General features: G+C 34.2%; 4 protein-coding genes, 1 long non-coding RNA gene and 1 pseudogene across 12 annotated transcripts; 4 read left to right on the top strand and 2 right to left on the bottom strand.

The window, feature by feature from the left end:
- Positions 1–1,063: 1,063 nt before the first annotated feature.
- Positions 1,064–10,749, top strand: LOC120261107 (probable E3 ubiquitin-protein ligase ARI8). 4 transcript variants are annotated; one of them, XM_039268809.1, is made up of 15 exons: positions 1,064–1,404; positions 3,044–3,165; positions 3,734–3,836; positions 3,984–4,074; positions 4,475–4,647; positions 5,185–5,289; positions 5,377–5,465; positions 6,783–6,890; positions 6,964–7,054; positions 7,167–7,256; positions 7,854–7,901; positions 8,865–8,936; positions 9,032–9,131; positions 9,212–9,338; positions 10,363–10,749. In XM_039268809.1, the coding sequence occupies exons 1-15, from the start codon at positions 1,240–1,242 to the stop codon at positions 10,643–10,645; spliced, it is 1,767 nt and encodes a 588-aa protein (XP_039124743.1). In that variant the 5' UTR covers positions 1,064–1,239; the 3' UTR covers positions 10,646–10,749. The 4 variants fall into 4 exon arrangements, with proteins under 4 accessions (XP_039124743.1, XP_039124741.1, XP_039124742.1 ...); XM_039268807.1 differs by having other exon boundaries at positions 8,853–8,936; XM_039268808.1 differs by having other exon boundaries at positions 3,041–3,165.
- Positions 10,750–11,752: 1,003 nt separating this feature from the next.
- Positions 11,753–13,988, bottom strand: LOC120260631 (nicotinamidase 1). The gene is made up of 5 exons (XM_039268160.1): positions 13,747–13,988; positions 12,818–13,001; positions 12,559–12,692; positions 12,300–12,485; positions 11,753–12,046 (listed from the first exon to the last, which is right to left on the bottom strand). The coding sequence occupies exons 1-5, from the start codon at positions 13,906–13,908 to the stop codon at positions 11,954–11,956; spliced, it is 759 nt and encodes a 252-aa protein (XP_039124094.1). The 5' UTR covers positions 13,909–13,988; the 3' UTR covers positions 11,753–11,953.
- Positions 13,989–16,155: 2,167 nt separating this feature from the next.
- On the top strand, positions 16,156–19,309 carry LOC120262249. The gene is made up of 3 exons (XR_005536732.1): positions 16,156–16,182; positions 17,989–18,101; positions 18,711–19,309. It is a non-coding gene; the product is annotated as an uncharacterized LOC120262249 (long non-coding RNA).
- Positions 19,310–33,867: 14,558 nt separating this feature from the next.
- LOC120261702 (calcium-dependent protein kinase 29-like) lies at positions 33,868–37,610 on the bottom strand. Of its 2 annotated transcripts, XM_039269684.1 has the most exons (8): positions 36,676–37,182; positions 36,483–36,606; positions 36,263–36,406; positions 35,996–36,148; positions 35,691–35,806; positions 35,440–35,607; positions 34,339–34,569; positions 33,868–34,243 (listed from the first exon to the last, which is right to left on the bottom strand). In XM_039269684.1, the coding sequence occupies exons 1-8, from the start codon at positions 37,180–37,182 to the stop codon at positions 34,082–34,084; spliced, it is 1,605 nt and encodes a 534-aa protein (XP_039125618.1). In that variant the 3' UTR covers positions 33,868–34,081. The 2 variants fall into 2 exon arrangements, with proteins under 2 accessions (XP_039125618.1, XP_039125617.1); XM_039269683.1 differs by having other exon boundaries at positions 36,483–37,610.
- A 4,229-nt stretch (positions 37,611–41,839) lies between these two features.
- On the top strand, positions 41,840–46,203 carry LOC120261352 (annotated as a pseudogene).
- Positions 46,204–49,972: 3,769 nt separating this feature from the next.
- LOC120261889 (transcription factor IIIB 60 kDa subunit) lies at positions 49,973–62,831 on the top strand. Of its 4 annotated transcripts, XM_039269898.1 has the most exons (20): positions 49,973–50,141; positions 50,233–50,314; positions 50,414–50,489; positions 50,576–50,661; positions 50,775–50,851; positions 51,225–51,281; positions 51,413–51,525; positions 52,991–53,070; positions 53,164–53,250; positions 54,003–54,083; positions 55,020–55,166; positions 55,246–55,389; positions 57,402–57,486; positions 57,599–57,699; positions 57,905–57,988; positions 58,120–58,257; positions 60,513–60,602; positions 60,752–60,799; positions 61,926–62,062; positions 62,229–62,831. In XM_039269898.1, exons 1-20 carry the CDS (start codon positions 50,074–50,076, stop codon positions 62,344–62,346), a joined length of 1,899 nt encoding a protein of 632 aa, XP_039125832.1. In that variant the 5' UTR covers positions 49,973–50,073; the 3' UTR covers positions 62,347–62,831. The 4 variants fall into 4 exon arrangements, with proteins under 4 accessions (XP_039125832.1, XP_039125831.1, XP_039125833.1 ...); XM_039269897.1 differs by having other exon boundaries at positions 61,926–62,830; XM_039269899.1 differs by having other exon boundaries at positions 57,405–57,486; positions 61,926–62,829.
- Positions 62,832–71,716: the final 8,885 nt, after the last annotated feature.

The following is a 71,716-nucleotide window of genomic DNA, read 5'->3' as shown; positions in this document are numbered from 1 at the left end:
CTCGTAAAATAAAATGTTTTTTTAATAATCATAATTATTTTAAAATATCTTATAGAACATTTTAACCGCAAACAAATAAATAGAATTAAGCATTTTATGTAATTAATATCATATTTAATACAAACAAAAAAGTTTAAAAAATATTACTTCAAATCTTTTCGAATAAGATTAAACAACTACTATTGGGAATAACTTAGGTGAAGTTAGATATATGTAGTTAGTGTAGTTCACCATTGAATGTTTAACACGTGGCAGGAGATGAGTCAGGAGATGAGTAATTTTTAAAAAAATGTGAGGGCATTATAAGAAAGTTATTATATTTTTATATATTTTTGGGACATGTATTACAATATTAATAGTAAACTACACTAACAACATCTATCTAACTTCACCTAAGTCATTCCTTTTAAATATATATAGATGTATAAATTATTATTATTATTATTATTATTTTTAAATTTAACTATTAATTTTAAGAATAAGCTCTAAATAATCAAAATGGTGCCGACGGAAATATTGATGTCATTTGACACCTTCCACTAATCCATCTTCATTGCAATAAATCGCAATTTATTCTGTGGGCCAGAAGATACATAATTATTTATTACTATTTTTTAATTTTTTTAATAAAATAAATAAATCATAACTTTCTTAAATTAGGAGGTTTGATCTTTTAACATCAAGTGCATAAGCTAGTTTTTGACTTTTTGCATGCGAGTCGTTATTTGAAAAATAAACTAATTTTTATTAATTTTGATTTTTTTAAAAAAAACAGGTCGACGAATCAGAGGACCAAATCTTGATATTTTCAGACAGTTAGAATTTTTTAAAATATAAAACAAATCTCCACTAAATGCCTTCAAAAACAACCGACACAAAAAATCCAACACAAAAAGAACAATATGGACCGAGTCCACCAATAAAAAGAGCAAGTCACAAAATGAGGTCCCAATTTCTAGTCTCTTTATCACCTCTAATCAAATATTCCTTTTTTCACTTAGCCCCTTACTTTTGATACAAATTCGAAGCACAATATAAATTTCCCACTTTTGGATTCCTCACTCTTCACGAACAGCATCCCCAAAGCTCAAGCTTCAGCAAAGCCGCGGATTTCTCCGCCCAAATCCGATCTCCAGGCCATCTCTTCCCCTCATTGTCTCACCGATTTCGCCCTTGATCGCCCTCATTCTGGCAATTGGGGTCGTCCGGCGAGGTTATAGGTTTGTCTGAGCTGTAGAGATGGATTCAGAGGACGATATGCATGATGCCAATGATCTGGAATCCATGGATGATGATTTCTACAGCGGGGACACTGGAATGGGGAGTGACAATGGCGATGGGGCTTATGATTTCGGGGATAATGAGTCTGATGGGTCGGAGGATATTATCTCACACCGCCAGCAGGTGAGGGAGGGTTTGAGCTGGTTTGCTTCAGTGTTTTTTTATTTTTATTTTTCTTTTTTGAGGATTTGAGATGGATTTTATTGATTTCAGAATGATATTGTGAGGTTTTAGCTTGGTTTTAATGGAATTTTTTAAAACAATTTTGACATTAACTTTGGCTAATTGTTGTGAAATTGATCATGGAGGTAGTATAATTTAGCTCCTGTTTCCACAACTTGGTTTCATGTGGACGGTAGGGTGTGTAAGTAGTGCCATGCAGCAGTGCTTTGTGGAGAATTTGTAGCTAATCTTATGTCTATTTTTATAGTGTCTGAAGCTTGGTTTCATGTGGACGGTAGGGTGTGTAAGTAGTTTCCATGGGCAGTCTGCAAAGGCATATTGTTCTTCTTTAGATTTTGTTGCCGAGAATTTATGGCTATTTTAATAATTATTTATAGTTTCACCAGCTTGGTTTTATATCAATGGTAGCAAGGTTGTTAAACAACACCTTTAAAAGTAAGATCAGAAAGCCATGTGGAAATGTCGATTAGCCAAGTATTGGAGAGTTTTAGACTCTTTACTTTAATTTAATGAAAATTGGATATGCGGAGAGGACCATTAATACATATACATGTGTATATATGCGAAGACGTGAAATTTAAAAGAAAGTAAAATAGAATTCTTAAAAATTATGAAAATCATCTTTTAAAAATTTGAGAGAAAAATTAATTTATAAAGATAAGAAAATATAAAAGAAATTGTGGTGCTTAAAATGATAAGATAAAGGTAAAATAATCCAAAAAAAATTAAAAGAAAAATTTAAGATGGAGTGAATGAAAAGTGAATCCAAAACTGCTTTCTTCAAATAAATCATGTGAACAAACTCTCAGTATAGGTACATAAAATGGATTTGGAGCCGAGTCAAGTTGCATTTTACCAAGTTTTATCAGTTTCAAACTAAGTTAACAAGTTTAACACCTCTTGAAATACCATTTTACATGTTAAAATGTGTTTTTAACAACCATGCATGGTAGGGTGTGCAATTAGTGCGATAAGGCAGTGTTGCAGGAGTATATTGCTCTTTTTTGTGTTTTGTTACCAACAATTTGTGGCTATTCTAATGTCTATTTATAGTAGATATCCAATAAAACTACCAGCCGAATAAATAACAAAAGTGATAATCTTATTACCATTATAATGTAAAGAGAATGGACCAATGGTTTGCATGTATCTACGCTTCAGCTGTTTCAGAAGGTGTGAATGTAATTAGTACCTGAAAAAAATTACATGCACATATATCTTTGGGATTTTGTGGAATATGTGTTTGGATGAGAAATCATTTATCTGATTAGCCACCATGGCATAAAATGTTCACAATGAGACCTAGAGATGTGAAGAGTGATTGCATCAGAGAAGCTTTAATGCTGGTCAAAGAGAAAAAAAAAATGATGTAGATGGTTAAATAATTCAAGTAGGTGGTTGTCATTCATATACAATGTTTTTAGATCTGTAGATAATGATTAGTTTCAAACATACTGGAAGAAGAAAATGACTTCTAGATGAGAGTCCAAATGATATGATGCCATATTTAGAGGTGACAATTAAATGGCTCTTTTTCTTATTTGAAACCTAACAGGTTTCTGCTTTATCATTTTAGCAGAACTATATCATCTTGAGTGAAGCTGACATAAAACGACATCAAGAGGATGATATAAACAGGGTATCTACTGTACTTTCCTTGCCAAGAGTTAGTGCGTGCATCCTTCTTCGGCATTATAATTGGTAAATGATTTCTCTTTGTAATGTTGTTTACATTGTATGGTTTTATCTCTTATATTCTTGACATGGTTCTGTTGCAATGTGTGCCCCTAGGGCACATCGCTCCCCAAATTTTGCTAGGATGGGTGCTTGCCTGTATACTGGGGTGTAGGGAATGTGCTTATGTTTCCCTTTACCAAACACAAACAGCCTCTTCCTATGCACATTGCTTGACAGGCCTCAGGGCTCAGGCATTGGGATGTCTTACCACTGCCATCGAGCATCAACTAACAAAAAAAATCTGTTGGTTTATTATAAATCATTTTGCTCTATGATTGTTATGAAATTAGAAGATATTGTAATTGATGTTGTGATCGATCTTAGCTGTAACAGAGAAGTTTGTGTCACTAGTTAAAATTCTCTGTGAGATCTGAGGAAGTTTGTGTGCGAAGGCACATAAAACTGATAATTGGATATCATATAGCACCATCATATAAAAATAATGGCACACTTGATTTCTTACTTATATTTATACTTGCTCACACATTGAGTTTTATATTTGATATTCCAATTGGCTTTGTTTTTCATGCAGGAGTGTAAGTAGGGTGCATGACGAATGGTTTGCTGATGAAGAAAATGTCCGGAAAGCTGTTGGCTTGTTGGAGAAGCCAATTGAAATGGAAAATGCTCAGGAAGTAAGTTTCTAATTTACCATAAACTATGCCTTTTGGTTTACTACATATTTATGTAAGTTTCAGATTATCAAACGGAATGCAAAATGGATTTTGTTTGCCTCCCATTATAATCTCATGGCTCATAATGGCATATGCTTTTGGGGGCAGCTTTGTTGTGGAATTTGTTTTGAGAATTACCCTCGTGACATGATGAGCTCTGCTGCTTGTGGGCACCCATTTTGTGGTGCATGCTGGAGAGGTTTGTATTTTTTTTCCTTGCAAGTGTTTGGGCTCATTTATTCATCATAAATTCGATCAACTGTCTCTCTTGGATTCATAGGTCAGCTGCTGGATTGCATTGGGAAAAAAATTGCTTCTCAGAGAAAATTTGGATTATAATCGTGTATTGTTCAACAATTTCCTGCAGATATGAATGATTAGTTACTGGATTGAGCACTAATCTTGCTCCGTAAATTATGGAATTCTGTCAGAAGTATTATATAGTGCATGTGTTTTTTGTTGGTCTCCTTTGAAGTTAATGTTGTTTTGCTGAGTGGATAATGTTAGCCCTATTCTTTTTATTTGTGTCTTTGCATGGCTTTATGGTTAAAATTCATTGTACATGACATAAAAGTTTCCTCTTTGTAATGGAATGGCAGGTTACATTGGGACTTCAATAAGTGATGGCCCTGGGTCGCTTTCATTGCGCTGTCCTGATCCATCTTGTGGTGCTGCTGTTGGTCAGGACATGATTAACTTTTTGGCTTCTGATGAAGATAAAGAGAAGTATTCTCGCTACCTCCTCAGATCTTACATTGAGGATAACAGGAAGGTAGTGTTCTCCCATTTTTATTAATATTTGCTACTTTGGATCTAAATTTTGGGATCTGACTTCACCTAGTGTCTATGGTGTTATCAATTGGTTATATTTTAAGTAGTATTCAAGAAAAAATTGATATCCTTTATCTGAGTGCCTTAGCTGCTGCTAGTGAATAAAGCCTTTCAAAGTTCTTCCTTTTATTGGTTTCAGTTTATTTTTCATATATAATAACCTATGGTGTATGTCTTATGATTTTTGTGTTTGATAATTTCCATTTCTACTTTCCATGTGGAGTTCCTGATTGAAAATCCATTATTTATCTTGATGTGTTTGCATCTCACAGTGCTTGTGTAATCCTAGCGTGTGATTGTGTGGAGTGATAAAGCTAGGAGCCATCTCTTTATCTTCTTGTCTGAATGTAATTAATTTAGATCTATTTAGTTAAGCTTATTCTTTGCTTTTAATTAGTTTCCAATCAAGCACTACTTAGTCAATGTGGTTGTACTTATCCTAGTTTATAACTTCTTTATTTTTGTTGATACATTGCAGACAAAATGGTGCCCTGCTCCAGGCTGTGACTTTGCAGTGGAATTCATTATGGGCAGTGGAAGCTATGATATATCTTGCAATTGTTCATATGGCTTCTGCTGGAATGTAAGCATTTACCTTGAGTTTGCACTCAAGATGCAGCTTCCAGTTTTTGTTTCCACAAATTGTTAAATCTTCAAAAATAAAATACAGTGTACTGAGGAAGCACACAGGCCTGTGGATTGTAGCACAGTGGCAAAATGGATATTAAAGAACAGTGCAGAGTCTGAAAATATGAACTGGTAGAGCAACTAAATTCATTTCTAATGTTTTTCTTTTTGCCCTTTCAGTGCTAGTAATCTGATTCTCTGAATTCTCCGACACTATTTACTTTTCACCTGTCTGACTGTAGAATTTGGAGGCTATTACATTACTCTTTCTGTTCTGTAAAGGCTGTTGACTACTTAACTTCTATCTCACTTACACTTTCTGTTTTGGTAATCATTAAGGCTTTTTATAAATGTTACTCTTTTGTTTTCTGAACTACTTGGTTTAGTGCTATCTGATTTCTTTTTTAATGAAATCTTGACTGTGGTTTGTTCTTGAGAAGTTTTATTCAACTCTCCCCATGAACGTGTGCTCAAGTTTTAGTTGACTTATGGGTGACTTGGCTCATCAACCGTCGAGGAAATGCTTCACCATCTCAGATCTTTGTTTCTCATTTCCTGCATCTTATGGAAATGAGCCAAACTTAGTGAGCAAAATGATTCAAGTTCAATGCATGAAAGACAACAACTTTTGTGTAATGTTAATTGTTAGAATATTTAATTTTCTGAATTTGTTTTACTTATTATAAACAACAATGGGAATTTATCAAGTATACATTCCTATGATTTATGTTTTATGCAATAATTTTACTTATTAACAGGGCATAACAATTAATTTCATAATAAACTTGATTATCACGTAATGTTTGCTGATGTTTGATAAAATATTTAGTATATTCATACCTTGCCTCTGTTTTACTAAATTTTATATCTCTAAGATGTTTTCCATCATATTTACTTCAAAACTCTAGCCTTTCTGTTAGTTTCTTGGGTCATCCTTTCCTTTTAATAGATAAAGGTTGTTAGCATAACATTCTGAACTTTTGAAACTCATAAATATTAATTCTTTAGTTCCTTCTCCGTAGAGAATTACCAAGTTATCTGTTAAGGGGTTGGTTTCATAATCCAGCAATATCCTGCATATTATTCACCTTTCTTTTGATGTCTTAAGTTGTCATAAAAATTTCCTTTGGAGATTAACAAAAATGCAATTAGTTGACCAAATCAGGAACCAGGATAAAGATTTTCTGCTTTTTTTCCTTCTTTTTTTTGTTTGACCATCTTTTCTTTTTCTTCCTCCCAACAGTTTTACATTTGCTTTTTACATTGACTACATAAACAACTCTTTGCCTTAGTTCACCTTTATGTTATATATATATCACTTGCTAATTATATTCTTGAATCATGAATGTAATCTTGAAGCATTGGACTCGAGATACTGGAAGGTGTATCTGTAATATTGACTACATATCATATACCACTATGAATTACTTTTCTTCAATGCATTTTCAGGATTTTAGCTAATTCAAAGCCCTGCCCAAAATGCAAGCGACCAATAGAGAAAAACCAGGGCTGTATGCATATTACATGCACTCCTCCATGTAAATTTGAGTTTTGCTGGTAAGCTTTCTATTCACTGGCAGCTTGAATGAGCTTAAAGTAAACTTTCATTCATCATTTTATCTGATTTCAGGTTATGCCTTGGTGCATGGTCCGAGCATGGGGAGAGGACTGGTGGTTTCTATGCTTGTAATCGTTATGAGTCAGCGAAACAAGAAGGGGCGGTATGATAATTCAACATGTATTTATGTAGTTGTGATATCATTTTTATCTATTTATCATAGTGCCGGCAGGCTTATTTGGGACATTTTTTACTAACCAAAATTTTTATTTCAGTATGATGAATCTGAAAGAAGAAGAGAAATGGCTAAAAATTCTCTTGAGAGATACACCCACTATTATGAACGCTGGGCAACCAACCAATCTGTATGCCATTTCCTTTTTCTTATTCCTTCTACCACTGTTATTATTATTTTTTTAAAATTTTGTTTATGTTGTTTATGATGTATCTTTCAGCTGCATTAGAAATATCAATACACCTCTGACAGGAAATCCCTTTTTCTTTACTTCATTAGGAATGAGAGGGAAAGTTTTAAGTCATCTGAACAGGATGTAATGAAGAATAGGGATTAATACTATGAAAGGAAAAAAAAATGCAATCAGTCTTTTTTCCGCAAAATCATCACAATGGTAAATCAACAAAACCAAGGCCATCTCACATTCCCCTTTCCAAATGATATGCCCAATATAATGACCTTGTCAACAATTTATACACCTCTGAGAGAGAATTTTCTTTTCAATTCACTTATTGAGCTAATAGCTATTGTGCCTCGTACAAAGGTTAATATGATGTCCATCATTCATGGCTTTAATGCTTCCATCTTGTTAATATTACACTTACATAGACTCTTGCAGCTCCTAAAGGATTGTATTTTACATTGCGTATTGCATGTTGTTCAACTGCCTTGATTGTTCATACTTTTCAGTGGCATTCTGAATGTTTTCTTGTTTCTTTGTTGACAGTCACGCCAAAAGGCACTTGCAGATTTACATAGCATGCAAACTGAAAAGGTACACTACCTACATAAACTTTGATAAAGAATATATGTCTAATGATGGTGAGACCTAGATGTTCTATAAAATTAAACATGAATGTATTGGTTGGAGAACAGCCATAAATTTCTGTCATTATAAGTAATATTTGAGGGTTTGAAGCTTGGATTCTGACTTAAAGAGATGTACCATTATTCCTGCTTTGTTTTATTGTTCAAAGTATGGGCTTAGGGCTAAGGATAAGCTAGTTCGGGTTTTTGGGGAATCTGTTCATGGGATATTAAAGAAACAAACAAGCCCTGCCTAAACAATTTTAAGTAAAAAATCATGTGTGCAGCAAGATATTTGGAGTGGTATATTTATTAAATAATATTATATTACATAAATCAAAGAAACAAAGATAACTGAAGGCTGTAAAAGAGGAAAATTTCATACTGTCGTTAAAAGTAAGATGAAAGAACCATTCAAGGGGAGGGTTAAACCACATGCATTGTTAAGCAAGTGATGTACGATGATATGAGCTAAAAGGATATGTAAGAAAGGTTGTTGGATAAAGGTTAATGGAAGAGAACCTAGAGTGTAATGCCCTATTGTATTTTCAGAAAACATGTGGAACTTGCTACATTTATTCATGGTACTAATGCATATTCTTATTTTTCTTCTTTTTAAGAAAATTTCTTATTCTTACTATTAGAAAAGCTCTGTCATTTATTTTCTTTTATGTTCTGTAGAAATACTGCAGAAATTATGAATGCCATAGGGGGCTATGGACATGTTTTGTTTCTTTGTTTCTTTAAGTTCCTGTGCATCAGTGCATGTTCAACTTTGATGTGTTTATGGTAGCATGTAGCTTATGACTTCCACATCGCTCCTGCATTTTCTGATTCTTGCGTTTCCTGGCTCTATATTCTACCTTCTCTCACATGATAGCCTTTAGTTTTGGCAAAATCCACTTCTTACTTTTAACAGTGTTGTTTGCAGCTTGAAAAGCTGAGTGACAAGCAAAGCCAGCCTGAGTCCCAGCTGAAATTCGTTACAGAAGCATGGTCACAGGTATGCTTAGATGAGAATCTTTATCATAGTATCTCTTACTGTTGTGCATTTTTAGTAGGGTTTCAATCAATGTTACCATCACATTGTGTTAGCAGATAGTAGAATGCAGGAGAGTATTGAAGTGGACCTATGCATATGGATATTACCTCCCAGAGCATGAACGTGCCAAGAGGCAATTTTTCGAGTATTTGCAAGGTCCTTGTCCTTTCCCATAATATAATGTCCATAGACTATTATGTCCTGGTTTATAAGAATGATTTTCTGTTTTCCATCAGGGGAAGCTGAATCTGGGTTAGAAAGGCTTCACCAATGTGCAGAGAAAGAAATCCAAAGCTACTTTGAAGCAGATTCTCCTTCAAAAGACTTCAATGATTTCCGCACAAAGCTTGCCGGTTTGACCAGGTAATTTAACTGAATGTTTGGCCACCGCTAACAAATCCAATGTTTATACTCAATTTAGATTTCAAATTTGAACTATATAAGAGAGCAAAAAGCTTTCCATTTGATTTCTGGGTTAAGTATCTTATTATCTACCTCATCTTTTTAATAATTGGCAATCAATAAAATGAATGCATCCTGTACTGCTGTTTCAACCTTGTTTTGGGCAATGAAATATATCCAGTGAATATCAGTTGCTTGCGCCTCGGATATTAATGTTGACCTATCTTGGTGCTTAGTGAAAACAGTAGATTCAGAATGAAATTAATTTCTACTTGTGGGGTATGATGTACTGAACTCAAAATCCAAATGACAAAGGAAAAGATTGAACTAGTTATTACCATGGATTCAAAAACTTTATGACGGAATGAACGATGTATAGTACTTCACTCCTGTTTGTTGGGTGAGTTCTATATACAACCGTGCTCTATCCAAAAAGCTAGCTGGATTTTTTTTTTCTTTTAAAACTGTCATTTTTCCACTAAATATCATGCATCATCCTACTGTACAATACTAGCACATAATCTCAATCTGGTCATACCCAATAAGCTAACACTAAAAAAGATTTATTATTTTTTTTTTTATTTTCTATCCTCGATCACATTTAAATTCCAAAATGTATAATTCAATAAGGACCTTATCTTTTACTCATGCTTGTGTACTAAACTGTCCTATTGTTATAAGGAACTCTAGTCTTGCACCAGTTTTCTTCTTAGTTTAGGAGCATTCGCTGTACCGTACCCTGTTCTGTTGACCGTATAGTCTGTCTTTTCAAACATGTCATTTTTGGTTGATCATGTGCCATGTGAGTGAAACAACCAAATCTCCTGTAAGACAAAAATCTCAATATCATACTAGCGAATGAAGCAAATTGGAAGAAACCTTGATCTACCCAAGAGATCTTACAACTTAATATTAGGCAGCAAGTGTGACCCTTCTTAGCTTTTTGTGGATCTTGTGCATCTGAATAATTTCTCATTCAATACAGTGTTACCCGGAATTACTTTGAGAACCTTGTTCGAGCGCTGGAGACTGGGCTGAAGGATGTAGAATCTGCGGACAACCAGGCGACATGCAGCAAGAGCTCAAGCTCCAAATCCATCGGTGTAAAGATTAAAGGCGGGAAGAACAAGGTTGCTGGGATCGTCTATCGGTCTGTTGGCCCGAGCCGCAGCTCAGATGGCGGCAATGTCTGGTCATGCGAGCGGTGCACGTACGCTAACTCCAAATTTGCCAATACTTGTCAGATGTGTCATCTGCAGCGAACATAGAAATTTTTGTCTATGTAGCTAGCACTCTTCACTGTGGCTCATTTTCCTTGATGCTGTCAGCTTTGGTTGTGAGGAATAAAATGGAAAGAATTGGTAAAAAAAAAGGGAGGAGAGCAATTGGCTGCCACTTTATTTGACTGTTCTTATTTGTGACATACACAAATTGCTCCTCCGTGTATATATTTATTTAACCCCTTAAATGTAACTGGGATTGTTACATGAGAAGCATAGAGGGTAGCATGCAAGAGAATAAAAAATAATATTGATATATATATATATATATTTATATATGTTCAACAAGATACCTGTGAATTATGTATTAATATTAATTTGATTGTTTTTAGGGATTTGGGAGATGCATGTTACCAAGCACATTTGAGGCAATTTGGGTTTTAACATTCTAAACTCATCTCATGTTGATTTGTCAGGGACTTGTATTCTCAAGTTTAAATCAAAGAAGAAAGATTAGGCTTTCAAGTTTTCACTCACTTTTTTGTTTTGCCATATAATTAATTAAAAATTCTGGTTTGTTGGTCATCTTTGTATAAGTACAAAATAAGATAGACCAAAAGGAAATTATATTTCATATAATTTTAGAGTAATAATTATTACAATATTGCATCAAATCAATTAACATTTAATCCGTGATCACCATCTCTCACTTTTTGTAGAATAAACTCCAAAACTTATTTCAATATTTTAGTTATAATACCTAGAATTTTAGGATAAATATACTTAAAACAAATAAGGTTTTATCCCACCTCAAACGTCAATCCCAAATAAATACACAATAGAACTTGAATAAGACTTCATATTTTGCAGCCATATTCTAAAATTCACTCAAGAGTGAATCTACTGGATTTACATTTATATTAATTTTTCAGCCATATTCTAAAGTCCACTGGATTTACATTTAGATTAATTTTTTAAATCCCACTTAACAAACAAAAGGATTTGATTTTAATAGAATCTTGTAACTCCAAATACATGGAGTTTCAAATGCCCTCAAACAAACAGCATCTGTATATTTTGTTCTGTCCCTCCTTGCATTGGGATTTAGTAGCAGTGGGATTTAGAAACATAATAGAACAAAGTGAAACCACCAAGTAACAAGTAACAACTAGAGATATAATATGCATATATAACAGTAATATTAGTCAGCAAAATCATATGCTGTACATATCAATCAGGTTCAGAAAAAAAAATATGCAGAACAAAACACTACCTTGGTATAAATTGCATGGCTAAAATTTTATGATATATTTCCTTGTAAAGCAGCATCTGTTCCAGTTCAATCTAAGCTTGGTTTCATTTACAGCATGTTGAATCCAAAGATACATTTTTCACAATCCTTGCACCCCTTCCTTTTGCCATGTAAAGTCCTATGTGATGGAGCAAGTTCTGTGAAAAAACAGCGATCAAAGTTAAGCCCTATCGCAACCATTAAGAAATGAACACAATAGTTACCATCCTTCTCAACAAAAGCTATTAAAACTCATAGCATTGAGTGCATAAAACCACAAGGAAACAGAGCAATACAAACAAGTATACCAAATATTCATATGGAGCGCAAAATGCACTCCAAAATGTTTGTCTTCCCCAAGATTAAATCTATTAAATTTTAAAGCCATGAAGAGGTTCAGTTGATTCAAACCTGAGGATGTGCGAAAGCTCCTTTTATATTTCTAGCAACATGGACAGGAAAATCGTATGTGGCACATCCACGCGAGTAAACTACTACTTCTTGCAATGGAGGCACAAGTCCGATGTTTCGACCGGACAGTATGGAACACACAAAGTCTAGCACACAAATATCTGTGCATATCCCTAACACCAACACCTACATGAAACAATTTGCAACTTTTACTCAGTTTAACTTTAGATCCATAATTAAGTGGATATGATATACTTACAACTTTGATCTCATTTGTTTTCACCCAATTTGCAAAAGTATTGGACCCATCCTTTTCCATTGAGGCGAGGAATCCATCGATGCAATCTTTACATTTGATTGTCACATTGGGTTCCTTCTCCAACCATTTTAACTCTACAAATTTCCAGAAAAAAAAAAGTACAGCAAACTCTTCTACTGAATCATTTCAACTCAAAATTTGAGAACTAAAGAATGAAATCCGGTAAAATAATTGATGCATGGATAGGTGTGAAACTTACCAGGAACAAGGTTTTCTTCTCCTGTGCCAATAATACAATGAGGTGGATATGGAGGCTCAGGCTTATCAGGTTGATGAGTATCAAGCAAAGCAAAGATAGGCCATTTTTTATCACAGAAAACCTTGGCCAACCTTGCAGCCTCCTCAACCATCGTCGATATCTGCTTATTAGGCTCAGTTGGGGCCTGCAAAAACTCATTAAATAAACCAAAGAGTGTACAAGTATTAGAGATTAGATTTATCAATCTAAGACATTGTCAAACACTCAAGGTTTCCAGTCAATATATACAAGTCACTTGAAAATTGGAGAAAATATTATAATATCAATAAATAAGTGCACCTTTGTGAGATCATATCAATTAAACAAAACAAAGAAGACAAAACCAACTTTTCAACAAAGAGAAAGCTTGACTCTAATTCAGACTAACTAACAATCCTGCAGAATCACAAGAAGTTTTACAAAGATTTGAAGATCAAAGGCAAACTTAATTCACAAAGCATTCACTAGTAACTGCAAATAAAATCAAACCTGAGAACCATGTACATGCTGAGATATAGATATGTTAGCAATCAATGGATAGGCTAAATGGTAGACAAAAATAACAGAAACATTCAAACAAACAATTCACAGAATAAAAACATCATCAGAATCATGAAATTATAGTTCTACAATCTCTACACACAATGGAGATCAAACAAACACCAATTTTTAAAATCCTAAAAAATAAAAATTCAATCTTTTTGAGATTCCGAAACCCCAGAATCACCAAAAGACTCAAGCTTCATCTCCAAATCTCAAAAAGCTCCCCTTTTTCTTTGAAAAAAAAAGAAGAAAGAAAAAGAGAAGAACATCAAATGTGATCGGAATCAAATTATCAATGAACAGAAGACGAAAAACTAGCAAATTGAAATCGAATAAACAACGCATACGAGGTTTCCAGCACCAACGGTGCAAAAGCCATTGACGACGTCAACGAGAACGAGACCGAGAACGGTTCCAGAATCGGTGAGATGCATTAGAGAGAGGTTCTCTTCCTCCTCGAATGCCATCTGAGCCTTCAAAAGATCCACCATTTCCATCTCTGAACCCATCTCTCTCTCTCTCTCTCTCTCTCTCTCTCTCTGTGTCTCTCTGTTTTCCAAGGGGAAGGTGAGAGGAAGGCTTGCGAGTTGTGGCCTCAAATACCGCTTGAATGAGGTATTTTATTAATCAACCCCTATAAAAAACTATAAAAGAACTTCTTTTTTTGGTCCCTGTCAAACTTGTGTTGCTTTCTTGTTTCTTTTCACATGTACCTCTAGATTCTTTGACTTTCAAGTTACAATTCATGATTTTGAGTTTTATTTAATAAATTATGAAATTAGAAAAATATATATATTTTTTTGCCATGAATGTGGATAAGAGGCACAAACATAAATTACGAGTTAATATTTTAATTTACTTTTACTTTTATACTGCATGAGTTGAGATTGCATGAACACCCTGGACCCAGTGCCAATACATCAAATAAAAAAATTAATTCTCTAAAAAAACCACTATGATTTTATTTTTTAAATAAGGAACAAACTATCCAAAATATGTTTATAAATATTTAGGTATAAATATGGGGAGATGTAGTATGGAAATGAAAGAGTGGAGGGGTATTTGAATGAAAATAGATAACTAAAAATAAAAAAAAGGTACTTAAAAAAAAAGGTACATGAGTCACTACAATCCACTGGAGGTGTTTAAATGACCCAATAGAGGTAGAAAAAAATGAGGGAAAATGAGATAGAGCCTTATAGGAGATGATCACTAGTAAGGATTATTTGTTGATAGCCACTTTGGCAAACTGGGATGTCAGAAGTCTTTGATTGTCTCCCTGGTCCTAGAGGAGCTTCCTCATCTGCAACAAAAGTGGACAAAATGTTTAGACTTTGTCATTTGATGGTTTCGGTGAAATCCTCTAGTATTTCAACATCTTTGAATTCGGAGAAATTACTACATTTATAAAATACTCCCTTTGTCCCATTTTATGGAGTATATTCAAAGGGGGAGCCAGGGATGGGGTAAGATGGGCCATGGTTCACTTTTTACTAATCCCCCATTACGGTTATATATATATATATATATACACATATATAGTTTTAGAAAATTTTCCCACATTTGTTTATAATTTGTATATATAATTTTATAAATCTCCAATTTTTTTATAATTTATATTTAATTTAAAAAAATTATATTTTTAGAGGGAGTTTTTTTTACAAATCCCTTTAATTTTTTTATAAATTAGTATATATATAATGAAAAAAAATATTTTAAAAAAAACATAGTAAAGATTCTATTATTTGGCCTCTTTTATAGTAATATATAAGTTTTTTTCATATATATATATAACCCTAAAAAATTCAAAATTCCAACAACATATATATATATATATATACACCGAGCGCACACACATTTTTAACCATATCGTGCTCCTACCGTTATCGATTATTCTCAAAATTAATTATCACATTAAGTTTTTAAATATCTGTAGTTCCTAAAGCTAAAAAACAAAATTTAAAAACTCAATTTCTATGATCAAGCATAGATTAGAATCTTTGTGATCCTAAAACAGTGATCCGTGGAATTTGATGACTAATACTAAACTCGGGTAAGTTTTACTTTTTTACTACTGGATCATAACATTTGGATGGACATCTTTTTCACCAATTGTCTTCAAAGCATGTGATTGATTGTTTTATTTAAGTGTTTCCTTTTTTGTTGCCTCATAGGTTTCTGATGTTGTCTTAGTTCAAAAGCATGTGATTGATTGTTTTATTAAAGTGTTTTGTTTTTTTTACCTCATAGGTTTCAGACGTTGTTTTGGATTGTTCCTTGTCTAGTGGACACACACAAAAGTAAATAAATAAATAAATAAATAATTATTATTATTTCTCACACATATATGATATAGCTTTAAAATTCATGTTTATATAGAAGCATAGGTAGAAGAGACAAATATGGATATCCCCCTCTAAACTATGCAAATAAGAATCCTCCACATCATTTCTGAAATCACATAGGAACAATAGTTCTTTGCTGTACTTTTTCGATGATGCCTCATGTGAGCCCCGCTCCTTAATCAAATCCTAGCCATTGCTTTTATCTCTTAATCCTAGCCGTTGGTTTTACTTTCAATCTTAGCCATTGATTTTGTTTTTGTTTAGTTTCAAAACCCTAGCCATCTCTTCAAATTTTTTCGGTTTTAGATCATAGGGGGGAAAAGAGAGAGAGAGAGACTTGCGTCGTCTCTTTCTCTTCCTTTTTTGCGGGTGGTGTCGGCGACGAGGACGGGAGAAGGGTCTCATCGTCACGGATTTCATTTCACTGTTATTGTTGAGGTAAGGTTATGAGTTTTTGTTATTGCTCTTTCTTATGCTTGTTTGTGACATGTTACTAGTTAGGGTTAGGGTTTGGTGAGAATTGATTTGATTTTTAGTTTGAGGATAAAATTCGGAAAGTCTCTGTAGCACGAGTAGAGATCTATAATTTATTTCGAAGATATAGAGATGGAATTTGGAAGAGATCAGAATAGAAAAATTGTAGATCGAGATCTTTTTTAGCTTGCTACAAAAATTTCAGAATTTTTTTGGAGTAGTATCCTGCAAATTATAAATTTTTTTAGACGCAGGTGACGGGGACAGGATTTCTGTTCAGCCCTTGAACAGTTTTTTTGATTATTTTTCGTAATTGTAAGTTCTGTTTTTAGATTTATATTTATATAAGAAAGTTATATAGGACGATGTTATATTTGTCTCTGCAAAATTTTAGAATTTTTAGACATGTAAATTGTGAGATATGAGCAGATTTCTATAGGTGTGCTCAATACTATTTCTGCAGAGAACATTATGATTGCTTAAACAATTTGATGGTCTGGTAAATGGAATTTGGAGAAGAGTAACATAACAAAGTTATATATTTTGATGTTACCTAATTACCTGAAAAATTTCAGATTTTTATGCATATGTAGTTTGTGAGATATAGCCCCTATTGGTATAAGTGTCTCGGGATGAAGATGCCTAGTTTTTCTCATAAGTTTGAAAATTTTTGATTTGGGTTAGAATTTGCAAAAGCTACGCTGATTTTTAATCTTAAGGTTTGTAGGTGAGTTGGTTATTGGTCTTGACCTTGGTAATTTTGTTAGTGTTTGATTTGTTTTTGCATTCGTGTGAATTTTTAGAATTTGTTTACTTGTAATTCGATGGGTTATTCCCAAATTAGGACTTCACGAGAAATACTCGATTGGTGTAAGAATTCAAAAAAATCGGTTGTTAATCGGTAAGTATCCTACATATAAATCATATTATATGTATATACTCTAGTTTTTCCGAACATCTGAAAAATTTTTGAGAAAAAAATAATGATTTTATGTATTTATTTATATTTTTGAATTATTTATTTATTATTATTTTTTTGGAATTATTTTTAAATTATTTTTAAAGTTCCAGTTAATGATATTTTTATTTTTGGATTAGAATTAATTGAAAGGTTTAAATATTTTTATTTACATTTGGATTACTTAATTTTTTTGAATTCCGGATATTTATTTACTTTTCCGATTAATTACTATTGTGTTTTTTTCTTTATTATTATCTATTCATGTTTGGATTCTATTAACTGGATTATTTTTGATATGATAAAAAAATGGGATCATGTGATCTGCAAATTACTTGCATTTTTGCCCGAGTATGAATTTTTGATAGTTTATTGTTTTTGTGAACATTAAATATTTTTGACAAAGTACTCGTAGTCCCCAAACTAACTTTGCAATAACCCTGTCACTGGGGGTTAAACACTGACCGTGTCGACATATACTCTGATATAGAAACTATAGTTTCCCACCGCTTTCCGTCGGTGAAGAATAACGGCCTCTGATAATTCTGGCTCGAGTCACCGAGGGTAAACTTATGAGTTCTAATATTCGGCTCGGGTCACCGAGGATAAATATATGAGATCTGTTATTTTGTTTTGGCAATAGTTGTTTGGGGGACCTATATGCTTGGTTTTGACATATGTGTTTATTTGAAATAAATTTGATTTCTGATTTTGATTTTTATAATTTATGATTTTTTGTAAATGATCCCTATAATTTTTTAGTGGGTGCTTACTGGCGCTGTCAAGCTCATAATCTGTTAATTTTTTTTCAGGTTTTGAGGCCTTGTATGCCTACTTGGTTTCGGCCTTCTAGGTGTACGGCCGTTTGTCGGCGTCCCTGGTCCATAGAGCTGGGTTCGGGGCGTGACACCTCACTTTTTTCCTGGTCAGTTTTTTATTGATCCTACTTAGCTTCTAGTTTTTTGTTCTTGTTTCCAAACCTAGTGACTACTCTCTTTTTGTACCTTTTATTTTCTCTATACCATTTGTGTTGTTGTATGTTTCTGTCTTTCTCTTCTTCTATATAACTCCTATATTTTCTATTTTTTTGTATTATTACCATATATAATATATATTTTTTTAAATAAAAATCACATAGAATCTTTATTCAAAATAAAGGCATGGAAAGTTTGAAAAGACATGATAGATTTTTATTTACAATATTTTACCTGCTTGAGGCCCGTCTAACTGGTTGATGTAAACAACTTTAAGCTCGAGAAATTGTATTTTCCATGGACTTAGAATTTAGATTTTAAAAGTAAAAAATAAGACTTTAAACAAAAGTAATCCGAGTAAAATTTTTAGGGGGGTACCAAACTTTGGTCAATTATCAGTTTGGGGTCCAAAGTTTAATTTGAATCAAAAAGGGTACCCAACTTTGATTGTCTTTCACCGGTTGGTCACCCGGGCATCTCCGGTCTAAATTTTATGATGTGGCGCCCGGAGCAGCCTCGTCAGCAATCTGAATGTTTCTCATGTGTTTCCACATCAGCAGGTCTGGTCGAGTCAGCCCCCCACTCACGTGATGGCATAAACCCTTGGCCACGCGTCGGGCAAGCCTCTCTTCAACGGTTGCATCAGCTGCAGCTTCTTTCCCACCAACCCACCGAGAAACGAAGGGGAAGAGTGGTTTTTATGTGAAGAGAGGAGGGTTTCGGTGAAGAAAAGAGGATTTCTTAGGGTTTCTGCGCCGATGAGAGGATTTCATCGCGCCGAGGAGAGGGTTTTCTCGGTAGAGATGAGGGTTTTCTTAGAGGGTTGAAAGTGGCCAGAAGATTGTTTCAGTGTAGAGAAAGAGGGTCTATTGGAGGGTTATAGTGCCGAAAAGAGGGTTTCTTCAGTGTAGAGAGTGAAAAATCGGGTGCTACTGAGGGAGGTGTAGGCAAAATGGCGGTTAACTGGGAAAGACGACAAGAGGGAGAAGATGCACCAGAATATTGTGAGTGCTCTCTTCGAAAGCCCTGATTCCTCGTACTTTTCTTGAAAATCCTTTGCTATGAAAATGATGGAAATGTTATTTTTCATCTAAAGTTGATATGAAATATGTCTTTAAATCCCTTTTTTGTTTACATCGGCATGCTCTGGAAAGGAAAGGCTCTGTATAACAACATGCTTCTATAGTATGAATTTAGTTTTAAGTTATTGTGTTTCATTCGAGCATGCTTCTAAGTTAATTAAAGTTAAATTTTTTTAACTTTAATTTTAATCTTATTTGACATTGTTTACCATCTTCAAAGATTATAAAGCAAAGAAAGAAGAGAATGGATTATGATCACAGATCACACTCATAGAGCATGAAAGGACTAAGCTTGATTTGATGTGAAATTATGGAAGTTCAAAGATCAAGAAATGCTCTGCATTATTATTGATGAAATTCACTTTCCAAAAGTTTATCCTCAAAGATGCAATGGCAACAAATCATGCTTCACTTTGATGTTTTAAAACCAAAAATCAGCAGAAATTAATGAGATGCATATATATGTGGTACACAATTTAATCTGAAACTTTTGAAGTATGGGAATTGCTGGGATACATATATAACTGATTCTTTTCTGTTCTTTTTTTTAATGTACAGAGATTTTGTATGATATTGATCAAGGTGTGTCCATTTTGATGTTACTCATATTTTTTTTATTGATAAAGAATATGTGAAAAAAATTGAGTGAGTACAATCAGTTCAATTTAACATAAATATCATGATATAAAACCATATCATGATTTATAAATTTCATTTAATGGCACTAAAATTAAGTATTTTTTGGGTAAGAGTAGTACTAAGATGGCTAGCTTCTTCAGAATTAGTCTTCATCTTACATCACTTTCATTATATAATGTTGAAACAGAATGAGAAGACACAATGTCATATGAACTTTAACTTAGAGGTCATAATGTCAGATGATATAACTTAAAAGGATGATGGATTTGTTATGATGCAACTTAAGATGATCTACACTATTTGAACTTTTGAAATAATATAAAAAAAACAAAAGTAATTTTTTTTTTAATCTTTGTCCTGGTTTTTAAAATCGGATGAGGCGTGCGCCTTGAGGCGCGCCTCAAGGCGAGGCGCAAGGGAACAGCCTCAAGGCGCACGCCTTGAGGTTGAAAACTGAGGCTTAAGCCTCACTGTCAAGAGGCGCACGCACTGAGGCGCACCGCCTCAGTGCGTGTGAGGCTTAAGCCTCAAAAATCCTGATTTTTGTAATATCATTTTAATTTTTAAAGCAAATAAAAAATATTTATATGTATATACTTTCATTAATAGAAACTTTTATATGTAAAATTCAATAAAGAAAAACTCATCAACACCTATGGTTTTGCAAGTAGTACGTACCAATTTAATTTTTTAATTTAAAGATTATGTAAAAATGACAAAATTTATCAAAATAAACTACAAATAAGATAAGATTAGTTACAAATAAGATAAGTTATAATTTTATTAATTTTTTTAAAAAATATTTATTTTATAAACAAAAATAATATATTTTAATCAGATAAAATAAGTTTGAAAAAATATTTATTTTATAAATAAAAATAATATATTTTAATCAGATAAGATAAGTTTTAAAAAATATTTATTTTATAAACAAAAATAATATATTTTAATCAGATAAAATAAGTTTGAAAAAATATTTATTTTATAAATAAAAATAATATATTTTAATCAGATAAGATAAGTTTGAAAAAATAATTTATTTTATAAATAAAAATAATATATTTGTTACTTTGTATTTGGTAGAAAATATTATTGTTGATTTTTTCAAAAAAAATTGAGGCTTACGCCTCGCCTCACGGTTGAGAAGCGCCTCGAAACCCGCCTTGGGTTTTTAAAACCTTGATCTTTGTCAATGGAAGAAGGCAGGTAATTTGGAAAAGTTGTTTTGGCTCATTCAGTGCTGTCAATAGACACAGACACATGTGATGCCTTTGGAATTTGGGTATAGTACAAAGTTATGCAGCTATTCTTGACCTAGTCTTCTTCTCTAACTTTCAAAGAAAAACAGTGCTTCTTCTTCTTCTTCTTCTCTTGTTGGTCCATATGTTTAAATGTTTCAATGTACTTGGATTTAATTTTTTTTTTCTTATAACTAACTTCATATGTGCCTTTCATAAAGCATGCCTATACTTGGATTTAAATTTTTTTCTCATGTTTGTTTCTCCCATTGATTGGCATCACATATATATGGAATGCTAATATGGTTGAGGTTTTTGCCTCCCATTTAAAGTTAATATGAAACTTAAAATATGTTGTTCTGCTTTTTTTTTTCAATGGCATGCTCTGGAAAGGTTTTGCATAACAACATGCTTCTAAGTATGAATTCAGTTATAATTTATTGTGTTTCATTAGAGCATGCTCCTAAGTTAATTTTTGTGTTGTTTAAATTTTTTTTCACATGTTCATTGCAAATATGGTTGTACTTGGATTTAAATTCTGTATTGTTTAAATGTTTAAATGTACTTGGATTTAATTTTTTTTCTTATAACTAACTTCATATGTGCCTCTTATAAAGCATGCCTATATATGAAATGCTAATATGGTTGAGGTTTTTGCCTCCCATTTAAAGTTAATATGAAACTTAAAATATGTTGTTCTGCTTCTTTTTTTCAGTGCCAACTGCAGAATTGTTTTCAATACGTCTACACTATATGGTTGGTGAAATTGAGGGCATAGCAGGGTACATAGATTATTGTTGTGCTGATATGATGTCTAAAATAGAACTCCTTCAAATGGCCAAAGAATTTAACTTAAATGTTCATGGTTGTAGTGTGTGGTGGTTAGATGAAATTGGTGAGGATAAGGGGGTGAAAGAGATAAAGTCTGATTTGGATGCACTTAAAATGTCAATGTCTATCGGGCCTAGAAAGGAAGTATGTGTGTACATTAGACTATCAAGTATTGGATGTGTTGCTGGGATTAATGCTGGAGGTTGTAATGAGGATTTTGTGGAGCCAGAACAAGTAGATGAGGTTGTAGAGGATGTTGACCTAGAAGACATGTTGGTTGGGGGGAAAGGACAAGATGGACCAATAGATGAGGAAGATAAGTTTGAAGACTCTGATTAGAGTCTAGATGGGGACACAGATGTTGAAGATGGGGAGAATACATCAAGGCCTGGGGTTGAGGTTGGAATAGAAGAGGAAACTGGACAATTGAATAATGATGATGAAGTAGAATCTGAGTATGCAAACTCAGATGAGCTACAATCATGCTCTTCTACAGACGAGGACAATTTGGTGCCTACAAGAGCTAGATATGCTGAGTTCAATGAGGAAGTAGATATGAAGAACCCACAATTTAAAATAGGTATGAAATTCATGAGTTTTAAACAATTCAAAGAGGCTGTGAGAAACTATGGAATTAGAAATCGTTATGCCTTCAAGTTTAAACCTAATAATAAAAAAAAAATGCAAAGCATTCTGTCAAAGTGGCTGCCCTTTCTACCTGTGGGCATCCCCTATGGTGAAGGATAGGAGCACTATACAAATCAAAACTGGAAATTTGGTGCATGAGTGCACAAGAGACCATGTTAATCGGCACGTCAACGCAGAATGGATAGCAAGGAACTATTTAGAACAGTTTCGGGCTGATCCATCTTGGAAGATTGCTGGGATCATAAGTGCGGTGAGGACAAATCAAGAAGTTGATATTAGCCAACTTATAGCCTATAGAGCAAAACGCATAGCATTGATGTAATTTCAGCTCTCCTTAATTTTTTTTTTATGTAATGTCATAAGATTGCTACTACTGTACATTGACTACACAATTTTAATTTACTCTTACTTTGTTGTGTAATTCCCTTTGGGATTCCAATACAGGATCATTGATGGTGATGAAGCATCTCAGATGGCCAGGTTGCATGATTACAGGTTGGAGCTATTGAAGACCCATCCTGGGTCCACCATCATTGTAACCCAAAATGATGATGGTGTGTTTGAAGGCCTATATGTCTGTCTAGCTCCATTGAGGGCCGGCTTCTTGGCAGGATGCAGGAAGCTTATTTCTTTAGATGGATGCTTTTTGAAGGGTACATATGGCGGCCAATTGTTGTGTGCCATTGGGATAGATGCAAATGATAGCATCTATCCCATATGTTGGGCTATGGTAAAGAAGGAGAACAAGGAGAACTGGAAATGGTTCCTTCAGGTGCTGAAGTTAAATTACATTCATTAATTATATGGTATCAACTAATTCATTATTTTCCTTATGTACTTATTCTGGTGCAGGTATTGGCTCAAGATTTGTGTATAACTGACAGCAAACAATGGGCATTTACGTCAGATAGACAAAAGGTGAACAGAATGTTAATTAATTGAGTTTGTATACTTGTATATTTACCATTTATTCTTTCACTGATTGTTGTTATCCCATTTGTTTGACACTCTTTCTTTCTATCTGGTCATGGTTGGTGATGTGACCTATATTAAATGAAATTGGTGAGGATTAGGATTTAATGCCTGCCATTTATGAATTATTTCCATTTTCTGAACATAGATATTGTGTGTGCCATATCCATACAAACTTCAAAAAAACATTTAGGGGTAAAGCACTCAAGGACCAAGTGTGGGCTTGTGCTAGGGCATCTCATCGTTCTGCATTTGAAAGAGAAATGGAAATTCTTAAAGGAATGTCTCAGAGGGTGCCTATGATTATATGAAAAAAATTGAGCTCCAAACACCGGAGTAAGTCACACTTCCAAAGTTAGTTTAAGTGCGACATTCTCCTTAACAATCTATCTGAATGTTTTAATAGCCTCATCCTAGAAGCTAGAATAAAAGGAGTGATCACCATGAATGAGTTGATTAGGACACAACTGATGAAAAGAATTCAGAGAAGAAGGGATACCATGAAAAAAGTATCTACATTGCATTGCCCTAAAATACTTAAGAAGCTTGACAAATTCAAACACCAAAGTTGGTTTTATACAATAACCTGGTCGGGAGGAGATAAATATCAAGTTGTTGGTCCCAAAGGACAATTTGTAGCTGTAGTTGTAGAAGATGGCAATTGAGTGGTGTGCCATGTAGCCATGCCATATCTATTATATACTATAATAAAGAGAAGCCTGAAAAATACTTAGATAGATGTTACCTGGTTAGTACTTACATGGAGACATATAGGCAAATCCTATTCCCTACACATGATAGGGATACATGGCCTAAGAGTGACCAACCACCTATCATCCCACCATAACCAGTAAATAAAAGAAGGGGCAGGAAGACTTTACTAAGGAGGCAAGAGGATGGTGAAGAAACTGGCTTCAACAAAGGGAAAGTCAGCAGACAAGGAGGGAAGATGACATGCAGTGTATGTGGTCAAGTTGGGCACAACAAGAGGTACCATGGAGCTCAGCAGGCAAGGAAGGAAGATGAAATGCAGGTTAGTTCATTTTTTATGTTGATTGTATATGTTCACAAGTACTAATTTCTTTTTTTTTTTTATGCAATGTGGCAAGGTGAACAAAGATTTTTCAATTGTGCAAATGCATGGAGAAACATCTGAATTTATCAATGTACAAGTTCATGGGACAACCACTCCAAGCTCACTTACTGAATTAAGGTTGAGCACAGAGGAGAGCCACAAGAGTGTGCCACCTGCAACAACAAATACATCTTCAGGAGCTAATATAGAGATTGAGCATCCAATGGCACAGGTTGGATAACTATTTTTTTTCTAAAGTTTAGTATTTAATTTTAGTCTTGTAGTTTAGTGCCACTGACTGAATTATGTTTTCTACTTTAACAATGAAGGCCAACACAGATACTTTGCATACAGTTAATCTGGAACAACCATCAGGAGGGACTCAACTCAAAATTCCAAAACTGCCGACAAGGGGTGTGAAAAAATTTACAAATACTAGCAACAAGGAGACACAGAATAGATCAAATGTGGAACAAAAGAAGGCCAAGGATACTGCTAGAGTAGGAGGTGCTGACAAGAGAAGGAGGGTATGGCTGCCACCAGGAAGTGGGACTTCGCAGTCACCGTGAATGTCCAAGGGTGCTGCTATGAGAATGTTTCATTTTTTTGTTATTTTTGGTTTTTTTGATCACCTGTGAATGTTAGTCGTGAACTAGAGAATGTTAGCAAAGATCGGTGTGAATGTTAGTCGTGAATGTTAGCTATGAATGTCCAAGGGTTTTTTTGATCACCGTGAATGTTAGCTATGAATGTCGGGGGTTTTTTTGATCAGCTGTGAATGTTAGCAAAGATCACTATTTTTGTGAAGAACCTTGCCAAATTTAATAGAATTGCACATTTTTGTGAAGAACATTGCCAAATTTTGATAATACAGTATTCACAATACAGAATTCATAATACCAGATTTTATTCCAATACAGTATTCATAATAGAGAATCCATAATACCAGATTTTATTCCAATACAGTATTAATAATACAGACTTCATAATACCAAAATTTATTCCAATACAATATTCATAATACAGAATTCATAATATCTGTTTTTATTCCAATCAGTATTCATAATATCTTATTTTATTCCAATCAGTATTCATTCATAATACAGAATTCAAAATATAGTGTACAAAAAAAAACCCTAAGAATGTGTATATTGGAAAAACAGATGAAAATTCAGGATTTCTTGGAGGCGATGAATGATTCCTTCAATGAGACCTTCAAATCAGCAATTAAACAGTTCGATGAGATCAAAACACTTGTCAATTGCCAATCAACACACCGGACTTCGATAAATTGCTCGAAGAAAACAATTTCACCGAGAAAACCCTCATCTCTACCGAGAAAACCCTCTCCTCGGCGCGATGAAATCCTCTCGTCGGCGCAGAAACCCTAAGAAATCCTCCTTTCTTCACCGAAACCCTCCTCTCTTCACAGAAAAACCCCTCTTCTCCCTTCATTTCTCGGTGGGTTGGTGGGAAAGAAGCTGCAGCCGATGCGACCGTTGAAGAGAGGCTTGCCCGACGCGTGGCCAAGGGTTTATGCCATCACGTGAGTGGGGGGCTGACTCGACCAGACCTACTGATGTGGAAACACATGAGAAACATTCAGATTGCTGACGAGGCTGCTCCGGGCGCCACATCATAAAATTTAGACCGGAGATGCCCGGGTGACCAACCGGTGAAAGACAATCAAAGTTGGGTATCCTTTTTGATTCAAATTAAACTTTGGACCCCAAACTGATAATTGACCAAAGTTTGGTACCCCCCTAAAAATTTTACTCAAATTAATCCTAGGGAATTTGTTCGGCATCTCGGAGTTGTCAGATTAATATTTTTTTTTAATGATTGTGATAGTTTTAATAGGATATGTACAACCTTGGGATCAGATGAACTTTTTGGGAGCTACAATAATTACAAGCTTAGCAAGCACCATACCTGTAGAAGGAGATACCATAGTGACTTGGCTTTGGGGTGGTTTCTCCGTGGACAATGCCACCTTAAATTATTTTTTTAGTCTTCATCATTTACTCCCCTTATTTTAGCAGGCGCTAGACTTCTTCATTTGCCAGCATTGCATCAATATGGATCAAATAATCTATGGTGTGTACATTCAGAGATGAATAAAATTGCTTCTTACCCTTGTTTTTAATGTAAAAGATCTAGTAGGTTGGGTAGCTTTTGCTATCTTTCCTTCCAATTGGATTTTTTACGTTCCTAATGTTTTGGGGCATCTCGACAATTATATATCTGCTAATCCGATGCCCACCTCATCTTATGTTGTGCCAAAATGGTATTTCCTACCAGTCCATGCCATTCTTTGTAGTATACCTAACAAATCGGGAGGTGTAGTCGCAATAGCACTAGTTTCTATATCTTTGTTGGTTTTACCGGTTTTTTAAAAGTATGTATGTTCGTAGTTCAAGTTTTCGCCAAATTTACAAGGAATTTTTTGGTTGCTTTTGGCGGATAGCTTACTATTAGGTTTGAAAGGATGTCAACATGTGGAGGCACCATTTGTGACTATCGGACAAATTCCTTCTTTTTTTTTTTCTTGTTGGTTGCCATAATGCCCATTCCGGGAAGGGTTGGAAGCGGTATTCTAAATTCTTACACAAATGAGACTGATCACACCTGATCAGTTAAAAATTATTACACTTGATCATTTTTTTCATTTACGATACAAGTGAGTATTATACCAAGAATTGACAAGTTATTGAGTTTGAGGCCTTGTTGATATAGCGTAGATAGGGAAAAAGACTATACTATACTATACTATACTATACTATATTATACTATACTATACTATACTATACTATACTATACTATACTATACTATACTATGGGCTTAGCCTCTCACACTTATGTATTAAATAAATTGATATGTATGCTAGAGGTGGGAATGGGGCAGGGAATCCCGATCCCCGTGGAGACCTGACCCGACGGGGGCGGGGACCGGGGCCAATCCATCCCTGTTTCCTAAATGGGGACGAGGGCGGGGAATGCCCTTCCCCGCCCCGTGCAGATTCTCGACCCGATTAATATATATATATATATATAATTTTTTAACATTAAAAAATTCAAAGGCCTAGATAATGATATGAAAAAAACTCTATATTTAATTTAATTAGACTAATCACATAAACTATTTATTTTAAACTAATAATAATTAAAATTAGATATGAGAGGTTTTATATAAATTCAAAGGCCTAAGTGCATTTGTTAAGTCATTGTATTTGATTATAATGGCATACTACCTACTTGTATGAATTCCAAATTTTATGTTTTGCTTTATATTGACAACCATTTGGAGAATTTTTTTTTTTTAAGTTTTTAAATGTTGGTTTGATAAGTTTGTTAAGCTCAATGTTGAGTAGTTTTAATGTTATCATATTTTTATGTAAATATCTATGTAGAGTAGTTTTCATGTTCCAAAATGTAATAAATGTTTGCAAATAGAGAATCCCCATGGGGATCCCCGTCGGCGATGGAGATGGGAAGCAAATTCCCCCCGTCGAGGAATCGGGGATGGGGAATCTCCGTCCCCGCCAATGACGGGGAAGGGGACGGGGAGGGGCCTCCCCGCCCCGCCCCGTTACCATCCCTTGTGTGCTTCCTAACTTACTCATCGCAGATGGTCAGTCCCCTTCTATTTTGACGAGTTGATTTTCCGCACTCTAATCGGCTCTTTATTGTATTTCGGTGATAAAAAGGTAAGAACCCATGGAGGAGACTAGAGATGCCCCCTTTATCTACAAACTTTCTAGACGTTCGTTCAAAAGAGAAAAAATGGAACAAGACACCAATCAAAGATTGATTTAGACTAGTGTATGGTAGGTCAAAGGTACGGTAACATATATATTCAGGTTGATCTCTCTACTAGTTGCTTAGGTAAGCCATCATGTGGTGTGGATGGATGGGATGTGGCATAGATAGTGTGGTTTAACGGTTTCATAAGAACCAAGAAAGAAGAGCTCCCAAGAAGAGCCTAAGATCAAATATTTTGAGACCAACTTCACTTGCTTTATGAAAAAAGAACTCCTTTCCAATCCTCCTTGTTACACCCCTATGATAATGATAGTAGGGCAAACGAGTTTTCCTTTAGACATTCAGTCGTTTGTTTTTAGAGCAAAAATCAGCAAAGTCTACTTAGCTAGCTGTCAGCCTATAGAGTTCATTTCCCCGAACTCTGGTCCACTAATGATTTTATGTAAACGGTAGGAGTCTGGAGGTAGGGCCCCATACAAAAGAAATAAGAGGGAATTGAGTTGATATCCCCTTTCATAGACTATTTCACCAAACACCTGATTTTTCTATGCTGTGACTATGGTAATAAGCATAAGACCATGTTTTTTTATTTTCCTGAAAGCATTCGAAAGCTGCTCTAGGATTTGATCGGTGACTATATTCACTTGCTAGATTTATCTTAAATTAAAATAGTATTTTAGGAGTTTTTTCATATACGCGACTCACCTGCAAAATTTCTTCCAACCAATCTTTTTTTTTATCAAGGATCATGACCGATCAGTGCTACATAACCCAAGTCTATATTCATCTGTCCATTATGAGTGGAGTTCTATCTATGTTGGTCAATCTTTGTTTTGCCAAGATGAGTTGTTAGATTGCTAAAAAAAGCAAAGGTGTGTACAAATCTTGGCGGAGCCAGTGTGGGATAGGAGTCACACTCATGTGGGCATTGGGACCACTCGCACACAACCACTACTTTCACTCTCAAAAATATACCCACACCCGTAATTTGAATTCTCACCATTTATGAAAAATTCTAACGGGGACCAAATACCAATAAACAACTTAGTCGTCTTCAAAGTTAATCAATCTTGCTATTTTAATTATTCGCCAAACTTCCTTTTTAACCGGTGGTGCTCTATCGTGGGATGATTACATAATCTTATTCTTTATTTTGATATAAGTATGCATAAATCTCTTTAGTTTTAAGTAAATAACATCAAATTATTTTTCTAATCATCTTGAGACATTTAGTTAATTGTCCTCCAAAATTGAGATTGCTGGTTCACATTTAAATGTGATGGTGTATACTATAATTCTAGACAAACGCTCAACGAAGTTCAAGAGATAATAAAAAATTATAAACATAATATATATATATATATATTGGACAAAGATGATAAACACTGCCAAAAAGACATGTAAATGCAAAGATGCACTTGTTACAGTGGCTTAAAAACCCTTTAAAAATTTACGATAGATAAATCCCTTTTGCTATGCATACCGCCCCTCCCATAGGAGACTCAAGAAACATCAGATGAATAGTACTATGGGCTTGTTTGGATGAGCTTTTGGAAAACCCAGAAGTGCTTTTTTATAAGTTAAGCACTTCTGGGTTCAAAAAAAGTTGTTTGTATTGACTTTTCTGCAAAAGCAGAAGCTGTAAAAAAAGCTGAAAAACAGCTTTTTTCAGAAGCTAGTCATGAGCAGCTTCTGAAAAAAGCTGTTTTTTAGCTTATTTTTATAGCTTCTGTTTTTACAAAAAAGCTAATACAAACACAAAATATAAAAAAGTGCTTAACTTACTCTGGAAAAACACTTTTTCCAGAAGCACTTCTACTAAACTTAAAAAAAGTGCTTTTTTGAGAAGCCAACCCAAACAAGGCCTATATAGCTTTCGGATGCAAAGGGGATTCGATCCTTGGGCTACCCATTCACTATGTTAATGGGACACATTGGGCTATCAATGGTTCTATAACTTAATACTTTACAAAGAAATAAATTTTAAAAAAATAAATATAGTTGATTAAATTGCTTGGATGTTAAGCAGGATAGATGGTCTTTCATGATGATTATTTTTTTGGGTGTCATTAATTTCTCCCATTTGTCTAATTATTTTTGTATCTCTCTCATTCATCATTGATAGAGTTAAGGTACCTCTTATTGCAATATTTTATTTTGCATTAATTTATCTTGTATTAGTTAGTCTTTTGTCATCCCTATTTCTCTTTATTCTTTGCCTCATAAATGAATTGTGATTTATATATACACTTTGTTATGGCTGAAGACTTAAATTGGCATTATATGACAAAGTCATAGGAAGATGACGTGGTAATGATGACTTAGTAAAAAGGAAAAGTGACTAGGATAATAACATGGCACTTAAGGAAGAAATGGACTAGAGGATCATGATGGAGATTATAATTAGAGAATTACCTTTCATTTCAAAAAGAATTATTTTTGGAAGAAAGATCAAGGTTAAAGGATCTCATCAAAAAGGATAATTTTTATCTTAGGTATGATTTTATCTATCCTTGGTAAGATTCAGGATGATAAATCATATCTTTGGTAGACTCTTTTATAGAAGATCTATTTTAAGGGAGGAATTATTCTTTATTTAGAAAAGATCATCAGAAGGCTACTTATGGGCAGAGCTACTCAAGGAGACTAATCATATATGGGAGATTGAAGAATAATTGAGATTGATTGAAGATTAATTGAGATATGATTGAAGATCTAAAGATCCAAGCATGGATGATTGGAAATCATGCTTGAAGATATTGAAGGCTAAACTTGGATGAGAGGAGATCTAGTTTAGTAACAATATTTTCATGATTAAAATGAAGATCACATGGGAAGACCAAACTTGGACCAAGTTTGGAAAGAAGATCAGGAGATCTTCAGTGACCATCTTTGGTGAGATGGTTGCATGTGCATTGGTAGGCGCGACCCTCAAGAGAGGGGCTTGCTGCAATGACATGAGGAAGGAAGTGGTTGCAGACAAGAGGAGCTCGGTACGAGTCAACTGCTACGAAGCAAATTGTAGGAACCGGGAGGGTTGAAGGTGTCCCAAGTTCGGTTGCAACTGGCTAGAACTCAGTCATGTTCAATAAGATAGGCAGTGTTGCAACCAGGTGTTGCAGCATCTAACTTTGGAAGGTGTCCATGTTAGGAAGCCGCGGAGAAGTTTAAAAGAGGAAAGATCTATTAGGACGTAGGGTGAGCCACGAGTGGAAGACCCTTCGGTGAGGGTTGAGGAGAGTAGGCATCGGGCAATCTCAAGAGGACATTCTTTGTATTGAGTGAGTAAAGAAGTGTTGTATACTTTATTTTATCACCTCTTTTTTAGTGGATTGTTTCTCCGGGCTTGGCCCCCCAGATGTAGGCAAAATTGTGTCGAACTGAGTAATCAACTTGTGTGTTTTTTTTCTCCTGCATGATTGTGTGTATGTGTTTTAATTTCTTATGAGATTGAGCGCTTACTCTATACTCCCCTACCCTCCCGAACTAACACACTTAAAAAAAAAAACGAATACACTCAGTTTAGGGTTTAATTGCTCCAATTTATTTAACAAAAAACTTTAATTAGTATTAACTAAAAAAAAGACATATTTTAACAAACTATAGCTTTTAAGTTTTAATTGATGATGATTTTTTAATAATAATAATAATAATTAATACATAACCTCTATACTTCTCAACGGCTCTTAATTTGGAGTGACTTCATGTGCTTGCTTGTTCATCTGAATTTTTTTTTCTTCCGCAGATAGATTTGTTGTCTATATTATTTTTTTATAAAATTAATACATTAAAATTTAAAGCTTTTTTTACATGTACCAACCAACCCAAACATAAGTACATATGTTTTTATTATTGTTTTTCAACTGTACATTAGGAGGTTAATATCAAATCTATCAAGTGGCTTAGTAGTAAAATAGTTTTTCTTTAATTTTAACAACTTTAAATATTGATCAAAGGATAATTAGCTTTTTATAGTTTTACAAAAACAAAAACAAAACAAAAACAAAAACAAACCAAAGTTTTAATTATTTTTAATAAATAAATTTAATTTTAAAAATTAAAATATTTTAAAATAAAATATTAATTTAAAGATATTTAATTTTAATTAATATTAATTGAACCAGAGTTTGGTATAAAAGTTTTATTTTTCAAATAAAACTCACAAAAGGAGAGGTTTCCTTGTGTCAAAGTCAACTTTTTAATATTCAAGATTTGTTTGTGAGGTAGGAAGAGACATATTTTAAAAAATTAATAAATACATTTTGTAAAATTCAAAGGGAGTAGAACATAAAATTCCCAAAAAAGAAAAAAAAAAACAAAAATTTTGAAAGCGTAGAAGAGTTTTATTTTATGGTTGTTTTTTTTTTTAAGCCTCCAATTGGACTGTTTTTTTTTATTTTTTATTTTTATGTTTTTTAATCTCTAAAAATGTGCTTTTTTTTCTACAATGAAATTTTGTGTTTTATCCAATTTGAAAGTGAGATGATGGAACCTCATTGGATGGACCTTATCATTAAAGATGCTGAATGTGGCGTCCAATCAAAAAGACCAAGAAATATATCTTCATCAAATAATTTAATTGGGTGGCTACCAAACAAGTGTCATGTCAAATTGTTTGTATACTTTTTTATAATTTTTGTGTTTATTAGGGAATGCATAATTGCATGCCCCATAAAAATGGGTTATTATTACAGATATTAACTTATTATTTTACTTATCTATCCCTTCTATAATAAATCGACTAAATTATTTCATAAAAAGACCAAATTATTCCTCACTCTCTCATTTATATGATACAGGCTAAGAGAATGAAGGGATGAAAAAGTAATTTCCTTTTTTTTATAAATGTCTCTTTAAATAATTTTAAAATTAACTTTTAAGAGTGTGGTGGGAGAGAATTCTGGCAAATATGATTTTTAAAAAATATATTAATAATTAATTTTTTAATTTAATTTATTTTTTTATAGTGGCTTACAAGCATTTCTCTTTTTCACAATAATGAAACATTGATCCAACAAAAATTGAATATGTCTGTAATACCAAATTTAAGAGTGTGGTGGGAGAGAATTCTAGCAAATATGATTTTTACAAAGATATATTAGTAATTAACTTTTTTTAATTTAATTTAATTTTTTTTTATAGTGGCTTACAAGCATGTCTCTTTTTCACAATAATAAGACATTGATCCAACTAAAATTGAATATGTCCCAAATACCAAATTTGCACCAAGGGCATGAACTTTCTTGAGAAAATAAGTAACATACATTGTATGTCTATCAATGGATTCCTGAGATGTCCCATAACATTTTGCCCTTCACATGTATAAATGTTGGTGAAGTCATGACAAAGCAATACTGTTAATAATAGAAACATAAATACATATAGTTCATTTTTTTTTTGTTTTCTTATCATTTAACTTCCCTCCATCATTAATAAATAATTAATGAAGGCACATATCAAAGACAAAAGATATGGAAAGTGTGTGTTTTTGCAGCCTCTTCCCTGTTATGAACACATAAAACAGCAACACCCCACCACCATCATTTGGCTCTCAAAAGGGTTATTGCTACATTTCATCATAAGAAGCAGAGTTAACATGTTAAACTGCTGAAAGTAAGCAAGAGAGGGAGGGAAAATTGAAAATTGTTAAGAACTAGAATCACTGGTGCATCCTTTTATCAACTTTACAAATTGCAAGACAATCTTGTTTCTTTCAAAGAACCATCAAAGAACAATCTGTGATTAAGGCTGTCCAATGTAGCTCTTGAATACTGGCGCGACGCGTTCCTCCAGTCTGTTCCGGACGTCATCATTATCTCGAACTCTTTGTAGCTAATGCGACCATCCTAACCAATAGAACGAAGATGCTAGTTAATTGTTATTGTAAATCGACATTGTAGTAGAAAAAGTTAGGAAATTGATGATAAAAGAAAAAAAAAACCTTGTCCTTGTCAACATCTGAGATGATGTCAAGGATCACTTGTTCGTTGGGTCCGAGGTCATCTTCTCCTAAGGCTTCTCTCAACTCGTTGATCTCGATATACCCATTCCCATCCTTGTCGAAGTATTTGAATGCTTTGGATAGGAGCTCCTCATTGCCAAGCTGTTTCAAGTGAACGGAGATGGCCAAAAACTCATCACAGTCCAAATTACCATTTCCGTCAGAATCTGCCTGTTAAAACAAAAGGGGTTTTCTTGTAATGAGATTATCAAATGAAGTTGATAAAGAATGACGGCATAGCAGAAAAACCCTTCTGACATTGTTGGACTGCAAGACACATTCTACCTACAGGGCAATAAATGTGATAATATCAGGAATGCATTTGACAGGTCTGTAGTTTTGGATGGTTTAGAGAATTCAGGCAAAAAAATTTTACACCAGAAAACACATCTATCACATATTTCAGGACATTTGTCTGAGTTTCATATTGCTACAAACATCAGTCATTTGTCCTGTGGAGTTCAATGATAAAATCCAAGGTCAAAGCCACTTCATTTGGGAAATGCATATATATGAAAGCAGGGTTGCAGTATCTTATCTACAGGTTTGGCTATCATGGTTGAGTCTGGCCACTAACAGGATTATAATGCAGTCAATGTTCTTGACACTTTAGATACTCTGTATCTATCAATGACCAACTGAAGATTCCATCCAATTACTATTTGAAGCTCAAAAACACACATCAGTTCTACCACGAGAGCAAAATGTGTACCTGTTTATAGATATATGAAAGAACCTTTATTGTTTGAGTAGAACCTTTTAGCTTTCAAATTTTTACAAGATAACTCCAATGGACACTTCTATACAAATTGTATTTGATTAAGATGCCAAATAACATATTTCATCTTTTTTAAATGCAGTAATGCATGTGAGCTTGTTTAGTCTTTATTGTGTGTTTAGAGCATTACTTATTAAATTAGCATGAACTAAAGAACCAAATGTCAATTGTTTGGCTACTGTGTGCAATGATATGTTTATCTATCATGAGATTTATAACAAGAAAACAAAAGAAATCAATCAAAGCAAGTGTTCTGAACATACTGCTTCCATAATCATCTGAACATCTGGCTCTAAAACACCATGGCCAATCATATGGAGACCCTTTCTAAGTTCATCCATTGACAAGTTCCCATCCTTGTTTGTATCCATCATGTGGAACATTTGCCTAATCCCAGCAATTTCTTCCATAGGCAACTGATCCGCAACCACCTACAAATTATCACTATTAACAACGCAACTTATCTCAAACACGAAAAAGAAGATTAGCATGCCCCTCTTTGATTTAAACTTACTCTTAATGCTTTCTTCTTAAACTTGTTCATGACTGAAAACTGCTTAAGCCTGAACCTCACAGTTTCCCCAAGCGGAATATTAGGAATCACAGTATGATTCTGCAGCCAAGGATGCTCTTCACAAGAAACAAAAGAAAATACAATTAGTTTGATGCTCATGTATTCATATATGTGAAATAACTGGAGGAAATAAATAATACTCCACAAGAGAAATGTGTTGCCATATTCAACTACAAATAATGCAAGTTACAGATTCACATAAAGAAAATACACTTGACCAGAAACAAGGAAAACAAGGAACATACCTAGAACTTCTTCAGCTGTTAATCTGGTGTAAGGATTTGGATCAAGCATTCGTCGCACAAGATCCTTGGCATTATCAGAGACTTTTGGCCAAGGATCCCTCTCAAAATCAATCACCGACTTAACAATCGCCCGTGCAATCCCTTCATCAGACTCTGCATAATTAATTAATCACCAAACAGAAACACACATTCAGAATAAAAATCCTCGGTCGCTACCTGAAAACAAGCTAAACAATATTCAGGACATCAGAAAAGCTTGCACTAAACCTGCCCAAAATGGAGGAACCCCACACAACAATATGTAAAGAATAACACCAGCACTCCATATGTCAACTTCTGGTCCATAATTTCTCTTGAGAATCTCTGGAGCCATGTAGTATGAGCTTCCAACAATTTCATGGAAACGTTCACCTTAAGCAAAATATACATTGAATGATGATCAGTAATGTTTGATAAACAGAGCTTGATGAACTCTCAAATGCATTACCAGGCTCAAAGAACACAGAGAGACCAAAATCAATGGCTTTGAGAGGAGAATCCTCAGAAGCATTAGCAAACAAGAAGTTCTCTGGCTTTAGATCGCGATGCATCACTCCATGTTTGTGACAGTGCTGCAATGAAGAAGATAGATGAATTGAATACAAGGATTCGTTGATGAAAGGAGTTTGTTTTGAAAAAACCTGGATGATCTGGATGATGGTTCGGGCAACACCGGCAGCGGCACGCTCGGAGTAGTGGCCACGGGTGACGATGCGATCGAAGAGCTCGCCTCCAGCGCAAGCCTCCATGACGAGGTGGACGGCGTCGGAATCCTCATAGGCGTCGTGGATGGAGACGACGTTGGGGTGGGGAGGGAGGGTGCGCATGATGGAGACCTCGCGGCGGACGTCCTCGATGTCGATGGCGGTGCGGAGCTTGCGTTTCGAGATGGATTTGCATGCCAGGGTCTCGCCGGTGTCGGGATCGGAGCAGAGGCGGGTGACGCCGAACTCGCCACGGCCGAGTTCGCGGCCGAGGAGAAAGCGGGGTGGGAGGGGAGAGACAGGGGGGTCACGGAGGACAGGGGAGATGTCGGAGAGGTGGGGGTGATCGTCGGCGTCGAGGAGATCGTCGGAGAGGGGGAGGCAAGGGGTGTTCTGAGAGTTGGAGTTGGTGAAGGAGAGAGGGGAGGAGCAGCAGTTGCCCATGCCCCCTCGCTCGCTCACTCGCTCTTTCTCCTCGAGAGGAGGAAGAGGAGGAGGAGGAGGAGGAGGAGGTGGTGGTGGTGGTGATGGTGGTGATTGGATGGATAGGGGTTGAGATTTCTCCGGGACATTGGTGCTCGGGAGAACACGGAGCTTTTTTCTCGGGATTCATGGCGAGTTTCACTCTGGTTCTCGGAGAGCTTGAGGAGCAGCGCATTCGGCGGAGCGAAAAAGAAGGGATGATGATCAATGGCGGAGGAGCAGGGTCCTAAGGAATCGCCATGGATGGTCGCTTCCGAGTTCCAAGCAAGCGATTCCTGGCTCCAACTCAAGTTTGACTCGGTCTGTTTTTTTGGGAGTTTTGCATATGTCCCCTCTTATAATTATTATTTTTCATCCAATACCATTTTGGTGTCCAGGTTTTTACTACTAACATTTTTATGGACCAAAAAGCTAATAGTTTAATGATATTTAATTTTATTGCGAAAACAGTAGTGAGACCATAAAAAAAATCGAGTTTAAAATTCGTTTAAAAACAATAATAATAATAATGAATCACTGATTATAAATATGAGTTCGCAACCTAAACTTTTTATTTATGATTGAGAATGTATGGATTGGATGATTAATTTTTAATCTGTGTGCACGCCCCTGATATATGTAGCACTTGTCGCTTTTGTCAAAAAAAAAAAAAACTTAATGATATCAGTATAGAGTACAAAAAATTAGGATACTATGGTATTTTGTGAAAGATAAAGACATTATTTGAAAATACCTAGTGTACACATAATTAGGGATGGCAATAATACCCAAACTCAACCCGACCCGACCCGAGTTTGACGGGTAAAACCCGATTCGATCAGGTTTCTGATCGAGTTTGGATAAAACCCGACTTATATGAAACGGGTGCGGATACGGGTATGAGAATTTTAATACCTGATCCGTACTCGTACCTGTACCCGACCTAAAATTAAAATTACTAAAATATTTATATAATATATATATATATATATAATATGTTCTACAACTTAAGAATTTAGGGTTTTTTATTTTTCCTCTTTTGTTTAGTCTTGTAATTTTATACTAATTTTATTTTATTTTATAAAAAAATTATAATTACTTTTAAGTTATTTTTTATAAAAATTAATATATTGTTTATTAATTTTTTTAATATGGGGGTGGGGGCAGGTATACCCACGGGTACCCGATTACCCGTCGGGTGTGGGCAGGGACGGAACCAAGGGGGGGCTAGCAGGGGCTTCAGCCCCCCCCCACGACACCGGTGGTCTTCTTTGTTTGGCCGGAAGACCCATAACCAGCCCCCCCTGGCCGGCCAGGCCAGTCCAGCCAACAGTAGACCGGCACGACAGCCCCTCCTCAGAAGCCTCCTCGTTAACCTCATCCTCTTCAGTCTTCCTCACTCTTGATGTACAAGCTCCGATCTGACACTGAGTTCTTCATCATTCCCGGAGGGAGGAATGGAGAGAAGCGAGAATGTGTTTTATGAAGAGGTACCTGAAGTTTTGTTTATTTATATTTGGTTGATTTGTATTTTTTTTATTTGTTTTTTTTAAGAGAAATGATTGAATAAACAGAGTTATATGCTTAGCATGGCGCCAGGCAGGCACCACGTCATTGGATGTGGCTTAATTTTATTTTATTTTTGCGATTATAGCCCTGGAAGTTCTATAATTTGGAAGATTTGGGAACATGCAAATGCAATGTTTGTTTGTTTGTTTCTTTATATATATATATATATATAATAATAATAATAATAATAATACATTTCTTGGGTCATATCTAATAATAATAATAATAATAATAATAATAATAATAATTTAAGGGAATTTTTAGATATGACCCTAGAAATGTATTATTATTATTATTATTATTATTATCAGGGATTGTTGATTTTATAAATATAATTTCATGAATATTCAATCTATGTTTTCAAACTTGTATTTTTGGTTCCTCTACTTAAATTGGTAACCTTACACTATTTTCAATAGTGATATCAGTCCTTTTATTGAGGATTTAGATTTTAGATTTAGGGGTTTGATATAACTATGTTAAAAGAATAAAGATTAAAAAATTATAATTTTAAATATATAGATTAAAAATGTAAATTTAAAAAAGTAGACCACAAATTTAGATAATTATACCGTTTTTCCTATTATTATTCTTTACAAGTCTATTTTTATGTTTTCACATAATGTGTGCGCACATTGGGAGTGGTTTGTCTATATTACCAACAAATAAATAAATAAATAAAATAAACATTTTTCACCGAACTTTTTAAACTATTATGTTTTTAAGTAAATACGTCTCAGTAAACTTTATGAAAAAAATTTATTAATCTTTTTAATTCATGTAATGCGAAAACTACCACAATTGCTTTTAGTCTTCTCTTTTATCCTTATTCTTATTTTTTTATTACTTTCTTAGTTATATATATAAACTTCATGTTGTGATTCTTTTTCTTCTTATATATAAATATCCACTTCTCTCTTCTCACTTTTTGGGAGACAGGATGGGTGGAATTTTTAAGAGAAGTTATTTCTTTTTGTAAGGAGAACTCAATCAATAACACACTATTTTGTATAAGAAACAATTGTTATGTTGACTGAATTTTTTTTTTTTTATTTTATCCTTAGCCCCCCCAATCGATATGTCTTGGTTCCGTCCCTGGGTGTGGGTTAAGGTTTTTAAAACCCGTCGGGTTCGGGTTCGGGTATACTAACAGGGTAGTGGGTATAGGTACTGATATAGTAAAACCCGCACCCAACTTGTTGCCATCCCTACACATAATGGATCACTTTTTTTAAGAATTTTATGTGTAAATTTCTCTTTTGTAACTATATTAATACTAATTTAGTCAATTATGAAACTTCCAAACATATATGACAACATATTGTTCTAAAGTTTGTCATTCCTTTCAAAATTTGGCATTAGAACTTAACTAATTTATGTATGGCAATCTGATCCAGTCATTTTGCACAGTCACATCAATTGAGTTAAAACAAAAATGTTAGGTTGATCATGTGTGACATACTGACATTAGGTAGTTTTTACAAGATTATATAATTGAGTCCAGCTATGAGAATAATTTTACAAGCCTAAACTATTAAAAAGCATTGCATTTTTCCCAACTTTTATCCTTTTATGACAGAATGTTTCTGGAGCAACAAATTCTCTACTCTAAACTTTGGAAAGAATTGCATTTTTATAGCAATATTAAGAAGAGAACCTTTTTTTTTTTCTGTCAAATATGTGTGGGCTGGCTTTCTTATGCTTATCTTCTCTACTTTAAACTATGGAAACTATTGCATTTTTGTATAGCAATATTAAGATTAAGAGATTCTTTTTTCTGTCAAATATGTGTGGGCTCTCTTTCTTATGCTTTTCTTCTCCTGAAAGTCTTTGTTATCTTTGTTAATGACTCTGGATTATACTCTAATTCATTGGTTACTTTTTCATGTTATTAACTCCATTTTGTCTACCATAAAATTTTTTGCTCCAATTTAACTCAATTAGTAAACATTATATCTCTATTTTACAACAATCAAGAGTTACAAATGAAGCCACAGAGCTTTTAGTTCAGCAGTATAGACTCCACTCTGAAAGGTATTATTTATAAGACATTTATTGTTTGGATTCAAAATATATTGAACACAATAATACTAAATATCATGATGTATATTTATAACTCAATTTCCATATAAAAAAACAAATGAGCTTCATTATACATTTACCTCTGAATGTATAAGTGCTTATTTATTGCATTTTTTTTAAAAAAAATCAAATGATACCTACCTACCTGGAAATATCAGTCACGTGATGTGGTCATTAATTGATAGTGATAGTGAGAGAGAAAATGGTTTAAGTGGTTCATAACATGTGTCATTGATCCATTGGATTTTCCTTCTGTAACATCCAGATGTCCTTCTCATGGGTCATGTTCTAAGATAATATTTTTCATAACATTTTTCACACAGACACAAAAAACACAGGTTGTGAGTATAATGGAGGTTTAAAGTGATAAATGAGAAGACTAAAGACTTAGGAGTCAAGAGTCTTTGTTTGTCATAAGTTAACTTATTTAATAAGTTGGAAACTGCATGATTTTGAATGGTAATCATCCACCTAACACATTCAAAATTGTACTGTCACAGTGTGTGGATATTCATTAATATGGGAGCTGGTTTAATCACTAAGATTGTTTTTCACTTGGTAATCACAACAAGCACTTACAAGACTCCATCCAGAGAATAATGGGGACAGGACCAACAGGCATACAGAATGGCAGAATAAAAGTGGTGAAAAAAGTAAAAGAAAAGAAAAACAAGAATGTATTTAACTGTAGCTGTAACTGATCTTGAAACTTATCAATATTCTTTCTTTGCTTTTTTTTCCTTGGAAACTCTGCTTAAAATAAGGCTCTTCATCACTGGTTCTCTTTTGTATTATTAATGATATGCACCGTGCTTGCTGTCTTTCCAGCAGTTACAATAATTTGATCAATTACTCTAAAAATCTCTGAGAATATGAACACATCATGCAGGACTTTGGTTAAGGGAACAATGGAGGGCCCCTGAATTAATTGAGGAAAAAGATTTAGACACAGGAGTGAGGCTCAAGTCAGCACAATTCCTTACTTTTTTTCTCCATTTAACCACAACTTTGATTCTCCATCTTCCTTTCTTGGGCTAACAATCTTTGCTTAGTATATAAACAGAACACAATGTTTCTCAAAATTTAGCAAGCAAAAAAGAGCTTTGGTATCAGATAGACAATGCAGGATAATTTGTGTGTCAAACTGCAGGAACTTTTAGGCCTCCGGCGACCACATCCAGATTATCCGGAGATAAAGGCAACCTTCGTTGTTGCTCGTACCTCTGGCAAATCAAATCCGGGGAAACTCACCACTGTTCGATTATACAGCAGCACTCAAATTGATCATGGTGAGTTGTGTTCATATTGTGTGATCAGAAGAAGAAAATTTAAGCCTTTTTCTTGTGTTTTTGTATAATTTGTGACCAGATACAGGTAAAGGGAAAATATGTGAGGAGGCAAGCATTAAGAGTGGAAAGAACACTAAGCATGGTGCAATCAATACTGTAACGTATCGCTTATCATTTTATTTGGAGGATGGGTTTGGAACTCCTGGAGCTATTGCAGTGAAAAATGGAGATAAACAGGAGTTCTTTCTGAAATTTGTTAAAATTGAGATGCGTAATGGTGAACATGTTCATTTTGATTGCAATTCCTGGGTTTATCCTTTTAAGAAGACCAGTACTGATCGTATATTCTTCTCAAACACTGTAAGTTCTTGCTCTGTTCTATAAGTTCCTCTTTTTCCTAAAGAGACACCAAAGCAGTTGAAAATATTGATGTAATTGAACACATGAGATGTTGGTGCATGCAAGCTTGTATAAACACACTGATTGAACTTTAAATTTCAATTCTTGTGCAGAGCTACTTACCAAAACAGACACCAGAAGCTCTGCGAGAACTGCGAAAAGAGGAGCTTGTAAGCTTGAGAGGAACTGACAGAGGAGAGAGGAAGCCATGGGAGCGAGTATATGAGTATGATCACTACAATGATCTCGGTAATCCTGATAAAGGCCAACAACATACAAGACCTGTACTTGGCGGATCACACACTTACCCATATCCGCGGCGGGGACGAACTGGACGGCCTCTTAGTGATAAAGGTAAGAATGTTGAGAATTCAAGCTTCATCTTGAGCTATAGTGCACTAGACTTACAAAATATTTTACATGCCAAGATCGAGTGACTGAGACCAGAAACAAAATTATCGACCTTGATTTCTATGTACCACCTGACGAACGTTTCAGCCCGTACAAGCTGTCGGAGTTCATAAGGAATTCAATACAAGCAGTAGTGCACTTTGTGATACCTGAGGTGAAGTCTTTGTTTGAAGCGGACCATAACAAGTTTGAGTCATTTGATCAGATGGTCAAGGACCTCTATTCTGGTGGACGTCGCGGCCGAGCACTTGAAGGTTTTGTCATGGAGAAACTGAAAGGCTTACTTCCAGAAGAGCTCTTTAAAGAAGTAGTTCGAGGCGCCAAGGAGAACACATTTGAAGTTTCCATTGCCACAGATCATTGCTAGTGAGCCACATTTCACTCTAACACACTAGTCTTGTTTTTAAATTATAGATGTACATTTCTACTGATTGAAACTTCACTGCCATGTAGCTGATCAGTGTGCATGGAAAGACGATGAGGAATTCGGGAGGCAAATGCTTGCTGGGATTAACCCTGCAGTGATCAAACGTTTGGCGGTAGGATACCGATTACCAATCTCTACTTTTCCACAGAAATTGGTCTATTTTTTGCTGATATCTCTAGCCTTCACAGAATTTTCCACCTGTGGGAAGAGGAGGGAGACAAAGTTCAATTACTGCTTCCCACATCGAAAAGAGTCTTGATCGCCTCAGTGTCGATGATGTGAGTGTCTTCATATGTAGTACATTCTACTGAACATGCATTATATAATATAATGACTTCATTCACAGGCCATGAATCAGTGGAGAATTTTCATTCTGGACCACCATGACTACCTAATGCCGTATCTAAGACGCATTAATGCCGAAGGCGTGTGCATGTATGCGTCTCGCACTCTCCTGTTCTTAAAGCAGGATGCAACTATGAAGCCTATTGCCATCGAACTGAGTTTACCGGGCAACAATGAAGGTGAGGAGATCAGCAGAGTGTTCACTCCTGCTACCGAGGGCACTGATGGAGCTTTATGGCAGCTCGCTAAAGCTCACGTTGCTGCTAATGACTCTGGCCATCACCAACTCATTAGTCATTGGTCAGTGAATTTTACCAGCATTTTTATAATTTTCTTCTTCTTCAATTGACATCAAATGCATAAATCGTTGTATAGGTTGCATACACATGCTGCAGTAGAGCCTTTTATCATTGCCACTAGAAGGCAGCTAAGTGCAATGCATCCAATTCACAAGCTCTTAGAACCACATTTCAAGGACACAATGCATATAAATGCTCTTGCTCGGAGCATTCTGCTGAATGCTGGCGGCATATTAGAGAAGACAATGTTTCCTGGTAAGTACTCACTTGAGTTATCCTCATCAATATACGAAGATTGGCGATTTGACCAACAAGGCCTTCCTGCTGATCTTATTAAAAGGTATGGACTCATAATTTTCTCTATTCTGTTCTTGAATTGAATTTCTGCTACCTAGTATTTTTTGGCTTCGCATTACCGTACTGGTTACCAAAAGAACTGAAGAATTCCATCACAAATAGATTTACAAAAAAAAAAAAATGTATAGCATCTCCATTTATCAAATTATAATGCTGGATTCAAAAGATATGATTAGCACAAAAATGTTAAATGTATCCAATCGAACATAACAGGTAAAAACTCAAGCTCATTAAAAAGAGATTTATGCTCACATATGCAATTTAACATCATCTGTCTATCAATCCTAGAGCCAATCCAACTTTGCAAGTTTACTTAAGTTTTTTCTTCAATAAAAATTTACACAATTACTAAGTAATGTGGGACTATATATCTATGCAAGAAACTAGAGTAATTGCATTTCTGATACACAGAGACCTTTATCAAGAGTATTATGCACCATCTGTTTAGCCCTAATACATTATTTCAATCATATGCACTACTTAATTAACTCATGTGAGACTATCATATTTGATACTTGAAGGACTTCCATTTGTGTAAACAAAATCTTTTATCACAAGGATTGTATCATTTTCTGTGGCCTCTAAACCAGTGCCTTATCATTGTTGCTTATGAACTGCACAAAGCTGTTCATTTTACACCTTTGCGTGCATATTAGACAGAAGAACCAAAACAAATAAATTTATGCACTTCAAGCTTAAAATGAATACGGTTTACTTTATACTTAAAACGAACAATTTAATGGCCTAACTTTAAAGATTAATTGCCGGCCGACGACAGTCTGTAAGACTTATTTTATGTAGGAGGGTGCACACACATTTATCAAATTAACTGATGTGAAACTATTATAATCTCTTATACTAGAGGATTCGCATTCGAAGACCCTGATGAACCTTCCGGCGTCCATATCCTCTTTGACGACTACCCCTACGGCTTGGACGGCCTCGATGTGTGGACAGCCATTAAAACATGGGTTAGTGACTACTGCAAAATCTTCTACCCAGACGACGAAGCTGTCATCAACGACCTCGAAATCCAAGCATGGTGGACAGAGATCCGGCGAGTCGGGCATGGTGATCGGAAGGAAGGGTGGTACGAATTGGACTCGATCCCCAACCTCACCGAAGCCTTAACAACACTAATTTGGATTGCCTCAGCTCTCCATGCATCAGTTAACTTTGGACAATATGCTTATGCCGGTTTCCCGCCAAACCGTCCAACCAAATTTGACAAATTCATTCCCTCTGAAGGCACACCTGAGTTTGCCATGTTCATTCAAAATCCAGATAAGTATTTTCTTAAGATGACCCCTGATAGGTTCACCACAACATTAGGAGTGGCATTGATGGAGGTGTTGTCAAGGCACACTGGTGATGAACTTTACATAGGACAAAGAGGTTCAACAGAGTGGACAAATCATGATCAAGTGTTGAAGTTGTTTAAGAAGTTTGGAGATGATTTAAGGAGGGTGGAAAGGAGTATTAATGGAAGGAACAATGATCCAGAATTGAAGAACAGGAGAGGACCAGCAATGATTCCTTATACTTTGCTTTATCCTGATACTTCTAATTCTGGGTCTGAGAAAGGGATTACTGGGAAGGGCATTCCTAATAGTGTGTCTATATGAGTGTATGTGTGATTTTATATTTATGGTGTGGTTGTGGTTGTGGTTGTGGATTTTAAAATATGGAAGATGTTAATTAGTACAGTGTTGTTGATTCATTATAGTTTCTGTGTGTTTGTTGATTGCTTGTGTCAATGATTTATAAATTCCTATGTTTAGTTTGTATTACATTATCCATGTAATCAATTGATTGGTTTGAATTATGATGTATAAGCTCATGTTGAACAATAGAGATGGGCTTTATCTGGTGCATCTTGATGAAATAGGTAATTTTAAAAATAATTGTTTTTTCTTATATTTTTTCTAAAAAGTAAACATTTTTTATAAGTATATCTTGAAATTAAAAAAATAATTACATGCAAACCTTTGTAAAAATTCTCCTTTTATATATGAGATTTAGCTCATGTCCATGTTAGAAAAGTGTTTGATGTTTTAATGTATGAGAAATGTTTCCATTAGTATCAAATTATAATTGGCATCTAAACATATTACAATAATTGATATTTTTTTATTATTATTGGTTGAAAAAAAATTTTTTTTCGCCAACGACCATCTTGGCTTATCGCAGTACGGGCCCTCACGTAGGGATGTTCGCCTCGTCTGCCGAGCGTGGCTCCCGAGCTGATCCCCATCTCGCATGAGGTGAGGCACGATTCGGCTCGTGGCAGATTGCTCCCACGCTGTTCGTCCCCGGCTCGCATGTCGCGCTTTCTCAAAATCTCTTTCCTAATATTATTATTAAAAAAAACTATTTAGTCCACAAACAGGAGCTTGCAATTGTGTTTATTTTTTGAGAGAATTATGGACAAGTGATGAATATAATTTTAAAATAAATAAAATACCACTATCTTATTGTAAGAGGTGGTGGAGCCTACTATTATATTGAGTGAGGTAAAATATGTAATATTTTATAAAAAATTATAATAATAGAGTTAATATATTTAATATATTATATTTCTTCTTTTCTTTTTATTATTTTTTCATTCATAGCTCATGTTTGCATTTAAAATGTTAATTTATCTCTTTCTCTCTTTTTCATTTCTTGATAGGGTATCCAAGAAGGCAAGAACAAGCTTTGGATTCTCAATCTTGGTGATCCTAATGAATACAAAAATCTATTGCTTTTGAAGTTTTGTTTTCCCTTATTTTTCTCTCCTTCATTTCTTCACGGAGCAACTAAATTGTCTTCTATTAAATCAAAGAAAAAAAAAACATTTCTTTTATATAATATTTACATGACTTGAATATAAACACACAAAAAAATAAATCTACCCAAACATTTGTTGAATTAGACTGTTACTCAAACAATAATCCAACAATATATGAGATGTTTCTTTCATTAGATCTCATAGAATTAGATCATATAAAAAATTAAAAGCATGAGCTGCATATAAAATTAATCATAGAGATAGGGAACTCCCCTATCCTCCTATCTTTTGATAAAACTAGTGGAGATTTATAACTTCCCAATTTAATAGAGTAGGCCATGGGCCAATGATATATTTGGAGGCTCTATCTTACTCTTTGTGATTCAAGGTAACTAATGTACTCTTCTTGCTTTGAGTTATGTATTTTACACTTGTATTTTTCCACCCTTTCTTCTCTACTATAATTTTCCTAGTTTGTATCTGTAATAATTATATTGCCGATACATTTTGGGTGATTTATTGTTTCTTAAAATAAAAATAAAATAAAATAATAAAAAAAAGAGGGAGAGAGAGAGAGAGATGCAACTTCTTTAGCAAAATAAAACCGGATACAAATGGGCATAATTTAAGTAGTCTTGCATCAAATAAATTAAATAGAAACAACTATATATAAAACATTTTATTTGTATGTAAAATTTACATCTCAACATATAAGATCTTCAGCATAACAAACAGATAGTTAATTAGATCCTATCATTACATATTTCACATATGATATCATCTAAATTGAAAAACAAAGTGAAAATTTATGCAAAAATTTAAATCACTCAATCAACAAAACTGACACTTTTTGAGAGAAGTACATGGGAAACAGTGCTCCTACCAAAATTCTCTAAAGCTAGAACAACTAAATAAACAAGACTCAATGCCACAATGGCCAAGAGCAAGCAAACCTCTTCAGTAATATTATTCCCCATGATTGTCTTCTTGTCTTCAAAAACTTTAAAGAGAGTCAGTGCTTTTAAATAAGGACTTAATTAGAAGTGCATGCTTTTAAATAAGGACTTAGAAAGTGCACTGTCATTCTGGAGGTGCATTGAACTTATCCAGAATGTGAATAGTTTGCAAGAAATGAAACAACTAAAAGTGGGGGAGATGTGTGAGTTTGGGGGTGGATACGGTGTATGTGTGAATGGAATGGTGTATCCATTGAACCTTATAATGTGGGTCAATTTTGACAACGTCCAATGAGATCACGTTTAGATAAATAAATAAAAAGGAACTATTTATTTATTTCTTTTGTACTTAAAAAAAAAAAAGCAACAAATGTATACAAAAATTTGAAACTAAACCAATAGAACCAACCGTCTTTTGGCCTATCAGTACAGTGTTCTATATGTAAGGAGTTCTTTTCGGGAAGGATTGAAGATTGAACCCAAAATCTCACCTAAAATGAGGGTATGTGTGTTTTTTAGCATACAGTTACACTCCTATACTTTGTGCAAGTCTCTTACATGGAAGGCGCTTATAAAAAAAATAATTTTTGATTTTTTTAGGTTAACTTACGTTTTTTTTTTTTTACTCATTCATAATTTGTCACCATTGTAATAGCCAAGTGATAAGACATTTAACTCTTATGCGTGAGGTTGAGATATAAATAATGTGTGTGGTGGCTTATCCACATTGTTAAAAATAAAAAAATAAACTTATTTTTGGTTTATACTATATTAATTTAATTAATGATTTATGTTATCTAATAATTAATTTTTTTAGTGATGGCATGTTTTGCAAAATTAACTTTATTTAAAATTTGTACTTTATTATTATTATTATTATTATTATTATTATTATTTATCAAATTAAAAAAAATTCTTTAACATTAAGTAGTTATTTTAAAATCGTCACAATGAGATAAAATCATTTTATGAAAAATAATATTGCTCTTCTGCTTAAATTTTCACATCTGTTAATAATTTAATCTCTGATATTTTTACTTATTTTTCAAAACCAAAATTACTTCTCAAATCCCTCCCAAAATTTGCTTGTCCCTATTCAGTACACTTTAATTTTTATAATATGGATGCGCGACGTGTGTGTATATATATATATATATAAATATTCTCATTCTACGTGAGTTGTGGTTTAAACTTGACTTTTCACTATAATACAAAGCACTTTATATAGAGATCTAATATCAATAGATGAAAAGGTCTTTAACACTTTGAAAACTAATCCCCTCATAATTGCATCTCAATAAATATTTAGTTGGATCTGAACTCGATTCCATCATATTGGATTTACATCATTTGATTAATCATATTGGATCTCTAAACACAAACACCTTTCACAAAGTGACCCGAGTGGTAATAGATCAAGAGGTATTTGACACTTTAAAAACTAATCCCCTTATAATTGTATTTTATTAATTAGAAAAATATTTAATTTGATTTCGAACTTGTTCCATCATATCGGATTTGCATCATTTGATCAATTATATTGGATCCCAGAACACAAACATCGTACGTACATGATAACTAATACTAATAGATTAACAGATCATCAACGCTTTGAAAACTAATCCCCTCATGATTTGCATCTTAATATTAATTTAGTTTTATTAATTTAGAAAAAATATTTGGTTTGGATCCGAACCCGTTCCATCGTATCGGGTTTGCATCATTTGATCCATCCTATTGGATCCGTATCTGATCCATTATAAACCTTAGCGGGTCTCGGATGTTAAAGATCTCATCCGAATCCGATAACCGCTGGATTTCGTTTTTTCTCCCCCCACACCCACAGCTAGATTTGCCCGTTAGTGCTTCCTTGTTTAGGGTTTAACCACTCTTCCGAAATCGAGTTTGAATTCCCTCTATAAACCCTAATTCTTGATTGTTCTTCGTCAAGGCGTCGATTTTTACTGGAATGATCCTTTATTGCAGTCACTGCGGGCAAGGATCCCTCGCAGCCCGCGATCCTGATAAGGGTTACATGTGAGTTCTATTTGATTGTTTTTTTTTTTTTCCCAATCCGATTTGCTTTTTCGCTTGATCTTTGGTGAAATTGGGTGTTCTTTTGATCCAGATGCTGCGCTGATTGTGGGAAGGTGCTTGATGACAATGTATACTCCGAGGAACCCACCTTTGAGAAGACTGGCGATGGCTCGGTTTGTTTTTGATGTTTTATTTTGAAGTTTTGGTTGACTTTATTTTGTTTTAATACTTTTTTTTCCAGCAGTTTTGAGGTTTTGTTGATGAATTTGCAGAGCCGGTTGGCTGGTAATATCATTCGAAGTATTGAGGATCGGTATGCAGAGTCTTATCGAAGAAGATTGAATAGAGGTGGCTCTGTAAATCAAACTATCTTGATCTCCTTAGTTGCATTGCAAAATTTTGCTGTATTTCATTGGTGTTTCTTGCGTCTATAGGAAGGGACGAGATTAATGAAATTATAACGAATCTCCAAATAGGTGGTGGTGACAACATGATTAACAGAGCCCTGGCCTTTTATCAGGTATTTCATCTTTAGCTTATTAAATCTTGTGTTAAGTAGCCAGTCTGAGGAACTTCTTTTGCAGGTTATTGTGGCATAATAATCGGCTCTTTATATTTATTTTTGTGTTGCAGATAGCAGTTGATAATAATTTCATTAAAGGAAGAAATGCCATGCATATTGCGGCTTCTTGTCTTTATCTTGCTTGTCGGTGAGAAGCCATTTTTATTATAGACACTCAATCATGATCTTTCAGTGAGGAGACTCATTTTTGGAAATTTAATAATTTTGTACTTATGTCACACAAGTCATGTTTTGATGTCTTTTTCTTTCTGATGTTTGCTTAATGCCTTTTGGAATGATTCTCAATTGAAAGGCAAGACTTTATGAATTTAATAGTTTTGCCATCTGAATTCTTAACGTTTGCTGCCTACTATAGTTCAAAGCTGTAGGATGTGATTTAATTATTTCGTGATCCTCAGCGACAGTATGCTTATTGCATTCTTTTGTCCACATTCTTAGAGTGTATATTTATACATGTACACGAGTGTGAGTGTCATTGATAGGTTTAATTCTCTTACCAGGCAAACAAAGAAGGCATATCTTCTTATTGATTTTTCAGATTACTTGCAGATAAATGTGTAAGTAAGCTTCTTAATGTTATAATACTTTTTGAGGTTTTATATGAATATAACATGATACCCTATCTTGCATGTGTTTTAAAATAAGCAAGCATATATTACAGTAGACTCATGTTAAATTCATGTTCCAGTTATGTTCTAGGTGCTGTGTTTTTGCAGCTCTGCAAGCATTTACGCCTTTGGGATCATCCTATTGTTCAAAAACTTGTTGATCCTAGCCTTTTCATCCATCGATTCACAGAGAGTAAGACCTTTTAACTATTGCTTCCCCCTTATCTGATTCATTTGGTTATGTGTAAAAAAAGATATATGAGTAGACTATGTTGTCAATCTCATTTGAGGTTTTTGAATCGTTGAAAAGTGTTGTACATCTACGTTGTATAGATAGCTGATTGATTTTCTCTGTCTCACCTCCTATTTATGCTAACGAAAGACTCATTGTACGTTCAAGAAGCACAGAAAGAAACTTAGAAAAGATAAGTCATTAGTGCAGTGTGTGTATGGCTTATTCTCCTGTGTGGTTGGATAGTATATTGAAGGTTCCCATTTTCCACGGAACTGAAGTTACTAGAAATGCACTCCACGTATAAATTCTTGACCGGACTTGCTGTCCTTGCTCCATTTTACCAACATCCACAAAGGAGTAATGAATCTAAATACTGTTATTCCCTTGTTCTTGCAGATATGATGCATGCTTGAAATATGCAACTCTAATAAACAATCTGATTGTAACCACTGTGTAACCCTGCTATGACTCATCCTTCTCATTCTTTACCTGTGTGCATAAGCTCAATTGTGAACTAATAAACATAGCCAATATTTTATTATTTGCTACCCTTGATAATTGAGAAAGAATATGATTTAATTCTTTATAGGTTCTGGTGTCGGGGGCAACTTTATGCTTTATAAGCTTGATCAAAACATAGCGCATGTGAAAATGGGATCGTGCTATTCTGGAACAAGACCCAGTCTTGTTGGGTGTTGCCAAGTCCCAACTATTAGTTAGATTATGGACTTCCAGGCCTCAGTGGTAGCTAATAGGAGATTCTAATCAATGCACACCATTCATGTCAAGGGGGGCCATGAGTTTTTACTGATCTACCTATGAATGGCTAGAGCTGAGAAAATATGCTTGAGACCAAACCTATACCAAGTTTTCATAAAATATGCCTAATCACATTGCAGAATGATGAGCAGGAGCTGCAGGACACTATCACCAATTGTGTTTGAGATCTTTGTCAGCTTCCCTGACCAATGCTACAACAAGTTATTATTTAGATGTGCTTGATGTTGTGCTTATCTTTAGTTAATTTATACTATGATGGGTGCATGAAATAAATTGTTTCCTACAAGCACTTGACCCTAGTAGAAAAATTCAAGCCATATCATTTATTCAGTTAAATTTAACATAAAGTGCTCTTTATGATAAGTGTGATTTTATGCTATGATACAACTAAAGTTATGTATGTTATGATAAATCTGAAGTACATAGATCATTTTTTACCATATTGCCCATTTATTGTGATGATCTCTATATTGTGATCAACCACGCATTGCTAAGAAATTATCTGTTGAAGAGTTGCAAATGGGTTACCTCGTGTGTCCTTTGTTTTTTTAACATCTAATAGTCATTCTTTAATGGTAAATATGCTTTGTTCTGGTCCATCGAATTTTTTTTACTATATCATGAATCATTTTTTGATTTTCAGGCTTATTGGGTCGTAAAAATAATGCTGTTTCTGCAACTGCATTGCGAATTGTAGCTAGCATGAAGAGAGATTGGATGCAGGTAATTGCCAGTCTTAAGGTTTATTCATCTAATCACATGATGTTGATCCTGGTAGTAACATTTGTGGATATGACTTGTCTTTTTTATTGATAGACAGGGAGAAAACCGAGTGGGTTATGTGGTGCAGCTTTATACATATCTGCACTTTCTCACGGTCTAAGTTATTCCAAATCAGATATTGTAAGTTACATCAAATTATTTTTTGGCAATTTTCTCTTTACTATAAGAACACTCTGCTGTAATCTTATTTAAGCAAAGTTTAGGCTTGTGGCTGGACAGCATAGGCATGTACAGAAACAGAAACAAATTTAAAGAATTTAGCATCAAATCATCACCAATTTATCCTTTATGATTCTATTATTCTCCTATTACTTAAACTTGTCATATTTGGCTATGATGACGATGAGAATAACTTACCTTTGGGGTCATGACTGAAATGATTGTTAATGAATTTCTCGTCCTTCAAACATTTACAATGAAAACATAGTGTCTTATCCATGCACTTGGGCAAGTTCTCCAGAATGATCATTATGCTGCTTACCATGATGTAGAAAAGACGTATGATATAATATTGGAAAATAGGCGCAAACTGTTTAACTAATGGTAATTGAAATAAAGTAAGCCCCATGTCCAGACCAGGGGTTTCCTAGTTAATTAATGCAAACAAATATGTTTTGATGGACAATTTATTAGTTGAAAGAAGAAGAGTCTTGATTATCAAGTAAGAATTTCTAGAGGGACATAGTAAAACTTGAAGTGAACATTTGCACTATAGATTATGTTCGTCTGCCCTTTATCTTGAAGTCGATACAGTTGGCTATAATGGGATATAGAACTCATGAATTACCTCATCAACGGCTTCATTTTATCTGCTTTGCTATATTTGTTCACATTGGTCATTGAAGATCCATCTTTTTTTTTCCGATAATCAGGTAGCTGTTGTGCATGTTTGTGAAGCAACATTAACAAGACGACTGATGGAGTTTGAGAATACAGAATCTGGCTGTTTAACTGTAAGTTTCTAATGGAGAGCATGTTAGATATGAATGCATCATTGCTTATGTCTGAAGTTATGATCTCATGATACTATGCCTCGTGAAGAGGAGTTATGGACTGCAAGCTGTCCTTGTGATTTCATTATGGCAGCCACCTTCAGATCATGTGTCTGAATCTCTAATTTCTCATTTCTCAAGACAAACCTATTTGGTTGCATTTTGATGTCACACCTTGTTCTGTTCAATTTAGATTTCTTTTCTTGAGCTCAGTGAGAAATAATATATAATAAGTCGAGAATGTTGACATTTGATGTTTAATGTAAATAGTTAACTGATTGGGGATCTGCTCACAGTGGGGAAAAATATATTAAAGAAATGTATACAGCTGACCAGTTCAGCATAATCGTGTGGAACTTTCATTTTGTGCCCCTCATTAATTGCTGTCGTTTCCAGTATATATGATTATGTTTTGAAGAACATAATTTCATACAGCCTCCTCCATCAATTGTTGTTACTAGTGGTATAATTTAATAATGTTTAAAACAGTATAACTGCATACAGCTTTCATTATGCCTCATCAGTTGTTTGTGGTGACAGTTTTGTGATACATACATGCACTATTTGAACTTTGTATTTGCAGTAAAAAAAGGAGTTTATTAATGCTTATGTTATTAAATCTGTTTGATACAATTAGACATTCATGTGCAAGCAATTGATTCATCATTACAAACTATTATCATTTATTAGTAACTGCTGGCCACTTGGGTGTTCTGGTTGGTTAACATTGAAGTAGTTATTTCTCATGATCTTGTAAATGATTCTTTTGAAATTGCAACTTGATATTTAATGAATGCGTTAAATGAAAACAGCATTTTACATTGTAAAGTCATTTTAAATTAGTTTTGGACAGTTCTTTCAATAAATGGTTCATTTCAGATTGCCTCTTCTTATTAGATTGAGGAGTTCCTTGCTAAGGCAGATGAGCTTGATGAAGAGTCTTGCCATAATCAATTTCCTAGATCGGGTGAATTGCTATGTAAACACAAGGGTACAAAGGAATCTCATTTTGCCCATGGACTTTGCGAAAAATGCTACAATAAAGTTAGTCATTACCCATCTATCCTTCAAGATTTTATGATTTGAATATGTTTCAATTATTAAGTTTCCTTGAGTGTTGCAGTTCATTAAGATGTCAGGGGGTCTTCAGGGAGGCTCTGAACCTCCTGCTTTCCAGCGTGCCGAAAAGCAGAGACAAAGGGAATCAGAAAAAGAAGGGAAGCTGAGAGAGTCAAGCCAACTAAATCTCGGCAATGATTCTAGTCAGGTAGTTTACAAGCTGCACATATTTTCAGTAATCACAAGATTTTCTTTGCAAGTTGCTTATTATGTACAAGATACAAGGTTCTTAAGTCTTGCATCTGGTGGTTTTAAAAGCATCATATCTCAGTTTATTCAAACTCATTTAAAACCTGTAAAACTTGTTAGTTTATCCTGTCCTTGTGTCAATTGTCAGTAGCCTCTACTTCTGCCAATTGCTTATTATGGACAAGATACACAATTTTCTTGAGTCGTCTTGCAAGTTGCAAGTTTGAGCAGGGCTGTTAAAAGTGTGTGCGCGCTGTGCATATACTTGATAATATGGTCTTGTATTAGAAACTTTTAGAAATCAACGATAAATTTATACTAATTATATCAGTTCAATATAAATACAATATTGAATTATTTATGTAATATGTAATATGGTTCTTATAAATTTTGTTATTCTTGTATTGTAAATATGGTTACATCACTGCTAATAGAAGCCTGTGTGGCCATTTGAATGAAGATCTAGGGCTAGCTGGCCTCCATTTATAGTAGTAAGCGTGTGGCACATTCCTAGGGTGGAGCCGATTGCCATTAGAGGCAATTCCAAATGTTTTTAACAGTCTGACATGATGAAATGTAACTAGAAGCCTTATTTTACATAATTCCATTTTTGTTAGACGTTTAAATTTGCTTAAACTGTTTTGACACGTAAACGGTGCCGAATCGCTTTTTTTTTTTAAGAGGATCATACTTCAAGTTTAACTCATTTAAACCGGTAAAACTTGTTATTTTCTCCAGCCCTATCAACAAATCCAACTCTTTTAGCATCTGGTACACAATACATGTGCAGCAGACTCCTTGGAAAATATATACCACTAAGCTTCTCCTAATTTTTATCACATGGATATTTCACATTCATTGGAGGGAGGACTTTAATTCCTTCATATGCTATGGATCTGGTTAAATCCCTCCACTTTCCCAGCCTGATGAAAGTTATAATAGTGGTAGTAGTGAATGTCTAGGACTATAATACAGTGGAGATTATGAAAGTGGTTATACGTACAACTGATATGAGGCACAGAGTTCAACAAATGCATAGTACTTGAACTTAATTCTTTATTTGTTGTATTGCCAACCTTGGGACATATTATATATGTTTCCGTAATGTGCCAGCATATTTTGATAGAACTTCGAGAAACTCAAGATGATCTTTTCATATAGTGTTGGTAGTTTGCAAAAATTAAGTTGACACAGTTGAATTGGCCCAATCACACCAGATATCAAAAGTTTTGATGGTATATGGTTCTGTAAGGGCCCGAGAACATTAGGCAACAAACAGGCTAAAGGAAGTTTCTATACATGCTGAAGAGTGTTTTTCTTTTCTTAAAGTCATAGATGGTACAATTAAAGTTGCCATACTTGGTTCAAAATGTATACAATTGTAGTAATTCCTGTAGGAAATATGGAATACTTGGTTATATGTTTCTGTTACTTGTTCTTGGTTCTTTCTGAAATGTGAATTCAGTTTCCTGAAGCAGGTTTGGTGAAAACTGGACATTTCGTTATGGTTATGTAATATATACTCATAGTCTTTTCGAACATAACTTGCAACAAATTTATAAAATAGGTAGATAGGGGCTTTAGATTCTTTATGCATTGCTGCTTGTAAGTAGTTTTTTTCCTGGGCACAAATACTACACAGTTTCGACATAAGAGGAACCAAAAGTTGTTGTATGCAATGCCCTGATATTTTTTTCAATAGAACTGCAGCTGGAGATTCTTTGCTCTCAAAAACTGGCACTTGAGATGTGGCTATCTATTTTTTATGTCTACCAAATCCTTTTCTGGTTTATTTGATTTCGCATGTACTGAGGAAATTTTTGATAACTGGCCACCATTCTGCCATTAGTTTGTCTTTTGATATCTTGCATATAAAAATCCGAGCCTTCTTTTTCATTTTAAAACTAAGTTTGTTAGTATTATACATGGTTCTTTGGGCTTGTGGTGATGTTTCTCTTTTCTTATTTGGAGAAGCAAGAGGCTAAATTTTGTTCTGAGAATGAAACTAACTGGACTGGAGATGTATCAATGCTTTCACAGGAGACAGAAAAGACTGGTACGCCTTGCCACTGATAGTATATTCTAAACATTATTGCTTCTACAGTTCTGTTCCTTTAGATGTAGAGATTTCTGTTTAGACCAACCTCAAATTGTGATTACTTCTGCAGGACGTCAAACTGCTGATTCATCTGTCTTTGATGAATCTCAGAATGCGAGCAGCGCACCAGTTGATGAGCATGAAAACTTCTCTGATATTGATGATGTTGAGGTACGGCTTTGGTTTGTGCGAATTCTTTTCAGATCAAGGCACTTTTTTGTCATATGGGAAATTGAATTCATATCCGGTTTGTGGAGTGCAAGCTCATATGCCTCCATAGCGTCCACATCTCTTTCAAATGTTGCTCTTTTCTTTTTGTAAATTTGTGTTTATTGTGGTAGATTGTTAACTCCTTAACACGTTTAATTTTCTGCAGGTTGATGGATATCTACTTCACAATGAGGAAGAAAAGCAGTATAAAAAAATTATTTGGGAAGAAATGAATAAAGAGTATCTTGAGGTGATAGACTGTTAACCTCTTAATACTGTTTTAAGTTTTTGGTAGATTATTAACTTCTCCTTATTTGGAGCAGTATTTCTATTTTGACACTGACAGTGTGCTATTGAATTATTTCATTTTCACATTTACAGGAGCAAGCAGCTAAAGAAGCAGCAGCTGCTGCTGCAAAGAAAGCGCAAGATGCTCTTTTAGCAAATCTATCTGGTGAATATCTATCCTCAGAGGACCTCGCTGCAGCAACTGCAGCTGCTTTAGCAAAATCCAGAAAGGTGCTAAATTTGGCTTATCTTGTCCTAATAGGATTAACACTTCACTTGTAATTTTATATATAATAGTTGCATGATGGTTTTTTAATAAAAAAAAAGCTATTTTAGAAATTAGGAATCTTAGTTTCTTGTTTAATTTGGCTTTGCATGGGGGGTTTTTGCTCATGTATATTTCCAAGTTCCAACAAGTTGCTCTTTATAGTTACTATAATTCTGCTGTGCTACAGATGAAATAGAGGTAGGTTTTTGCTCATGTATATTTTTACGTTCCAACAAGTTGCTCTTTATGGTTACTATAATTCTGCTGTGCTATAGATGAAATAGGGATACTTTCCCCTTTCTATTGTCTGCCTCAAGGAATTAAAAATAAACCGTATTTACATAAAATGATGTAACTTATTTTGAGTCAAATTATCCATTGAAGTTATCTCATATTTTTAGTCCAATGAACCTACATTCTTTCAATTTCTCTCTTATACCCTCTTCTTGAATGTGTGACATTTTGCTTTCAGATGCAGGACTATCTAGTCTTCTTTCCTCATTTTGAACCCCTCGTCTCAATTCAAGTCCTTCTCTTTGTAGATAATTTCTTGTAAGCATTATCTGCAATTGACTGGTTATAACTAGATCCAGTCATCCATATTATGGTTTACGATAAGGTATTTGATCTGATCTATGCATGTCTTTTGGTGGTTACTTCTTTTAGGATTAGCTTATAGTCATGTTAACCTTTTGGCTTATTAGTTAATGATGCTACTTAGCGTTTGTGTTGCTTTAAGTTATACATTTTCTCTTTACAAAAGATAATTTGGTGCACTAGGAACATGGTACATCTATTTATGTATTGTATGAAGAGGTAAGCAGACCTCATTATAAATAAATATATAAATAAATAAATGAAGAGGCATGCAGAACTCGTAATTTGTTAAGCTCTAGCTAATTGTTGTCAATAATAACTCAAGATTACTATTTGAAGGAAATGACCCATTTATTATTGAAGTGCCCATGGCTGCAAGTTAGCTGCAACTGTCAATAGCTGAAATGGGAAAGTATATATTTGTGCAAACCTGCAAGGTGCTGGTACAATTATTTGTTGATATTCATATCAGCTTATCCCATCTTAAAGAAGTTTCCTAGATCAGTCTGTACGACATGCAAGCATTTATTAAGGAACAACCGTGATCTTTATCTAAGCATGGGAGATGAGTTTAGTTTCCTAGGAACCTTTTGAAGTTAAAAACAAAATTAATATTGAAATTATTTTAGTGAAAGCGTAAACTAGATATGGATAAAAGAAAGCTTTATTCACTGCTTTGTTGAGTTTCAAAAGTCAAAAGGTTTTGGTACGAGAGAAAAATATGTTTTTTCTTTCCATAAATTGTAGAACTGTGATAGTGGACTGCAAAAGGAGTCTCTGTTCCCATTATTATCAAAATGATGGCCAATGGAGAACAAACGTGACATCAAGGTTATTGCATGATATTTTTAGAAGCCAGTATTCAAGTTGAGCTAAGATATATTTTAAATACTTTTTGTTGGGTTGGAGCTTCAATCAAAGTCTATGCTTTTATATGGAACCTGATAATGGCAATGTTCTCTTCTCAAGGAATATTGTGGATGGAATCATCTTTGTGTCACTAGACTCCTCTAAACCCTATGGCATGTGTGTTTTTTCTTGGTTTATCTAGCTGCTTCAACTGGAAGATAATTTATTACTTTTGACATTCATCATGACATTTTTTTCATGCTACATGATATAAATATCTGTCTTGATCTTTACAGTTTTTCCTCTCCATGGACTAAAGCTTTGTTGATGACTGACAAAAATCCTGCTTTTTTGTTATATCAACTCATGTGTACCTTCACATGTCTACTTTGCTATCAACAAAAAGGATACACCAAGTCTATTTTTTTATCTCGTTCTGGTCTTTTCTCTGATGTGATAATGCATTCTCATTGCAATGATTGTCCAGTTAAGAAGGCATTTACTGGCCATACACTGAAACTTTTTCCCTGCAATGATTAACTCCAGCATGTTTGGGAGGGTCTGGAGGGTCACTCATACAACATTAGCTGCTCTCCCTATCACCTTTATTAAATACAAGCACATGATTAACCCTGAAATATCATATTCTCCTTTTATAATACTTCTTGACTTAGTGGGCTTCGAATACAGTACAGCTGGAGTATAATTGGATATGGTGATTATATTATAAATGGTAAACCTTTGCTAGAAGTGATTCGTTTTTGAACTGCAGGAGAGGAGACAAAAACGAGCTGAAGAGGCTAAGAACTCAGCTCCTGCTCAAACACCTCTTGAAGCAACCTATAAAATGCTGAAGAGAAAGGTATTATTCTTATTTGCTCGTGGTCAAGCTAAGAGTAAACAGTTGAAATAGTTGATGATTTGTTAAATTTTGTTTATCATTTCATGACCATAGGACTTCATTTAACTAATCTTTTCCTATGATACTGATATGAAACTTGCTTGCTGCAGACATTTAGTTCCAAAATCAATTACAAGGCACTAGAGAATCTCTACAGAGTATGTTTCTCTCCATTGACCTTACCTATTCTTTGCTACAGTTTTTTTTTTTTTCCTCCCATGTAGTTTGCCTTTGCTATGTGGTTGGTGTATTGCGCTTTGCTATTCTCAATAACACTGCTTAATTGTATGCTTTCTGCAAGTATATAGTTGTGCGACTATTGATGCTGGTTAGTCGAAAATGAGGTGCAAACATTGAAATATTTGATTTGAAAACAAGAACAATATGACTACAATCCTATTCTCTCTAGCTGCCTGTATTCTCCTTTTTCCAAATGCATCTCTTATTTTTACATTATATGGCATTTATATACCCCTTTCTTGTTCACATCAACTTGGATTGTCGTACCCTTTGTAATGGTGAATTAATGCCCGCTAAATACGTGATCAAATTTATTTTTTCTTCAATAAAACAACCCTTGCAATTCCATCAATTTATTTGACTTAATGGTCCATACATTTTTTTTAGGCATATTGTTTTTCAGTCAATTACTCAACATGTTTTTTTGTGGATTTATTAGTGTCAATATTTGTTAACACTATAAGCTGTCTGTTCTGTGCTCCGTTCTCTTGCTCTTGTCATGGCACAAACTGCAAGTGTTTAATCTTACGTTGTTTTCTTTATTCTATCAGAATTTCTAATCAAATTATTTGATATATGCTATTGTTAGTGCATGCTGTATAGCCATTATCTTAATGTTCCTGTTCTAGTGGCATATCCTGATGACCATGCTCTTCTTTTATCTTTAGCCTGTGTGTAATCAGGAAGGGTCCCCCACACATGTAAGTGTGCTTAATATATGATTTCGAAGTGAAATGTCATTTTTTAAAGTTAAAGTGCCAATCACTTCAAGCTTCCAATAAGGTCATGCAGATCATCTCTAAATGAACAGCCTAGGAAAATGAGCAGATTCTGTGCTAAAAATTTTCAATAATATTTACCTTAATATGGTTTAAAATTTACACATCTTAGAAAACATGGTTGATGAGAAATGATTATATGATTATAGCATCAAGGATTTCCTAGCTTTTGTTATGCTGAGAAATAGGTGCAACTGCCCATAAATTTTCATGGAAAAGTAGTGTTATGTTCTTTGACAATAGTAATGTGTTTGGATAACAACAGATCAATGAAGACGATACAAAACGGCAACGGACAGAGTCAGAAGCTGATGCTGGTATTGCTGCTGACAACGACCAGAAAGATAAAAAAAGTACGGCATTTGATTCAGGAGATGCAGATGATGTTCATGAAGCTGATACATTTGATGATATTCCTGGTCCCAATGATGATGGCCACAATGAATACCATGGGAATGAAGATGAATACTACGGAAATGAAGATGAAGATTATGGTTATGATGATGATTTTGTGGAGTAAGGTTCACCAAGGTATCTCACGCCATGATTTTCTGCTGCCTCGTCATACATTTGATGATATTCCTGGTCCCAATGATGATGGCCACAATGAATACCATGGGAATGAAGATGAATACTACGGAAATGAAGATGAAGATTATGGTTATGATGATGATTTTGTGGAGTAAGGTTCACCAAGGTATCTCACGCCATGATTTTCTGCTGCCTCGTCATCCAGTTATAAAAGGTTGGTTATTTTTTCCACAACCACGCCTATCAATTGAATTAGTTACAAAAGTGTGAGTTATCATTTTTTTTTTCATTTGAGTTGTCATTGCTATTGTATATAGATGTAGAGTTGGAAATAGGTACTCCATGTTGAATTTATTATCAGTACCTCCCTCTCTATAGCATGGAGAGTTTAAAAATCCACATAAACTACAATTATTTATTCTAACTTAGGAATAAAAGTTGTTTGAGGATATCTTGATAATCTTATGTTGCCTTTGGTTCAATCAAAGGCAGCAATTTCAATAACATTTATTCATTTATATCTCTTGGGTTTGTTCGCCTGTAGTTCAGCTCAGTAGGTCAAAAAATCATGTGGGGTTTTCGAACTCTAGCAAGTGTAATAGAAATTCTGAGAAAGAAAGGTCATACCTGATTTTTTATCTGCAAGTTAGTTTCATGGCTGAGAATAAAAGGGTGTTTATCTTTATGGTTGAAACAAGCATTTGTTTATTTATTTATACATTATAATCTCTAAAAGCTTAAGAGCTTGTCTAGAATCGAGAGTCAAGTTTGGTTTTTAACTCATTTATTGTGTACAAGTTAGGAATGGGGGTGGGGGCGGGGCGGGGCGGGGAATGGGATCCCCGTCCCCATCCCCGCTCTCCACGGGCGAGGGATTCCCCGGTTAAAATTCCTCGGGGGAAAAATCCTCCCCCGCTCACTCCCCCGCGGGGATCCCCGTCCCGCCCAAAACATTAATATAAAAATTTTCTATAAATAACTATAATATTTCTAATCGATTTATGTTACGTATACGCTTTAAAAGATCTTATATACTAATTGAAAAATAAAAAAATATAATGTAGAAATAAAATAAAAAAATTCTCAACCAAAGTACAACATACACATCATATATAAAATAAAAATTCACACAAAATATTTCTCCTAACAAAGTCATAATATAATGTTTGATGAAACAACAACGTTAAAGTACTAAATAACATAAAAGTTTTAAAACTAAATTAAAATTACAAATCCATTAAATAAAATTCATAATGCAAAACTAGCACAATAATTTCATGCTTCCATCAATTTGTTTCTTCTTTTCTCCAAAGTCATTTATATTGAGAATCCAGATTCCACTACCACTAGCGATCTTGACATGATAATCGCTCCTTCAATAATAAACAAAATTGTAAATATATAATAAGATTATAAATAATATCAAGATTAAAGATAAAAATTTTTATAAAAAAATCATATTTACCTCATCATTCTCATCCTCCTTTTTCATCAAATGTAGAACAAATAGCTTGAATTATTGACTATAAACAAGAATCTTCAAAAAAATAAAGAAATACATAATAATAACTAAAAAAATATAAATTTAAAAAGAAATACCATATATGTTTTAATGAAATATATAAATTTAAATAATTAATAAGTTGTATGAAATAATTGTGAGTTCCATAATAATAACTAAAAATATTAACAAATAAATATTTATATATATATATATAATATTATGTTAATGTTGAAATAATCTTTAATAAATATATTAAAAATATATAATATATTTTTTTGGGGAATCCCCGTGGGGCGGGGAGACCATTCCCCGCCCCACCCCGCTAGGCGGGGAGGAATTTTTCCCCGCTCCCCGCCCGCGGGGGGATGTTTCGGGGAATCCCCGCCGGGAACGGGGATTCCCCGCCCCACCCCCATTCCTAGTACAAGTATCCAATGGTGGTTGCGTCTCCGTTAATAGTAGGTTAAAACATGGTAATGGCCTCTAGTAACATGAGAGAACGAGGAGTTGAGAGAGGAACCTTATATAGTGGAAGTCGTTGGTTCATCATTAGCGGGACCTATGGTTTTTGTGGGATGGTCAACAGCCAAGACCAGTGAATTTTGGCAGTTGGGAACCGAACAATAGATTTCAGGCCTTTTTCCTCAAGTTGGATTGCTATTTGCCCGGGCGAATTATGTGGAGGGTTTAGAATTCTTGGTGTTTGGGTATGGATTGAATTCGGATGGATTAAGGGCGATCGACCCCCTTCCTCGCATGCAATCTGTATCTATGAGGGCTAAGATGTGCATGTGTTGGTATATCTTGCTATGGAGGATGAAAACCCAATTTAAGGATTGTTTGTGGTTTTGGGCCACCGGAAAAAGTGATTTACGTGACAATTTTTTCCCTTAATCCAAAAAGGGGAGGAATATAGAGAGAAATTCCAAATTGTTTTACTAAGGGGTTGATACAAGAGATTTGAGCGTTGTTAAGACTATTGAGGCTGAGAGAGTAGGAGACATGGATTATTTTGGTTGCAATTTTTAAACGTATAAATTGTGTGTTCTTCGAATGGATCTCTTAGTTGAGGAAATTAGATCAAGACTGTTAAGATTTATGTTAAGCCCAAATGCAAAAAGTGAGAATCAATTAGATATTGAATAGCCTGTTTTATGGTCATGCTGAGTTTGTTTTTTTTTTGTTCTTAGGTGTTCCTATCAGATTTATTGATGCAAGCTTTGTGGTAGCGGATTTTTGATTTTAGAAGTCTCAATCATGTGTTTTAGGGGAGTTAAATGCGTAGCTAGGATACAACTAGGGGACTACGTCTTTCTCAATCAAGACCCTAGCTTTATTGCGAGCCAAAACACCCTTCCGAAGCAGCTTGTTCAGTCTCCGTCTCAGTCGAAGGAGAAGTCTCAGTCACTTTTCTTTGACGTTCTTTCTTGAACCGATCCTCGGCTCTAAAAAAAAACACCTAGTTCACTCGCTAGCGCATCCATGGCTGAATGGTTAAAGCGCCCAACTCATAATTGGCAAATTCGTAGGTTCAATTCCTGCTGGATGCACGCCAATGGGAACGTTCAATAAGTCTATTGGAATTAGCTCTGTATCAATGGAATCTCATCATCCATACATAACGAAAAAAGAGACGTTTGAAGCGTTGCAAAGCTTTATCAGCCATCAGGGTTTCTTTCCTTGGTGGAATGGGCAGTAAATATGGTCTCTCGATATTATCAGTCATTTGGCTAAACTCATTATTAATACGCTAGTTGCACATTTAAGCATCTTCACACAATTTGTGAGAGTGTGTATCCAACTTCCAAATACCACATCTCAACAAGTATTAGAGCCATATAAGGGTTTCCTTCCTTGGTGGAATGGGCAGTAAATATAGAAACTTTGCACAGAGTTCCATTACTATTAATGGGTGGTTACGGGATTTCTTATGGGCACAGGCATCTCAGGTAATTCAGTCTTATGGTTCTTCATTATCTGCATATGGTCTTTTTTTCTTAGGTGCTCATTTTGTATTGGCTCATAACAAATTAAAAGTTGCTCCTGCTACTCAGCCTAGAGCCTTGAGTAACCCATTACCACAACATGGGCATTCTTCTTAGCAAGAATTATTGCAGTAGGATAATGGCTGGGAGGATTTGAAAGCATTATGGCATTAAGATTTCCAAGGTTTAGCCAAGGCTTAGCTCAGGACCCCACTACTCGTCGTATTTGGTTTGGTATTGCTACTGCACATGACTTCGAGAGTCATGATGATATTACTGAGGAACGTCTTTATCAGAACATTTTTGCTTCTCATTTTGGGCAGTTAGCAATAATGGTCTCTCAATATTTTCTCCAAAGCAAATAAGGAAGTCATCTGGCTAAACTCATTTATGCGCTAGTTGCACATCTCAACAAGTATCAGGGCAATCTCCGTAGCCACTTGAAGAATGATTCCATCCAAACTTGGCAGCCTGCAAGGGTTATTATCATTTAAGTAGATAAAAACACAAAACCTGCCTGCACCATTGGTTAATTGCTCTAGGAGAAAAAAATTATTTAAGTTAATAATAAAAATTACCATTTTGCTAGTGATCCTTGGAATGGTATGTAGCTTTGTACATCTGTGAATTATGTCCCAACTTCCACGTGCCACTTCTCAGCAAGTATTAGAGCAATCTCCATAGCCATCGACTCAGCTTGAAGACTAGATTTCGTCCAATGGTAATTATTATTTCAATAGATAAAAACACAAAACCTACTCCACCGATTGACTCTACAGTCTCCACATGTTCATGATGCATTTGTAAACAGGAGTTTAGGCGGGAAAAAATTATTTAAGTTAATAATAAACATTCCTAATTTTTTTTTGACAAGAGGAACAAACAGCCTGAAGGCCCCTGCTAAACCGTCAGGGGCATGCACAAGTCTCGGTGGAGCAAGTGGGGGCGGGGTCGGTGCACACATGGGCGCTGGAACCACCCGCACACAACCACCGCTCACATCTCCCAAAAATGTGCCTTCAGCCGAAAATCGAACTCTCACTATTTGGTGAAGAGCTCTATTGGCGACCCGTATACCAATAGACCATTTTGTTAGTGATCTCCCTTGGATCCTTAATGGCTCTCGTATGTTTTCGAGGTCCAGTGACAAACCCTTAAATACAAGATCACATCCGGCTTTCTAAACTAACAAGGAGGAGGTTGAGATAACATATATAAAATAAACCTGGAATTGCTCTTAGTCAACCAATCTCATGACCTGCAAAAACAATAATAAAGAGCCCAGACACCTTTCAAGAAGAAGCCAAATCCTTTTAACTTTGTAACAATCTTAAAGCGATGAGGACCATACAAGTTGCGGTCCTAGGCTCCTTTCAAAGATGCATGTGCTAACCTTCAATGGTGCTTGGGCATTGTTCACACGCATTGGCTTTTATATGCACAAATGTTACTCAAATTCTAAGTCTCATGTTTTTAAGGCTGAGGGTTTACTTTATCTCATTTAAACAAAATTAAAAGTGCAATTTCTCAAATGTTACTCCTGACTATCCAGTACCTCCTTCCTGGAATTCTAACTTGTTGATCTACTCTAAGCTGTTTTCAACTTAGCAGTAAATCCCTTCATTGTTATTGCACAATTTCCGGTCTCGTTTCACCGACGTCCTCCATTAAATTTAATACCAGTCCAATCATGACACATGCAATGTTTTCCAAAATCAACCTTTATACTTTATGAGGGATCTGTTTTAGGTCTGTAAACATTGTTTGTTGCCTGCATTTTTTCTTAACGCTCATATCATCAACTTTGTCAGACCTTTGAGGTTTTATATGATATCATAAGGAGAGATTTGCGGTCCAGATTATTACTAGTATTGATGATATGAGCCAAGACACCTTTCAAGAAGAAGCCAAACAGAAAACACAGCACATTACTAGTATTGATATCATAAGGAGAGATTTGCAGTCCAGATTATTAGAATGTTATCTAATTAGCCTAAAAACCAGATACATATGTATAAAAGAAGCACCAAGGAAAAAAAATAAGAAAATTAGGGAAGAAAAACATTCCGATCTTAGATGCCAGTAAATATAAGTGAAAATTGGATTCATGCATAGTAACAACAAACAACCCAATTCAAATTTTAATAGGATATACAATAATAATGATTTATTCAAGAAAAAAAAAAATCTCAGGGCATCATCCCCTCATTTTTCATTTCTCCTTTAATAAAATAATATTTCGAGTCTTTCAACTGTTTTTTTTTTCTGCCAGAATCAATAAACTAAACATACGTTAGTCATGGTTTCATTTACTCAACCACTTTGATGTCCATGACAACATTTTAGATGATGAACAACTGTAATCTAAGTTAAAGTGTGGGATGATCACTCAGGTTTTATTTAGATAACAATCAGATGCAAATGAAAATCAGAAATCCAACATTGCAGAGATTCAAGTAATAAATGTTGGTACTAGCTCTAAGAATTCCGAAATATTTGTTTTTTTGTGAACACCAGGAGTTTCAGGAGAAATCAAATGACAATCAGTTCAAGGGTTAAAAAGCTGAGATAAAAACTATCAAATGAAACCAAAGCTAAATGGAGTGTAAATTCAGAATACCCACAAATCCAGTGAAAAACATTAAAAATTAATTTTAAAATCATATAGATTTTTTTCACTTTTTATTTTTCTTAAAATTTTTACAATATATATGAAGAGAGAGAGGGCATGGTTACTTTGGTTGTATATGTATCTATATAATTTTTGCTTGTGATCATAAAAGCATGGTAAAAAAAATTAGAATAATTTACAGAGATATATAAGCAAATATGGTTATAGAGAGTTTAAATAAAATACCTTTAAAATTTTATTTTGTAAAATTATATTAAAAATATATAGATATTTTATTTGACATCCCCTCACTTATGAAGATTTATTTATTTGTTTATTTATTTATATATTTGAGAAACCATCCCCTCACTTTTCAAAACTACCTTGTAGCCCTCTTTAATTTTTATTTTACTAGCCACCTTTGAAACAATTTTTTATGTTTAAATATCGTTAAAAATATGCAAATCACATTTTTTTTTTTAAACTCTTTTTCAATATATATTTTTATTAATATAAATTTTATGTATAAAAATGTGAGGATACCAACTATTTCTAATTAAAAAGTCATTTGTGTTGAAAAAAATTATCTGTCCTATTTTTAGTTAAAAACCCCAATATTTTCTATAAATATTTTATTATGTTTCTAATATCTACTCTTCTATTTTTCAATTTCATCCTTCTTTAAAAAAAATTATAACTCCCTTATTTACATTTTATTTTATTAGCCACTCCTGAACCGGTTTTTTATGCCTAAATTTCATTGAGAATATGTGTAATTACTCTTTCTTTTTATCCTTTTTTTAATATAAAATGAAAGAATGCCATTTTTTTAAAACACCAAATTTTGTCGATTACATACTCTATATCCCTCCATTTTTTAACTTAAAGGACAAATTTTCATTAAAATCAATTATATATCTAATTTTTAATATATATACAATAAAAAATTATAAAATATCTAATATCCAATTATATATAATATGAAAAAATTAAACCATTTATAGAAAATTTGATGATAAATAAGAAATGCTGTTGGTTACCAGAGGATGGAAAACAAAAAACCAAGCTATTTTAATTTTATTATTATTATAATAAATATATGAAATTCTTACTATGCTAATCTAAACTAAACACCCATTCCTATAAATTACTGCATAAGTTACTATTGGATGTGGAGACATTTCCTGGACTCCTACAATTATAAATCCCTAAAAATTCAATATAATTTATCAAAGAGGTCTACGAAGATAAAATATACTTAAAAAAAAAGCCTGAACAATCAAGTAGAAGTTCTTATATGACGAGAAAAAAAAAACAGACATGGTTACTTTACACACAATATATCATATGCAGACTTTCTATTAAAAAAACATAATAATAATAATTAAAAAAATAATAATAATAAGAGAATGGATGGTTACTTTACACACAATATATCATATGCAGACTTTCTATTTAAAAAACATAATAATATAAAAATAAAATAATAATAAGAGAATGGATGGGTGAGGTTAGGGTTGAGAGAGAAAGAGCAATAGGAGGGTCTTAGTCTCTTAGATTACTCCCACAGATTTTGAATTTACAGAGGTCTCAAAAAAAACATGAGCTCATAAAAATATATTAAAAAATCAGAATAATTTAAAGAGGCATCATGCAAACATGCTTTTCCAGGGTTCAAATAAAATACTTTCAAAATTTTATTTTGTAAAAATATATTAATAAGTATACACATTTTAAGCAAGTTTTAGCCATGGAAGGATCAATTAAGAGATTTTATTTGCCATCCTTTCACTCTTTTATTATTTTATTTGTTTTGAGAAACCGTCCCCACACTTTTCAAAAATACATTGTAACCCTCTTCTTTATTTTTTATTTTACTAAACACCTAGACACATTTGAAACAATTTTTTATGTTTAAATTTCGTAAACAATATGTAAATGACTTTTTTAAAACCCTTTTTCAATATACATTTTTATTCATATAAAAATTTTATATAAAAAAAAATGTGAGTATATCATCTATTTTTAACTAAAAATCCATTTGTGTTAAAAGCAATATATATCTAATACTAGTCATACAATGCCATCCCTCTGCAAAAATATCTTATAATTCCCTTCTTTAATTTTTATTTTATTAGCCACTCCTGATGTCTAAATTTTATTGAAAATATAGGCAAATTACTCTTTTGTTTTAATCTTTTTTAATATAAAATGAGATAATGCCAATTTTTTTTAAACACCATGTTTTGTTGATTAAAATACTCTATATCCCTCCATTTTTTTTTACTTACAAAAGGACAAATTTTCATTAAAATCAGTTATATATCAAATATTTAATATTTATCAAATAAAAAATTATACAGAATATTTAGTAGCTAATTATACATATACATATATATATATATATGAAAAAAATCTAAATCATTACAAAAAATGTGAAGATAATAAAAAATTCCGTGGTTATCAGAGGGCAGAAAATAAAAACCCAAGCTATTTTAATTTATTATTATAATAAATATATGAAATTCTTATTATGGTAGTCTAAACACCTACTCCTACAAATTACTCTAGGAAGTAGAGACATTTCCTACACTTTCTGCAATAAAAAATCCCTAAAAATTCCCATGTAATTTATCAAAGAGGTCTACAGGAAGATATAATCAACTAAAATAGCCATAACAATCATGTAAAAGTTTTTGAAATAAATGTGGATAAACCACAGCTTTATTGAATAAAAAGAGACAGAGAGTACAAGATAAAATCTCTCACCAGAAGTGAGGAGAGGAACTAAAAACAACAGGAAAATAAAAGACAGGGAGAGAAGGAGCTAGGAAGGCGGAAGACACCGTCTGGTCCCTCAGGCCTATCCAAGCCATCAAAAGGAGCAACTACTCCTGCGCATGATCAGAGTCCGATTCTCCAACAGGGTTTGAGTCTCTGGCGCTGTAGAAGTTAAGAGAGCGCTTGATTTTCAGTGAAGCTTCAGTGAGGACTGGTTGCTGACTATCTCCTGTAATTGAGAACCAAGAGAGGAGCATATTAGTTGTTTTAATAAAGATATTGAAAACCGGTAAAGCAGTCAAATGGAAAATACGAGTGTTTCGTTCAATCCAGATATTCCACAAGATTGCACGGGAAATAAGATCCCAGAGGGTTCGGTGTTGTGGGATAAGAGATGGAATCCAAGAAGTCCAAAGAGTGGGAATTGAATGTGGAGAAAGGTTGAAACCAAGGATTTGAGAAAAGAAACCCCAGAGACGATTGGAGAAATCACATTCAAGAAAAAGATGGTTAACATTTTCTGAAGCTTTGTGACATAGAACACAGGTGTCTGTGGAGCTTTGAGTGTTGCACCCTCTTTTAAAGAGATTTGTGAGAGTGAGAATTTTATCTTCCCCAGCGAGCCAGCAGAAAAGAGTTATTTT

This window comes from Dioscorea cayenensis, chromosome 5 (genome assembly GCF_009730915.1).
Source record: "Dioscorea cayenensis subsp. rotundata cultivar TDr96_F1 chromosome 5, TDr96_F1_v2_PseudoChromosome.rev07_lg8_w22 25.fasta, whole genome shotgun sequence".
In the NCBI taxonomy this organism is placed as follows: Eukaryota; Viridiplantae; Streptophyta; class Magnoliopsida; order Dioscoreales; family Dioscoreaceae; genus Dioscorea; species Dioscorea cayenensis.
This window is presented reverse-complemented; position numbering and strand designations above follow the sequence as displayed.

Bases quoted from the DNA above. Each gene is read 5' to 3' on its own strand.
- LOC120261107 (XM_039268806.1), top strand. From the start codon at position 1,240: ATGGATTCAGAGGACGATATGCATGATGCCAATGATCTGGAATCCATG. The intron at 4,075-4,474 runs GTTTGTATTTTT...ATGGAATGGCAG, and splicing joins TTGTGGTGCATGCTGGAGAG to GTTACATTGGGACTTCAATA. The intron at 4,648-5,184 runs GTAGTGTTCTCC...GATACATTGCAG, and splicing joins ACATTGAGGATAACAGGAAG to ACAAAATGGTGCCCTGCTCC.
- LOC120260631 (XM_039268160.1), bottom strand. From the start codon at position 13,908: ATGGGTTCAGAGATGGAAATGGTGGATCTTTTGAAGGCTCAGATGGCA. The intron at 12,693-12,817 runs GTAAGTTTCACA...GGAAATTTGTAG, and splicing joins AGAAGAAAACCTTGTTCCTG to AGTTAAAATGGTTGGAGAAG. The intron at 12,486-12,558 runs GTAAGTATATCA...TGTTTCATGTAG, and splicing joins AAACAAATGAGATCAAAGTT to GTGTTGGTGTTAGGGATATG.
- LOC120261702 (XM_039269683.1), bottom strand. From the start codon at position 37,182: ATGGGCAACTGCTGCTCCTCCCCTCTCTCCTTCACCAACTCCAACTCT. The intron at 36,149-36,262 runs GTTTAGTGCAAG...TTAATTATGCAG, and splicing joins GGTTCCTCCATTTTGGGCAG to AGTCTGATGAAGGGATTGCA. The intron at 34,570-35,439 runs GTATGTTCAGAA...TTGTTTTAACAG, and splicing joins TTCAGATGATTATGGAAGCA to GCAGATTCTGACGGAAATGG.
- LOC120261889 (XM_039269898.1), top strand. From the start codon at position 50,074: ATGATCCTTTATTGCAGTCACTGCGGGCAAGGATCCCTCGCAGCCCGC. The intron at 50,662-50,774 runs GTATTTCATCTT...TTTGTGTTGCAG, and splicing joins GAGCCCTGGCCTTTTATCAG to ATAGCAGTTGATAATAATTT. The intron at 57,989-58,119 runs GTGATAGACTGT...TCACATTTACAG, and splicing joins TGAATAAAGAGTATCTTGAG to GAGCAAGCAGCTAAAGAAGC.